Below are 69620 nucleotides of genomic sequence, written 5' to 3'. Positions count from 1 at the left end.
TCAGAGCTACGGCAGTGCAGTCTCTGTAATGGGAAAGGCGTTTCTAAATGGTGCTATCGCTAGTGCGGAGGGGACTGCTCCCAGGACTGCCTTTTACTCACTGCATGTGAACAACTGCTACTCCATGCAGCTGTCTGAAGTGCTTGGTCATTGCTGTGTAAAGGGCATTTTCTGGAGATAGAGTTCCCACGTTCTGTATAGCTTCACATCCTTGTATGCACTGAATGCATATTCATGTTGCACGCTGCCTGCATAAGGGCGCTGCATCTTTGTAATCTTCTAGCTTCTGAATCTGTGAAAAAATGGAGGGCTTTCCTTTCTTTCTTTCTTTCTTTTTTTTTTTTTTTTTTATTTTTTTTAAGAAATAACACCTAAATGATTAACTGGGTGATATTCACATGAAAATGTTGTTTTATACTTCCTCCCCAAGTGCAGAGCAGGCTGAGAGCTGCTGTTCAGACAGCTCTGCTGCACAGGCAGAAGAACAGGCACGAGGGCAGCGGAGCGGGACGTCCCGGGAGGAGGGAGCGTGGCGCTGGCCCACTCTGCCGCGCTGCGAGCAGCGCTCAGCCTCCGGCGGGCACTTGGCCACGGGCCCCAGACCCTGAGCGGAGGGAAGGCGCTGAGCCCCCCCTGCGCTGGGTATCTGCGGGGCGCCCTGGGGCCAGCTCTGCGGCCGCGTCCTGGAGCATCGGGGCGCCCTGGCGTGCAACTCTGCGGCCGTCTGCTCTTGTGTGCACTTGTGCACTTGTGGGTGCACTTGTAGGGTGCACCGGGTGTGGGTTAGTGCGATCACTGAACTTATTCAGCACTCCGCGATCAGCTCTCCCCTCTCTGTCTCCATGTTTGCTCCAGCCTCCGTGGCAGTGGAGACACGGGCAACAGCGAACTCATCTGTGCGAAGTTGCAGAGCAGGCAGATCCCTGACCTTGCGAGGCCAGACGCACAGTGAGGAGGCAGAGAGGGGTTTTGGGACTGAGCTGGCAATACAGTTCTCACTCTCCCTTAATCCTGTCTTCATATCCCAAGGCCTTTCACAACACACTAGAAAATGTAACCCCGTGCTTGAGAAACATCTCTCTACAGGGGCTAGACAGAAAAAGTACATAAATGAAATGAAATAAAATAAAATAAAATAAAATATAAAATAAAATAAAATCAGTGTCTGGAAGTGGCAGTAGAAGACTTGAAAGCAGAAGTAAGGTGCACATTTCTAACTGCAAGGATAGTAAAGCCACTGGAGCAACTGACCCAGGGAGCTGTTAGAGCTTTGCCTCTTGCAGCTTTTTTTAATGCAGCCTAGATTCTTCTCTAAAAAATCTTCAAGCAGCAGCAAAAGGCCTGATGCCGGGGTTATATGCCTGCCTCTTTTCTTCCAAAAACGAGCGCGGTGCTTGTGTGCGGCGAAGGGAGCGGGGGCCAGCGGCAGTAGCGGGCGAGCCTGCGGGGTCTGCAGGGCCCCGGGACGCCGCAGCGCTGCTCCCGCTCCTGGAGGGCCGCGGAGACGCTCGCGCTGGCGGCGGGAGAAGTGAGAGGGCGGTTAGCAGGGACGGTTCTCGGCCCTGGCGCCCCTCGTCTCCCGGGCTCTCGAAGGGCAGCTATTCGCAGGATACGGCGCCTGTGTCTGGAACAGCTGTCGCTAATCACCATCAAGCCGCGCCGCTCCGAGCTTCTGAACCCGGTGTGGACGTCTTACCTGACTAGCGGCCGGCAGGGCCGGGGTCTCCCCAGCGCAGCTTTCCGCGCGTGCCGCGCACAGCCTGCTCCTGGGAGAACCAGACGATGCCGCGCTGGTCGCACGCGCTCTTCGGAGCAAGGCAGGCAGGCGGCGTGGGGCCCAGAGCGAGCACAGCGGCAGCCGGCCGCGCTAAATGCCCCCCCCAAACACGTGTGCGCGTCCACACACGCGTGCACACACACGCATGCACAAACACACACACACACACACAGAGACACGTGCATGTGAGAGCATGCACTCACACACATGCACGCACACGAGATGGGAGTATGGGATCACTTGGGACAGCTTTCAGGACACTTCAGGAGCATCAGCTTGAATCAGGCACGTCCCTGGCCACTGTAGGGCAAAAGCTGGAAAGTCCCAAGAAGAGACGTTCTCCACGGGACAGGAGCGGCCGAACCAGGGTGAGGGCGACTGCCTCGTGCTCCTGAGTGCTGCAGGACAGGTGACAGGGCGTTAATACCACCCGTGCTGGAACAACACGACATCTGCAGAAAGGAAAGGATCGCAGAGATCCAGGAAAAAACAAATTAATTTTTAATACTTCTAAATCCCTGGAAAGAGTGAAATTCAAGTCTAACTCAGGACCCTGAACCCGGTCTGTGTTAGTAATTGAAAACAGGCCCAGACAGTGAATGGAAACTGTCTGCTCCCCTGCAGACAAACCCGAAACAGCCCAACGCCCCCGCGGCCGCCGCGCAGCCCCGGTGCCTCGGCATGCAGTTTGTGCTCTCCTCGAGCCCTCTCGGCATCGCTCTCCAAGCAGAGACGGGACTGATGGGCTGTCTGACGGGGACGTGCCACGGGGGCCCGGAGAAAACCCGCAGCAGGGAAGGCGGCAGGAAGGAGAGATGGGGAGAATAACGGGTGATCCCGGGTGCTCGGCGCGGGGGCCGCACGCAGGGCCTGAGATCCTCTCGGTCCCCAAGCCCATCTCAGTGCCGGCAGCAGAGCTGTTGAGGGCTCCGGCACCCTGGTAGCGCTGGAGCGTTGGGAGACATCATCTAAGGAGGACACAGCCGCTCATGTAGGTGCCCCAGTGTGTACGTGTGTAGAAACACGGGTCCGAATGGCCTTTAATACGTGCTAGTCACCACGACTAGACAGAGGAGCAAACCTAGATGAGTAACTGGAAATACCGCGTCATGGCTAGACCAGGTAATTCAACAGTGCTTGGAAAATGCGCAGCCTGTTCCTTATTAGATTTATCTCACAGCTCTTCCTTCCTCCTCTGTAGGGTTCTTTATTCAGAGTTTGCTCAAATATTTTCCTTCAGAAGATTTAATATCTCAGAGTGCAAATATCCAAACCCTGTATCATTTTGTAATTTCATACTACATGGTGCTTTCATATGCATATCACTCATTTGCTATCCCTTTGAAGAATGCAGCTTGAGTAATGGAAGTGAACGAAAACTCATTCAGCGCTGATTTTAATTGAACAAGCTCAGAAGCTGTGGGGCTCCATGCCAGATTTCAGCTCATTCCCCTTTGAAGAGTTATTACAAGGTCTCTTTAGCCTGTGTGTCTCTGTATTTTTTTCCCAATTAGCAACTTCCTGAAATATTAGAACTTTATTATTTTTTTAGCTGTGTCTGTTTGGGATGTTTATGCATAATGAACATTTAGTTTATTTTCATTGCCTGTTCCAGTGGAATATTGCACTCCTTGTCTGGTGAGCAAAATATTAGCCAAACTTAGGCCTCGCCTGCATTCAGGAGTAAAACATCCCAGTAAAAATCGCATCATTTTGGTGCAGCCTTTTCATTTAATGTGCTTACACCTGTGGCGAACTTCTGTGGGCTTTAAATTGTAACTGTAACGTCTTAAAGATTTTTTTTCATTTTGCCTGTGTGCATAAATGAAAGTCTGGGTAGTTCTTTATTCTCCCGTCCCAGTCAGCTGAACATGAGCCCTCAGCTTGTTACTTGGATATAAGAGAAGAGATGGGGCATGCAGAAGCAGGAAGACAGAGCAAACAGCTTGAATTATTGGATATCCTTTTCCATGCAAGACTTGGCTTAAGGAAAACACTTAAATCAGCAACTAGTAGAAAAGCAAACAATTTTTCAGCGTATAATGGAAACATGCTCTCCACACAGCTCTTTCAGAAGCAGCGAGCGTGCTAAGGGAATTTGAGCAGGCTGGTGCGGTTGATTTTGCTATTTTCAACTGAGAAGTCATCTCAACAAAGAAAGAATACATTGTGTAAGAAAGAAATACGAATAAGAAAGAATAAAAGAGAACAAGAAGAGTGTGCAAAAGCAAAAGGAGCACTTTATTAAAACGTCAGCAGTAAACCTAAATTCTGCCGAAGGGGAGGAGGAGGCATCCTTAGCCCAGCTACCCAACTTCACCGAGCAGGCGAAGGGCTGGACGCCAGCCCCGGCGGCGGCAGACAGAGGTGGTGCGGAGCCAGGCGAAGCCCCTCGCCCGCGGCGGAGGCGCCGGCACCGGGCGGCAGGCGGGCGCCGGGGCGAGCTCTGGCCGGAGCACCCGAGCCACGTCCTGCCCTCTCCGCCTCGCGCCCGCCTCGTCTCGTCTCGGAGCAAGGCCGGGCCGCGCCGCCCCCGCGACGGCTTCCCCGGGTGCCTCCTGCCCGCAGCAGCCCCGGCGCGAGCTCTCCGCCCCGGGCGCTGACGGGCGGGCTGGCAGGCAGCGCCCTGCACCGGCGATTTTACTGCCCTGCCCTGAATTTCTTTGCGTGTCACGTGCAGGGTCTCCGCCGCCTTTTCCCGGCCACCCTACACCCCGCGTATCCAAGGCTGTTCCCAGGCGGAAACGTGTGCCTGCGACGCCGACAAGAGTGGTGGAGCTAGTGGGACGGACACGCGAGGCCGCTGCCTTGGTCCTGAGTGCCGGAGCCAGCGCCCCGCCGCCCCCGGGGCAGCCCGGCCGCACGCCCCGCCGCGCCGCGGCCTCCTCCCCGCGGCAGAGCAGCCTGCGCAGCAGGGGAGCGGAGCGGAGCTGCCGCCGCCCCCCGAGGCTCTGGGGTGCCCGCTGCGCGGGGGGCCCCGTCTCCGAGCGAGCTGCAACACCAGCCGTTCCTAGCGGGTTGCTCTCCGTACGTAACGAAGCGGAGCTGCTGCACCTGCTGCATCGCTGCTGGAAACCCCGCACTGATCCGCACTCGTCTTCAGGCTATACCTGCGGGCTGAAAGATACCAAAAAATACTTTGGAGAAAGCCAGGTGCCAACTGGTAGAAATCTTAATATAATTGTGCATGAGATTAAAAAAACCCCAGGGATACATCAGTGCTTTATTTTCTTCTCTCAAAACGCAAATCAACTATAAGATCAAGCAAGCAGATGACACAATTCCTGTAATCATGAATTTAAATCTAAGTTGAGCAGCTTTTTTAATAGTTAAAAAAATAGAAAAAAGGGATGCTCTTCAGCTGTAACGCATCTCCTGTGCTTGGTTCAGTGTCAGCCGACATGCAGCGCGAGCCGTGCGAGGACTCGGGCAGCCCTGCAGCCCGCCGGCTGGGCGCGGAGCGGCTGCGGGCGCAGACCCGGTTCCCCGGCGGCGGCAGCTGCGCGTGGCCGCGGGGAGGCACGCGGAACAGCAGCCCCTCCGCGGGTGGCGGCGCGTTTCCATCAGCAAATGGAGCCCGGGTACCGGGGATCCCGCTGCACCCGAAGCAGAACTGGAGCTATTAAAAGGAAGAGGCCTATCCCAGAACTATCAGTCCGAGGCAGGTTTACGCAGCGCTCCCCAGCGCCGCGCTGCCTGACGAACGCGCTACCTGGATAAGCGGCTGCTGGTGGAAGTCTGCACTCGCTAGGCAGCCACGTGGCAGTCTGAGAGGCCACTTACCCAATTCACATCACAGCCTGGTTAAATGAAAACATAATACCCAGTAACTAGTAGGAACTGTCTGTACGATTTTTTTTTGTACAATGCAACAGCTCCCCCATCTTACAGACTAAAGAACTTAAAGTGGGAAAAAATTCTTGGGGAAAGAATATCAGGGCAATGCAACATACTTAACTGCCTCTATGGGAGGGAGAAGCTCGGTCTAAGCTCTGTGCCAACAGTGTTTTCCGTTTCCCAAGTGCTTTGGAAGAGGGAAGAATCCACTCCACACAACGCTGCACTTGACATTTCAGTGATTAGAGCACTGAACTACCTGCTTTTGAAGATGAGTAAATGCTGCAGTTTCCAAATACTTTTTGATGAGGAACAACATTATTATCATGAAGAATGTAACATTTACTCCCTCTTAAGTTTTAGCATTCATGCTAAAACTTGCAGCCGCCCATCTGTTGCTTTCACTGCTACACTGCACTGCTTCTTTGCAGTACAAACACACCGTATTATATGAACACTCAGAGGTGCCTAATGAGAAAGGGGTGTTTGTGCCAATTTAAAGCATTTCTCTTGATGCAGAATTATGTATGCCTGATTTGTCATTTCTAATCTTGTCTAGGCTTCCACATAACCATCACCTCCTTAGGAAAAGAAGTGTTTCTCCCCTCTTGCCCCAAGAAGAACATCCCACTTTGCTTGCTCCTCAGTTCTGCGGTTACTTCCGTGGAAGTTACCTGCTTTAGGTGCATCTCTTAGGAGGTGACTCACAAGTACGACCTACGGCCATGAGGAGGTTGGAAGTGACCAGGGACGAACAGCGCCTTGCGACCCACTGTGGACACGGCGATAGAGGGCCCACACATGGGTTTGCAAGGAGCATGGAGTGGCTTGGCAGGAAGGCAGGCACAGCACCTTGCAGCCAGCCTGCTACAGTGAGGTTCAGTACGAGAGTCTGTCCAGTCTTTACGTTCCTACTTCAGAATGTGATTAAGGATTAGAATGAATTCACAAAAATAGCATTACAGTATGCTTGGAGGCTAGGATAAGACAAAACTCACAATAAACATTTGTTAGGAAGGGGTAATGGATAAGGTATATGTGAATTTAGCTCAGGGGCAGGAGAGAGGCTTCCCCAGTGCAGTGGTGAGTTCTGACTTGTGCTACGCTGGAGCTCAGGTGAGTAATACCAAGCGTTGCCCACCCTGTGAGCAGTCCATATCAACACCTTCTTTTGGGGCATGCATCCAGGCACTTGGTGACTCCCTTGGGACACAAACTAGCCCCTTCCTAAGGCCCCCAAACCTGCTCAAGGGCGTCCAAGGAGAGTGCAGGTGCAGCCAGCCACCCTCTGCTCCTCCCTCGTGGCCAGGAGCACTCCAGAAAGAGAAGTCAAGGGAAGTGTGAACCAAAGGGAGGCAAATGATTTCAGGCTAAGACCTGCAATAGCCTAACACTTGTCATCCAGTCCTGGGTGCAAGATTCACTTTGACTTCCTTTGATATGGAATAAAATACGTTCTTGGCTGCTTCTGCTTGAAAGCTGCTAGGAGGTTCACTGCTTCCAATGAGCCGTTGAGCTATGCTTGTTGGTGGGTATGTACCACACTTGCGCCAGCATGAAGGGCCTCTAGGGCAGCAGCAGCTGAGCAGAGCTGACCAGCGTGCAGGACTGCAGATCAGCATTACAAACTCACCAACTTAGCTGAAGGCAAGTCACCACATAACCACTGACCCTCCAGAACCAGAGTCTTGCGCTTGCCCCCAGCACTGCTCCCAGGACAGGACACATGACCTCTTGCAGTTGAAGTGGCCTTCCTTCTACAAGCAGATATGAGCCAAGTGCCTTGATGCACCCACGCCTTAACCCATTCCCACCTCCAAACTCACCAAGACTCCACCAGCTGCCCTGTTGCCTCCATGGGACAGCACTGTCTAGGTAGCTGGCTGCACCAAGAGAGCAAGGCTGAGGGCAGCAGGAGGTGGCGGAAAGAGCCATGGTGGGGGTACACAAGGTCAGAGCCACTAATGGAGACACATACAGCAATCTGACAGAGGGACTGGCCATCTCACCCAACAGGGAGCAAATCTCCTCAGGGCATACACAACTCCTCACCCTCCCAGACACTTCAGGGTGGAGCAATAGTTCCACTGGGTAGTTTAAAAAGGCAGTGGTGCCATTTTAATCCTATGTCCAACATGGATTTTAGGCTAGCAAAGAAGCTGCAACAGCCTCCACTTAGACCTCTGTATCACGTTCAGCAAGTCAGAAAGTGCAGGACATTTTTGTAGCTGTCTGTAAGCATGCAGAGGTTTTGGACTGTGCTGTAAAAATGATACTTCAGAGTGTGGTCCTGAACCAGCCCTCACAGATTGTGTTGGACAGTAAGAAGCCAAGGGATCCTCTGGTATAGGCAAGACCCTAAGAACAAGCTTCCATTTCATTACCAGTGAGATCTTCCATTTCCTTTCCACCATGGAAGGTGTCTCCTAATACTTGCTTCTGCCTCCAGCACCAGCCACACAGCTGGTATCAGCAATGTGTCATCCACCCCGCTCCTTGGGCTGTGGAGAACTGACAGAGCAGCAACTGCTTCAAACATGAAGCTCAAGAGGAGTCTGACCTGGTAGAGACAAGCCAGGATAACAAACCTTTTACCATGGAGCATCTTCTTTTTTCTCTGCTGTCTCCAGAGGAAGCTGAATCAGGTCTGGGCACAAGACCGAGGAAAGCTACACATACCGTCTTCAGCTCCACAGGGCCATAGTGATAAAATTGAGCGACTGAGCGTTAGGAAGAGGAACCCCATGCAGAGCCAACACCAGCACAGTCAGCATACTACCATGACCTTTTCCTTAAGGCAGTAGACATGTTAAGAGTCATTCCTTCCCTCCAGCATTTTGGCCTCTCTACTCCATAAGAACTTGAACTGGCTCCATGAAATAGCAGCTGGGACTTAGAGATAAACACTAGCTTATGAGACCTGCCATAAGTCCTACCTAGCACTGCTGCCAAGCCCTGAGCAACTTCAGAGGCTACTCTAGGAGAGGCATTCCTCTCTAGACCTGGGTCAGAAGCTACTGAGAAGACCATGAGAACAAACTTTCTTTCCACCTCAGTTTCTAAGGAGAGCACTTTGCTCAGGTTGAACTGACAGACCTGAGCCTCAGAGTACTGCAAAGTTTCCTTTTCCCGTCTGTATTGATGCCAGACATTGCACCCCAACGCAAAAACATTTTTTGCACAGCAGAAAGGTGCAAGGGCTGGCACTGCACCTTTCCTTCTCTGGGATGTAGTTTCACCCAGATGCACCCTTAGCAATATGCCAAGGTATCTCAACAGCATTGCTTCTGTTGCCTCTCAGTGCACAGAGCAGAGGATGAGTCCTCCGCAGCCTGCAGTAGCAACTGCCCTCTGACCTGATCCAGCTGCACACAGCATCCTTAGGTGAGGAGCCAAGCAGACCTGGTTAGCCCTGAACAGTGGGGCCACGACACTGCTATCCTGACAGATGGGCACCCGAGGACACGGGCAGTTCCCAGAGGGTGTGCCCCAGGGAGCATGCCTGCCTCCTCCTCCAGACGAGGGTCGCCAGCAGTTAACGAGGTGAGTTAATCCCTGTTAGAGAACCTGCAGGCAGCCCTCATCTTGCCACTCTGTTCAGAGTCCTGTGACATCACTGAAATCTTCTCACAAAAGAGAATTAGACAAAGGTATCAGGATTTCATAGCATGAAATGCTCTCTCCTTTGTGGCAGAGATCCCTGGAGAAACATAATAACCACTAAACCCCTAAAAGCTCCACATTTACTGACCCCAGAGCTAAGGAGCCAGGATATCCCTTCCAAGAAGCGAGGTGTTAGGAGCCAGTGCCCTCCACCCAGGCCCCCAGTGGCCCGGCCTGCCTGCCGGGGCTCCCTGCCTGGCGGGAGGCGCACAGGACCCCGCTGGCCATGCAGCTCAGGGCAGAGCCTCCCCTGCTTTTATCTTTGCAATTCTTCCCCCGACGGCGCTGGCTCATTCTGCAAGTACATTTGCCGGATAAATGCTCGGGTCAAAACCCAAACGCGCTCCAGCTCCAGGCGCAGCCCTGTCCTTCGGGCCGCCGTGCGGGCGCGTAGGGGCTGCGCGGCCGCGGAGGCGCCGGCGGCACCCGCGGGCGAGCAGCCTCGGCCGCGCCGCGCCGCGCTGCGCGGGGGGCGCCGTCGGGGCGCGGCCGCGGCCCCGCAGCCCCGGCGCGGCCTGGGGCGGCGGGGGGGGGGGGGGGGGGAGCGCCCGCCGGTGCCCGCGCAGCCGCTGCCCCGGCCGGCGGCGGCGGCCCGCGCACGTCTGCGCGGCGGCGGGCGCCCGGCTGCGGCGGAGCCGCGCGTGCGGCAGCGGGGCGGGGAGGCGCCGGCCCCGGCAGCCCGCCCCGGCGCGGCGCGGCGCGGCGCGGGGGAGGCGGCGGCGGCTGCCTCCATGCTGCAGCGAGCGGCGCGGCGGGCCGGGGCCGGGGCCGGCGCCGGGCGGCAGCCGGCGGCGCGGAGGATGCGCGCAGCGGCCGCGGCGCAGCCAGCCCTGCCCCGCCGCAGCGCCCGGCGCCGCGGCTGCTGCGCGTGAGCGCGCGGGCGCGGGGCGGCGCTGCATGGCCCCGCCGGCGGCCGCTCCGCGCTAGCTGCCCCGGAGCCGCCGGGGCGCCGGCCCCCGCGGCCGCGCTCCTCGCAGCCGCCGCGCTCACCGCACCCGCACCCGCGGCGGCGGCGGCCAGCGGCGGCGCGCCCGGCGCGCAGGATTACGCACGGGGCGCGGATCGGGAGCGCGGCGAGGAGCCCAGCGCGGCTCGGCGAGGATTAACCTGGCGCAGGTACACGGCAAGGTCACCGGCTGCCGGCGCCGGGCGGCTCCGCGGCGGCGGCGGCTGCGCGGCGGCGGCGGCTGCGCCGGCGGCGGGGCGATGCGCGCGGGCGCGGCGGGCTGCGCCGCTACAAGCCCCGCGCCGGGCAGCGCCGCGCCGCTCCCCGCCTCCCGGCCGGCGCTGCGCGCCTCTGCGCGCCCGCGTGCGCGCCCGCGCCCTGCCGCTGCCCGCTCGCCGCCTCCATGGGGCCATCGGCGCGGGGCGCCCGCCGCCGCGCGGCTGCCCTAGGATGCGGCTGCTGAGCGCCGGCAAAGGGCAGCGAGGCGCCGGGCTGCCTGCCGCGAGGGCGCCGAGCGCCGCCGGAGCCTCGCCGCGGCCGCGGCTCGCGAAGCGGCGCCGGACACCGTCTTTCCCGGGAGGTACCAGGTAATCGCGGAGCGCGGCCGCCCGTGCCCGGCTCCCCTCTGCATTGCAGCGGCTTCGCTAGTTCGTGGGGGAAGGGGCGCGGGAGGGCTGCGGGCGCGGCGGGGCGCGGGCCGGGCGCGCGGGCCGGCGCCGGCGGGCGGGGGGGGCCCGCGGGGCCGCGCTGCCCCCGGGACGGCGCCGGCGGCCGCCCGCACCCGCGCCTGGGGGAGCTGCGGGGCCGTTTATGCCGCGGCGGCCGCCGCCCCCTGCGCGCCGCGGCGCGCTGCTGCCGCCGCCTGGGGAGCGCGGGCACCGCCGGGCCGGGCCGGGCCGGGCCGGGCCGCGCCGGGCCGGCGGCGGTGGCGGCTCTCCCGGGGCCGCGGAGCCGGCGGCTCCCGCGGGGCGCACAGGGGCTGCCGCTGCCGCCCGCCGGGGCAGCTCCGCGCCCGCGCAGCTGCGGCGGGGCGAGGCGAGGCGGGACGCTGCCCGCGGAGGGGCCGCTCCGTGTCGTGCCTTGCCGGTCCGGTCCGTGCTGTGCATTCCCGTGCCAGGCCGTGCCGTGCCGTGCCGTGCCGTGCGCGGGGCCGCCCCGCGGCGGGCAGTAGCCCGGCCTGGCTCAGGGCTCCTCTGTGTGCAAGGCAGGATGCTGAGCTCCCCCCAGAGCCGAGGGTTTTGGAAAGGGAAATCCGCGTTTCTTCAGCTGCTTCTGCTCGGCTGCCCCGTCTCTGACCGAGTCGTTAGAGCCGCCCCGTCGTGCTGCTCTCCCCCAGGCAGCCACCAATTCCCTTGCACCGCTGTCCTGGTGGGCTGCCCGTTGTCCCCAGGATCCCGGGGTCCGTGTGCGCAGCCTTCCCCTCCCTTCTGTCTTGTGGGTAGTGAACACTCCTAGTCTGCAGGAAAGCAAATGTAGGACAAGATAAACCTTTTTTCCTGCTGGAAGGTTCCCGTTAGGGGAGACGGCAGAACAGTTGTAGAGGAGCCAGCAGAAACCTTGCAGCCATGTTCGTGTCGGCAACAACCAAATGTCCTGGTTCCCTGGAGCAGGTAGAGCGAGGACAGGCCCCGTGGAAGGGGGCAGCAAGCACGGCCGCAGACCCGGTCCAGGGACCGCGACCCCCAGGGGTGGCGCTGGTGCAATCGAGCTGGAATGTGTTTTTGAAAATATTCTCTATTCAGTATTGCTGCTTGCCAGCAGCTGGGCTCAGAGGCACAGGGTCTGAGCTGGTTGAGTCTGGGCAGAGGAGAGGTCTGCTCTCAGAGCTAACATGGGCTCTGCCTTCTCTCGTTGCCATCTGCGATCCAGGATAACACTGTTTCCTCTCCTGTGCCCTTTGGCTTCTCCCGGTAGCCTGAGCCGTGGTGTCCCTGAGGCAGGGGCTGCTTCTTGTTGCATCGCTGTGGAGTGCCCAGAGCAGGAGGAGCCCTGCATGGTTGTGGGCAGGAGCACAACCTGGCTGGCACCCCATGGCAGGTGGGAACACCGGGTGCCTCGAGCTCAGCCCAGCCCTTCGCAGCCTCTCGTGAGTGCCGTGCAGCCGGCCAGGTTGGGCCTGTGCGTCCCTGTGCTTTGGTCACAGGGCACTCATGGCACTGGTCTTTCCAGGCTTATGTTTTACGTGTTCCCAAAGCAACTCAGTTCACGTATGTTGAGCATCTGTGGGTACTTTGGGTACTTCCCTGGATGTCCAGACCCGGTCAAGTCAAATTGGCTAGAAAACAAACTGGTGAGGTGACTGGGATCGAGCCCTGGGCGGTAGGGCCTGTTTTAGTACAGCTGTCGGGTTGCCTGGTGCCGAGGTTCTGGGGGCCCTGGCAGGGTGCATCAGGGCTGGGCACGTGTGCAGGAGCGTGGGGCCCAAAGGGACGGCGCAGCCCAGGGGCCTGCTCTGCAGTGGTGTGGGTCTGTGCCTTGCTGTGCCTCGTGGACTCTGCCTGGCTTTGAGACGAATCCCCAAAGCCTTCGCCCCGGTGTCCTCGTGCTGACCTTGGTGCTGCTCGCGGTCTGTCCGGGCGCAGGAAGGTGTGCTGGTTTGAGCCTAAGCGAGGGCCCAGTGATTTCTCTCTGCTGATCTGGGAGTCAGGTTCAGATTTGCAAGAAGCAGCACACTGGAGCCTGGATATACTTAATGCCCGGCACCTTTCTGTTCTACATTTCTAAATATATACGGCACTCAAGGGATTATGCATTTGTTTAAATGCATAATAAATGCATTTAAATGCATAAAGACTATATAAAAATGCATACTGGAGCTTTCCAGTTAGGCCTAGAGTGACAAACCTTGCTAAGGAGCTTCCCCAGGCATATTAGCTCTACTTCTTCTTTCAGAAATAGCAATTACTAGTTTTATCATGGCAATGCGGTCAGTGGAGGTAAATGCTGAATATTTCAGGTATTTATTAAGAGTTCCAAGCTGAACTAGCTTACCAGTTGTATGGTTTACCAAAATACTTACAGCTTTAGAAGGGGATTCGAAACTGTCCTATTTCAGCGAGGGCTGGAGGACTGAGCAATCCTACATGCAGTTTATGATGAAGATAAGGGCTGGACACTGTGGCACAGCTATGTCTGGGATTTTTTTTTTTGAGGGTCTTGTTTTGAAATTTTTGTACAATTATTGACATGTAGAGGGGCTCCCGTTTGGCTACATAGGTATGGACCCTGAAAAGCTTCATCAGAAGACAGCTGGAAGGAAGAAAAGGGGTTGTCGGTGCAGCCCCAAACTGGGTGAAGTTAAGGTATAGGACAAAACAGGTGGGGGCACAAGAAGAAATGGGGCAGAACAGTATGGCAAGAAGGAAAGAGATCTTTCCCAAGCAGATCTCCTGGGAGTTACAGTCTCTGCAGGTGGCTCAGTGTGTGCTTTTTCACACTGAGTTCACGAGACGCTGAAAGGCTGGTGTGCCACTAGGTATACAGTCTTGGCAAGCGAGGCTGCCTGCAGGCTGAAGTGCTTTGAAAAAATGAGGCACCCCAAGGTGCCTGGAGAGCTTGTTCATCCACTGGGGCATATGGAGATATTTGAGATGCTGGAGTGCTAATGGCTTTCCACTGCTGATCAATATTTCCTGTGCTTTCAGATGTGGTAACAGGTTCAGTTTTAAAGAGCAATCTTTTGAATATTCTCTGAGCAAGCAACCAGTCCAGAAAATCATTCTAATAGCTTTGCTATTAACAGGCCTGGTAGAATTTGAGCCAAATAGAAAGGGCTTGTCTAAGTGCTATTGAAGCATTTTGGGCCAGGCATATTTCATGCATTTGTACTCCTTTGACCAGACACCACTGAGTGTTGTCTATTTATACGCATCTAAATATATCCTCTGCAGCCTTCAGACTTTTCTAGCTAGTAGTAAAATTACTTTTCAGTATTGTGCTATTACAATTTGCTTGGTGACACCATTTGATAAGTTTTGTGCTAGGGGGTGTGTGCGTGCGTGCGTGCGTGTTTTAAATGAAAAATTAATCTTGAGGTAGTTACCTAAAATGCTTTTGACATAAAAACATGTCATTAGTGCAGAGGGAGAACGGAAGGAAATGTGGTTGAACAAGAGCAATACTGGAGATGTGTTCAAGCCTGAAAATCCAAATCCAGACCAGCATGGAGTTTTGTTGCTTTAGTCTCTTTAAAGACAAAAAGTGAACCATTCTTTCTAGAAATGTGTATCAAATAATTGTGTACTTTGCACTTAAATAGAAACATGTGCTTCTAATTAGTCAGATATACCTTCTGGTGCCCTTACGTTTGAGACATCGGTTTGAAAACAAAATGACATATCTGGAAGCGCCTTCTCGCTTGCTCGGCACGTGTAGCAGGTGCCGGGGCCGCCGCCGCCTTTGCCGCCCGTAGAGCCTGTGGGCTGGCCGATGCTCTCGCTGCGGCGGCCGTACGGCCCAGCAGCACCGACCGCAGAGCAGGCCTCTGCGCTTGGGAACAGGGAGCAATTCAAGGAGGGGGGAGCGGGGTTCTCCTTCCTGGATTAACTGAACTGCCAGGTCCTGATCAAAGAGCTGTGGATCAAACGCTCACCTCGGTCCAGAGGTTGGAGCCCACGGCAGGCATCAGAAATACAGCCCGCGGTGCGTGCTGCGCAGCAGTGGCGAAGCGGCTGCTGCAGGGAATTACTCACGAAGGAGCTGATCTGAAAGGCAGTCGCATCGCACGCTGAGATGGAGAGTAATGGTAATTACTGTCCAGGACCTATTTTGGAAATGGTTTTACAGACCCTGGGGTGAAAGACGGTGCCCTAATTCCAGTGTATCATAAATATTCCCACATATCCCTGCTGAAAAGGCTATTGCAGTGACAAGCCTGTGTCAGCGTATGAATTTCTCTGGAACTGCTAAAGGTCTTCTGGGCTCCTCGAGAGGGATGGGGACCTTTGATACGTTCCCCAGTAACAAATGAGATCTCTTACTGGGCTGTGCTGATTATAATAATGGCTGTCGGACTGGCCTGCAGCCCATCACGAACCAGTAAGGATAATCATTTTCTTTTCTACAGCAGCTCTCCCTAGCAGTTCTTGGAGAACTAAGAAAGCCTATAGAAGAAGTGGCAGGGATTAATATTCACTGGATGAGGAGATAAGACATGGAGAAGGCAGAATTCTCAGAAAAGGTTCTTCTCCTGATACCCTGATAGCCTGTTTTTAAAATATCCCTAGTTTAGAGCAAAGGCGAATGTTCTGCCCGCCCAGAGCTGCTTCTGGCCCAGTGAGTCTGACGCCCTGAGTCCCTTAGCCAAAGAGGAGTGCACTGAAACAGCTGTGGAGCCAGGACCCTGGCTGTCAGGTTGTGCCCTACCAGGAACTGGGGGGACACAGTAAATGACAACTATTCTCCCTGCCAGACTGCCCTATTATTTGAAGCATCTGGAAGTGTCTGTGGTTTCAGATGGGAGAAGGGCACGGGGGAGGTCAGTGGCCTGGCACACGATCTGGTGCTGCATCCAGCTCAGAAAGTCCCTGCTGTGTTGGCCCCCGGCGAGATGCCCCTTCTGCTCGTCCTCGTGTTCTGCCCGTCCCATAGCTCGTCGCTCTGGCTCCAGGCGGGAGGCTCGGCTGGCTTTGCCGTTGGTCTGGCCTAGCACAGCACATCTAATGTTCCCATAGAGTAAACCACTCTACAAATAATATTTGTCCCAAGCAGGCTGAATAATGCAAAAAGTGATTTGTCAAATGGCTAATTCAAAGGCTAATGGGAACCCTTGGTGAACGCCACCTTAACTGTGTTGTGTGGCCAGCAGGAACTGAGCGTTGGAGATTGGTTCTTGCTGCTAGAAACTGGTGTCTCACTCCTTGCTTTTGAGGTTGCTCTTCTAGATGAAGTTTCTCACCTGGTGCTGTTTCTCAGCAAACATTTCCAGGAAAGCACATGATTAGCTAACTTTGCTTTAAAGGGGAATAACTTTTTTTTCTCACTTGGAGTTTTTGTTCCGGCATCTTTGCTGCAATGGTGTTGTATTCTTTTTTGGATTAAAGATAGATAAAGCTCTCCTCAATTTTCATTTCCTCAGCATTGTTTTGTGGCCAGATATCTGATACTCTCTCTCGGTTTTCACTGTAATTCTTTATATATTCTCTGTGCTTGGCCGAGGGAGGTAGAGCCATAGGAAGCCTCAACTTGAGAGGAGAACCTGTAGCGGTGAGGCGTGACAGTCTTGCATGCAAGGTAGAAGGAAGACCAACCAGCAGCTGCAGTGCAGTGGTAAGGAAAAGACATGCATGGAAGAAGAAGCAGGGTAGAAAAGTCACACAGGGAGCAAAATGCAAAATGTATTTTCAATATATGGGTCATGATGCTGCAGCTCGTAGGGTTTGAGCACGAATTTCTGTAACAACTTGGAAAAATAATACAGGGATTTCCTGCTGCACACGGGTGAGATGTGGGTTAAACTTGTTTGGGTTTTAGCCGGAGTTAAGAGTTTATCCGTTGTGTGAGGTCTCTGCCCAAGTAAAGCAGAGCACGTGCAGCTGGCAGCATTGCTCGGGTCTGATGAGCTGCATTGCTTTTGTTTTAACCATCACACCTTAAAATACTTGTGGTGAAGACCCTGCTCTGCACCTTGGTGGGAGCAGGTCTGAGTAAGGCAAGCGGGATTTGTCTTCTTGCTGCTGTGACTCAGTGGGTTTGCTGGAGCCGTGTATTTCACAGGCAAGCCTTCTACGTGGGACCATGATTCAGCTTTGCTGCATTATGTGAAGCTGTCGCTGCTGTCCTGTGGGCAGGTTTCTGTGCCTGGGGCTCCTGCTGACGTGGCTGCATTTTAATTTCATCCCTGTCCGCATGGGGCCGGAGGGAATGGCTGGCGCTGGTGCTGGTCGCACGCGTTGGAGTGCGATCGCTCCCTGAACTGTAATGCCAGAGTAGCGGCTCCGGTTCTCCTTCTTCCTGCACAACTTCAGACCCATGTGGCCTCCATTGCTTTTAGCAACTACTCTACTTGTTTGAAGACATGCTGTAAAAGAGGTCCCCAAAGTAGTGGAGTGTTGGAGATTGGGAGAGCAGTGTGGGCACTGAACCCATCCAGACTGACACAGAAAACTGAGTGTCCTCCACTGCTTCGGTGTAAGGAAACAAGATATGAAAAATACAAGGGTAAATTCAGCCTCCAGTGTTGGTCAGCAATACACAGCTGTGGGGTGTCCTGACACGGCCTTCCAGGGCATCTTCTGGCCTGGCCTGTGGTGTGCTTAGGTCCAGGTCATGACTGTTCCTCATAGTGTAGCTTGTGGCTCTTGCAGCGTTCAGACCCTGGAGGTTATGGCTTTGGAGCCTAGAGAGGTTTTCTTTTGCATCCCAGCTCCATGCTTCAGCATCGTGACTTGTCTTTGTAGTTCAGCTCTGCGCGTCTCCTCCTGCTAGGAGGAACTGTGGGAGCAGACAGGTCCGCCAGCTGCAAGAGCTGTGGTCGTTGTGCTGGGGCACCAGGGCTATGGGGTGAGGCAGAGGACCTGCCCTCTGGTTTGGGTTTCACGGTAGAGACTGCACCAGGCCACTGTGAGCAGAGCTCCCGCAAAGACCTGCCTGAGCTGTTCATCATTCGCTGCCCTGGACTCCCCAGCGCTGGGTTGGGCCACCTGCATCCCCATCACCAGCGCACTGCGAAGGCTGCACTTAGGGACTGGTTTTTGGAGTGCATCTCCTTCCCAGGAGCTCCGTGTTCCCTTGCATGGAGCCCCCACGCTCTTTCTGCAGGTGAGCTTCACAGATTCCCCAGTTAGGCCTCTCATGTCTGTGTCCCCATGACCCCAAGTGGCGAGGAACCCTCCTGTCATGGTCTAATGTACGTTGGAAATATGCACGGGGATGTGGTTAGTCCCCGTGGCATGTCTTTGGTTATCAAAGACAGGGAGATGTGTTCCTATTCCAGGCAGAAAAAAGCTGTTTTGGCTCATGGTGTGGTAGAAGGAAGGACGTGCCTAAGGGTGAAGCTCGCAGTCATAAATACTGTGTTCCTGCCGCTGCCCCATCTTCTGGGAATAACTATAAAATGGCTCGTTGTGAGTGGTGCTCTGTCCAGCCATTGCCTTCACAACATTTTTTTTTGCAATCAAAGTCTCAGGGCAACATTTCTGTCCTATTCTAGTGGTATAAAGCAAGATTGTTGGTTTTGTTTATTTTTTTAATCTCTCCAGAAAAGTTTAGCACCCCTGGGGCTAATTCTCCCAGTTCCAGCTGCATGAAAATTGGGTAATTCTACTGGAGCCATTTTAAAATTGCAGTAAGAGAAGGGTGGACGTGTTTCCGTGTCCCATTACATGCTTGGTAAAGGGCCGGTGCGCTGACGGCGTAGCCCTTCTTCCACGCGGGCACGTAACGTGCCTGTGCAGGGCGCGTGGGTAATCCTCCTGCGGTGGGGGGACAGCCACGCACTGCCCGCGCACGGGTCTTCCTGGCTCTGGGCGCTATTGCCCGTGTTGCCAGCCTTGGCGCTGCAGACTTACGAGGCGATGCTTGGCTTCGGTCAGAGGCGCACCGGAGCGAGCCTGGTGCGGGGCTCAGGCGCTGTGGTGGAGCGCTGGTCTCTGCCCCGGGGCGCGTGGTGACCCAAGGAGGGTTTCTGAAGCAGCTGTGCGTGGAGACTCTCTTAGAAACAGTGGCGCGAGTGACAGCGAGCGGGGCGCGCGCGGCGAGCAGGGCAGGCGCCGGCTCGATTTCTGCGTCCGGGCAGCCTGGCCCGTGGAGGCTGTGGTGCGGCTGCTGGGGTGGGAGGTTGCTTCCCCCAGGGCTCGCGTTCCTGTTGGATTCGTTATTGCCCATTACTGCCCTGGGTCAGACACTCTGTTTCCAGCTTGTTTCATTTAAGAAGCAGTCTGCAAACAAACACCTTGTGTGTGCTGAAGTAATCCCCATGCCCTTCCCTGTTCGTAGAAGGAAAACGTGATAAATACCACGGAAAAGGACAGGGCGGGTCAAAATGGATAGTTGCAGCTGATCTGCTAGTTTCAGATGAAAATGGTACTAATTTCTAAGGGAACAAATCAGTCAAAGAGTTTTAAAATGAACTTTACTAGTGTGGCATTGTGGAATGTATAAACACGAGTAAAAGATGAGCTGTTTAGGTAAATGCCCTCTGGTTACTGCATTGGTGCCCCACATGATCAGCACTGGCTCTGCTCAGAGGATCACAGCCCCTTGCTGTTCAAATATATTTGATGTTTTGCTGTCCACCACATTTTCACTGAAGGATGCAAAGGAGCAGAACTGAATAAGCCTGACTTCTTCTAGGAAGAAATACAGAGTACAGACCTTTGGACTATTTAAACTGCATCGCGGAAGTTAAAATAACCCGCACAAGATATACCAGTAATCAGGAGCGAATTCTGGCCAGCAGGATGCAAAACTCAAAATTCAGTGGAAGAAGCTAGGCTCATTGCAGCTGCGTGCACATGAAATCAGATACCCAAACAGTTCCCTGGTGGTCAGTAATGCTTCCTTGATTTGTATTGAGAAAGTGCCGAGGGGTCAGGGATGAAAGAAGAGTGAAGGGCAAAAGCATTACGACATAAATCAGGAATCACTCATACTCTGAGGGTGCAGTGTGCTTCTCCTTCAGTGCTGGACGTCTGTAAATCTGAGCAAAACCGTCTCTGGAGGTGCCGTCCATCTCTCTCGCCCCGTGTGCTGCCGCGGGAGCGCGGCTCTTCCGCTGCTGCAGTGCCCTGCTCTCCTCTGCCGAGTTCCTCTCCCGCTTCCGTTTTGACCTGTCATGCAACGACTGGAAATATTAGCTGAGTATTGAGATATGGAAGTAGGTTTTTTATTCTGGGCACTTGATTCGGAGATTGCATTTGTCCTCACAGGCGTCATGAAGAAGGATATCCTGTTTGTGTATTAATGTCCTATTTCGTTGCATGTACCCTCCACGAAGATGCTGCTGCCTTCCCAAAGCATGCTACATTTCCCTGGCGTCATCTCATTCTGCATCTATGTTAGTGAGTTAGGTGGTGCAAAGGAGAGGGTCTATGGGGTGAAACGATGGAGATGAGGAGCTGGCGTCCGTAGGCGCGCGTGTCGGAGGATGCCTTGGAGTGGCTCCCGAAAGGTGTGATGGAGTGACTGCTGATCAGAGGCTGGAGCGCGTGGAGCGCGTTTGCAGAGCTCGCCTTTCTGCTGAGGTTCGCCTGGAAGGAGCCCAGTTTGCACGCGCTGAGGCCGCTCGGCAGCGGGAACCGCGGCGTGGGAGGCGGGAAGGTGCGGGCGACGCGCTGCGGATGAGCGTGCAGCCCCGGCGCGGCCTCGGGCGGCGGGGCCGGCGCGCGGGGCCGGAGCCGCGCGCGGGCGGCAGGCTCGTGGCGGGCGGCGTGGGCGCCCCGTGTCCCCCCGGCTGGGAAGTGCGGTGCTCGGGGCGTCCCGGCGGCTCTGCGCGCTCCCGCAGGACGCGCTGCTCCTGAGCTCCGTCGCTGCAACGCGGGGCGCGCGCGTCGTTTGCTAGCGACGCAGGATACCTGGCTGGGGACCTGCTCCTGAGCGCTGCTGGAGCACGCGGCGGGCGCGGAGGCACCGCCTGCCCCGCGGGGGTTTCCGAGACCCTGCTCCGAACGCTCGCGAGGACGCGGGGACGGCGGAGGCGTGGGCCGGCCGAGGCAGCCCGGGCGCCCCGACGTCCTCCCGGTGGGAGCGCCGGGATGCGCGGGAGCGCGAAGGGCTGCGCGGCCCCGGCAGCCGCCGCGAGCGCGGGCGCCCGCCTGCCTCGCCGGGGGACGCGGGAGGAGACTTGGGAAGCCGTTTGCACGGTTGGACCCCACTCGAGAGCTCGGGAGCAGGATGTGGCTGAGTCACTGCACTGAGAGACCAAATTAAAGTGATCTTTAGTCCCGGGGCATTGCTCCGAGGAGGGCTGCGTGACTCCGACGTTCCCGGGACAAAGCGGAGGCTCCTGCACGCCGCAGCCCTGCGGAGGGAGCCGCAGCTGTGAGCGTCCGAAACACGGTCTAGTCGGAGCCGTGCTCTGGTCTTCATGCTGCCCCGTGGCGACGTTGCCCTTAATCCGCAGCACGGGGCAGGTGGTGCTTCCTTGTCCCGTGTTGACTGCAAGCGCGAGGAGAGGAGGGGGTGTATCGACGTACGTGTGCGTAAGCGTGGGCACCAGGTCAGCCCCGGTAGCTGGGCCTGGCCGCGCTGCCGTAACGTAGGCGCTGGCTGGCACAAGGAATGATCTCCCAGGACCAAGGAGGGACCTGTAAACCGTGGAGTAAATTGCTCGTGTGTTGTAGCGCTTAGTTTCTCACTTGCGCTTTGCGGGGAGCGAGCTTGCCTGCCAGTTCCTCCTCGTCGGAAGGAGCATCCAGAACTGCCAGTAGTGCAGGCAGCTGTCTTTACTGTAAACTAGATGCATAAGGTAAAATAAATAAGGGACAAACACTAAACTATCCCACCTTGCCAAAAAACAAAAAGAAAAAGATAAAAAAGGAGAAAGAAAAGCAAGCGCGGGGGGGGAGCTGCCGTGCTCCCCGCCTGCGGCGCCGGCGCGGGGGCAGCGGGACGGCCCCGCTCCGCTGCTGCGCCGCGGACGTCGCACCGCGAAGTCGTGACTCTCACGGTACAAAAGCCTGTCGCAAGAAAAATGCCGGCGGGGCGGGCGGCTCTCCGGAGACGGCGCGCGGCGCGGCGCGGCACGGCGCGGCGAGGAGGCGGACCCGCCGCCCCGGGGCCCCGCGGCGCTCCCCCGTCGTGGTTGTGACTTCTCCTCGCCTCTGCTGCGTGACGGTGTCCGTGTCCCCTCGGCGCCGTTTCTCACGCTGCGTCAGCGCGCTGCTGCGCTGTCGCGGAGGACGCGGCTGGTCGCTGCGCGCCTCCGCTGGGTGTGGATTTCCTCCTCGTTGTTATTTCGATAGATTTGGCTACTGAGGGACACCAGGCTTCGAAATGGAATCACTCCGTACTGCGAAAAGCCTTTTCCGGAGTAATTCCAGCTGTGCGGTCGCCGGGGCGCGTGCTGAGGGTTCCGACGTGCCGGCAGGAGGCGGCGTGTGGCGCACGGCTCCGCGGGCGAGCGGGCGCGGGAAGGACGGAGCGCGCCCGGCGGCGGGCCGCGGGCCGCCGGGAGGCACCGCGCTGCGCCGCTGCGGCGTGCTCGTCCCTTCCTCTGCGCGTGTACGTGAGTGGGAGTTTAACTGATCGCGAACAGCGGCGGGGCGCGTTCCCCTGGCTTAACTGGGGAAATGCAGTGAAGCACTGCAATAGGCCTCTTCAGTATCGTGAGCTGTCCTGTTTCACGGCTCTACTGCCCTGCTTTGTGGAAACCCTTTTCCCTGTGTCACCTCCTGGGCAGGAGAGGGTAGTTCTGCCCGGGAGCCAGGAGAGGGTAGTTTTTCCCGCGGTGCCAGGACAGGGTAGTTCTGCCCGGGAGCCAGGAGAGGGTAGTTTTTCCCGCGGTGGCAGGACAGGGTAGTTCTTCCCGGGAGCCAGGAGAGGATAGTTTTTCCCGCGGTGCCAGGACAGGGTAGTTCTTCCCGGGAGCCAGGAGAGGATAGTTTTTCCCGCGGTGCCAGGACAGGGTAGTTCTTCCCGGGAGCCAGGAGAGGGTAGTTCTTCCCGCGGTGCCAGGACAGGGTAGTTCTTCCCGGGAGCCAGGAGAGGATAGTTTTTCCCGCGGTGCCAGGACAGGGTAGTTCTTCCCGGGAGCCAGGAGAGGGTAGTTTTTCCCGCGGTGGCAGGACAGGGTAGTTCTGCCCAGGAGCCAGGAGAGGGTAGTTCTTCCCGCGGTGCCAGGACAGGGTAGTTCTTCCCGGGAGCCAGGAGAGGGTAGTTCTTCCCGCGGTGCCAGGACAGGGTAGTTCTTCCCGGGAGCCAGGAGAGGGTAGTTTTTCCCGCGGTGCCAGGACAGGGTAGTTCTTCCCGCGGTGGCCGGCCTGCTGCCCATTCCGGGGTGCTGCACCCAGGCGGTGTGTGGGGGCTGCTCACATAAAGTTTCATGATGTTTTTTGGTGGCTAAATAATACCAACCCCCAAAGTCAAGTCCTGTGCTGACAGCGTTCTCGGTCGAGCGCTGTCCGGGCCGGGCAGTGCTGCTCCTGCGGAGCATCGCTGCTGCTCCAAAACGCAGCACCCGCTTTTCCTCTGGCGGGAAGAGTCGCCGAAGCAGTGGCAGGACAACATGAAAGCGGCAGGTCAGTGAGCAGTAAGAAAATGTGTCTCTGCCCGTTGAGCTGATGCTCCTGCAAGCCTCCAACTCTTCATGCCTTCAAAGACCGTAATTTCTGTTTCTCCGGTGCTGCCTGTGCTGTTTCAGCACCGAGCTGCCGGCGGTGACTGCTCGCCCGCCCGGCCTGTGATCGCCCCTCTTGCGCCGCGCTGCCGATCTGCGTGCTGGCACGGCAGAAAACGCTTCCTTCTGCCTGCAGAGCGGGAAGTGCCAGCGCCCACGCTGCTGACCTGCTCGCGTTGCTCCTCTTCTTGCTCCCTGCTTCCTGTTCAGTTGCGGTCTCCCCTTTCCTTGTGCATTAACCACAGTGTTGTTTTGTTCATTATCGCTTCCGTTTCCTCCTTCTTCCTTCTCTCATCTTCCTGTTCTTTTTTCTTCTTCATCTCTCTGTGCTGCTGTTCTCTGGTTGTGAAAAGTAGGGAACAAGAGGATGGAGGTTTCTTCCTCTATCTACCAGAGTAACAGCGCTATGTTTTTTATTATTATTATTTTATTTTCCTCTCCACTGTTTATGGGAAATTTATTCTGGAAAGCTTGTAATTAGCAAGTGCTGCCTAAGGTTGGGGGAAAGATGTTGAGTGGTTCCTCTCATGGTTGTGGAGTGTGGGCGTTGGAGGAGGAAAGCTGATATTTCAACAGAAGGCATCTTGCACGTGGAGGGACTTGGAAATGGAGAGGAGAAGGGCTGGCAGCTAGACTACAAAAGGAAAAAGTGTCATTTCAAGTCTCTGCTGTTGGAGAGCAGGAGGCATTGCAACGCGGCTGAACGGCGCACTGGGAGATGGCTTGGCACCGGCTTCAGTGGTGTACGTGAAGCAGCCTCCGCTGGCCTCGCTGCCTGTTTCTGGATCGTGCCCTACATGCAGCCTCTCTGGAGCCGGTCGGCCAGCTCTGCTGCCAACCCTCCTCTCTTGGTGGCTCTTTCCTGCTGGTCCCCTGGCACCAGCGTTGCTCCTCTGCCAGGGGCTCTGCCCTTCCTGAGCCTAATCAGGACAGACGCGTCCTCGCTCTGCACAAGCGCCCTCGCTGCGGCTCAGACACCGCTTTGGTCTGTGCCGGGGCAGTTTGTTCTGTCTGTGAGGTGAAAAGCGTGAAACGCTGGTAGTGGGTGGTTTGGACACGTTGCACCTTAAAAGACCAGGTCATGGGCTGCCACCAAGGGCAGCAGAGATGCCGGAGGGGGGAGGTAGCTTGCGGTGTCCTCCTCCAGCTTCACTTTGTGCGGTTGAGCGGGCAGAAGGAGCACATGGGAACATGTCCCACGAGTCCTTTCTTCGAAGGGGTTGGAGGTGAGAGTCAGGTGGCATGGACGTGTCCCTGCTAGGGTGAAGCACTCTGGATGTGCCCTGCGGCCCCATGGCAGAGCTGGGGGGACCCTGCGTGCACCCCGCAGCCTGCAGTGGTCTTGCCTGGGGGGACAACGCGCACTCCCTGCAGCCCAGAGGAGTTCTGCATGGAGGACCCCGCACGCTCCCTGCAGCCCAGAGGAGTTCTGCATGGAGGACCCTGCACATTCCCTGCAGCCTGGAGCGGTTTTGCATGGAGGACCCCGCACGCTCCCTGCAGCCCGGAGCAGTTTTGCATGGAGGACCCCGCATGCTCCCTGCAGCCCGGAGCAGTTTTGCATGGAGGACCCCGCACACTCCCTGCAGCCTGGAGCGGTTTTGCATGGAGGACCCCGCACACTCCCTGCAGCCCGGAGCAGTTTTGCATGGAGGACCCCGCACACTCCCTGCAGCCCGGAGCAGTTTTGCATGGAGGACCCCGCACGCTCCCTGCAGCCCGGAGCAGTTTTGCATGGAGGACCCCGCACACTGCCTGCAGCCCGGAGCAGTTTTGCATGGAGGACCCCGCATGCTCCCTGCAGCCTGGAGTGGTTTTGCATGGAGGACCCCGCACACTCCCTACTGCCCGGAGCAGTTTTGCATGGAGGACCTTGCACATTCCCTGCAGCCTGGGGCGGTTTTGCATGGAGGACATTTTGTACCCCCCACAGTCCAGAGTAGTTTTGCATGGGGGACCCTACATGTTCCTCGTGACCTGCAATAGTTTTGCAGTTTTGGGGTTTCGGCCCAAAGCGGGTGAAGGTTGAAAGTGATCAGCAAGTAATATGTGTTCATAGCAGCCAAGGCAGGGGATTTGAAATGGCATGCCTGTGAGCTTTTGCGAGTCTCTGGCTCATTAACTTCCAGAGGGTGTCTATGGAGGGGCTAGGGCATGGCAAGCCATTATTTTTCTGGCAAAATCAACTAGAGGGCATGTGGTGTTGTTGCAGCTCTTCTGTGCTATCCTTGGCACGTGCCGGCCTGGCGCACGGCAGCTGCGTGGCTCGTCCTCCCCGGTGAACGAGCAGATGCTCGGGGTCCTTCCCGAGCAGGCGCCCCCCCGACTCTGCAGCCTCTTCCTTTCCCGGGACAGCCCCCAGGCGCAGCCCGTGCCAGCGGAGGAGAGCTCTTCATGCAGGAGAATAGGAACGGCAAGTCCAGGGGCCGCCGGGAAAGCGTCTTGGCGTGTGATTTCCACGTTCGCTCTGACAGCAGTACGGAAGATGAAGGATGCACTAAGACAGGGCTCTCGGCAGGGCCGGCGTGCGTTTGCCAGAGCGCAAAGACGTTGGGACGCTGTTGTTTAAGAAGGGAGGGAGAAATGCCTGGCATGCCTTTCCCTCTCGCTCTCCGGCAGCGCTTGCCAGTGCCCTGAATGGTGACGTTTAAAGTCCTGTTTCTAGAAGAGATGCAACATGAACGTGACCACAAATCAAAACGGTATTTAACTTCTGAGTGGTGAACGAACTTGAAAATGGTCTTCGGTCCCGTGAGCCCTGAGAGCATCCCCACAGCATGGCTCTGCTCTGCCCGCCTGGGTGCTGGAAAACTGAAATACTTCGCTTTTCTCCACCTTCCTCTCCCCTCCTCCTTTAATTTTGAAATTAAGCAAGAGAAACATAAAGAAGAAAAGAGATAGAAAAGGGAGGACTTTGATAGCAAAGCTAGAAAAAAGATTTTTAAATTTTTTAAACTTTTTTTTTCAGGAAAATGCATTTTCTTGAAAAGGAAAGTCAACTAAATTCAGTTTTTTGCAGCATGAAATTCAGTGTATGAGAAGGTATTTGCACATCTCAGAGCCTTCTGTGCCGTGGGGGTGATAAGAGTGGGCCAGCAGCGTTGCTTTTGCTTTCTTCTTAGCTTGTGTTATTGAAGTTTAAGGCGGAACAGCGCTCGGCAGGAGCAGTTGCAATGCTGACGGCAGCTGCGGTACCGCCGTAGCAGCGCTGGGGGTGCAGTATCGCGGTGGTCCAAACTGTGCAGCTTTGTGTCCCCGTCGCAGCCCGTTCCGGGCACGCGCCACTCGCTTTCGTCGTGTTCCTGGAGGACGACAGAAACTTCTGTTCTGAACGCGGCTTTGCGCCCGGCCGCGTGCCCGGGACGCCCCGGAGCGGCTGCCGGCGCAGCCCCTCGCGCCCGTCTGCCACCGTCCTCCTCCCGGGAAGAGCTTCCGTGGGAAGGGCTGGGTCCAGCTCCAGGCAAGGCAGAAACACTGCCAGTTGTGAGGCGGAAAAGATACAATTTTTCAGTAATTATTTCTGTTCTCCATTTGCAAAGAAACAGAAAAATGCAAACTCATGGAGACAAGGAGGTATTTTCTACTTCCACAGGTACTAAGATAAAGGTTAAAAAGTGACGGTTTAAGTAAGGCATTTAAAAAGCAGCAGAACTGGATAACTGGTACCCAGGGGTATTAAAATAATTGGCCGAGGAGCTCCCTGAGACAGCAGTGGTTTATTTTTAACAAATCCTGGAACACTGTGGACATTCCAGAGCAGTGGGAAAAGGCTAATGAAAATTGATGGAAATACTAAACGTGACTGGGCCCGCGGGGAGCTCTGTGTCGTCGCCTCTGCGGGCCGATTCCCGCCCCCAGCGCCAGCCGGTGCGTCGGCTTCAGCGTCCTTGGGGTCCGCCGTGCTTGCTGCGCCCGGAGAGCCCCGTCCCTCGGGATGCCCTGCCTCGGCCGGCGCCTGGCGTGCTCGGCCCGGGCCCCCCTCGCCGTCGGCCGTCGTTCCCGCGGGACGCGCGTGCTCCTTCCCGGGGCCGCCCCCGTCTGCCGCGCTGCGGGCTGCGCCGGCAGCGCCGACGGCCGGGTGGCGGCCGCGGGATTTCCGCGGGGATGCGGTGTGCCCTTTCCCCGAGCCGTCCCACCTCACTGCAGTGAGAACGTGGGGAGTGACCTGAGATTATCTCCTCCTCCAAACGGTAATTTTCCTGCGGAGCTATGAGCTGTTCCGGTTGTCCGCGTAGGGCGCAGGAAGCAGGACCCGCCGTTGGAGGTGCAGTGCTGCTCTGGCCACTGTCCTGGCTTCTTCCCGCTCGGGCGGAGGAGCAAGCCGAGCAAGCCCCAGCCCCAGCGAACCCTCCCCCCGGTCGCGGCGGTTCACTGCTGCAGTTCTGGCTGCCTCTGGCTGGGGGCCCTGGGGTCCTTCAAGGAGGGATGATGGTGGAAGATGTTTGTTTCATTTGCACGAGCGTCTGAGAGCAGGGTCCAGGCGCTCCGGCTACCTCTCTTCCCGAGACCCTCTGTCTCAGCCTCCCACTTAGGCTGGCTCGCTCGGCTCCAGCCATGTCTCGCGCAGGGCGAGTCCGTTTTCCTCGCCTCGGTCCCTTTCCACGCCTGGAAAACGCTTTCGGGTTGCTCGGAGGTTTGTGGTAGCATCTCAGCAGCGTTCCCTGCATTAGAGGGGTCGGGGAGGCTCTGGCGTCCCTGGGTTTCCTCGGCTGTGGCCGTCGCCATCTCTTCGGGGGCTCTGCTGAGTCCAGCTCCCTGCCTCCCCGCGGGGCTGACCCCCAGGACTGCAGTTTCAGGCCCCCTTTTCACATCAGAAATATGTTTCTAAGTGTCTCCCGTTTGTCTCCAAAACCTGTCTCGTGGGCTCTGTACTTCATGGAGTGGCGATGGCCCACTGGCTCCCGAGCCAACGCGCGGAGCGGCGTCTCGCGGTTCGGGGCATTACCTGGGGTTCGTCCCTGACTGTTTTGTCTTTTTCAAATGCCGTTAGATTAAACCACATTTTTACCAGTTCAGGAAGGATGGTTTTCAACTGTCTGCTGGACAGAGGGGTTCCACCTGGTGACAGCAGGATTGCACCCGGGCTCTCTTCGGCTCGGCGGAGAGGGCCGAGCGCTCCCGGCTCCGCCGCCGCCCGGGGCGATTTTGCTGCCGGGGCTCGGTCCGTCGCGGGGCCGGCGGGCGCTCCTCGCCCGCGGCGCCTGGCCCGCTGCGTGGCGTGCTCGCAGCCGCCGTCCGCCGAGCGCCGGCCCCGCCGCACTCCGTTCAGCTGCCGCGCCTAGCGACTTGTGACATCCCGTGTCTGGTAAATAGAGATTTCATACATGCAGTGACTGTTTTGGTGTGAGTTTGTGCGATATTGCAATTGTCGGGTAATAATCTGACATAAAAAAGAAGTCTTTGTCCTTAAGTATAAATATGTCCAAGACTGTTTTAGGTGGTTCTCACGTCCTGATCTCGTGCAGAGACCTTTGCTCAGGATGAATTTTTTAAGTTTCAGAGACTTTTGCAGTTTTTCCTATCTGCGCGTTCATCCTGCCCAGCACAGCTTTCCCTGCCAGCTTCCCTGTGCCCGGTGGCCCCGCGTGCTCCCTGAAGCACGCCGGGTTCCAGTCCCGCTGGCACCGCTCCTGCGCTGCCTCTGCGTGCTGTGCCGCCGGCGCGGCAGAGCCGGCGGGAGCGGGCAGCGTGGGCCGCGGGTCGGTCCTTGGCCACGCTGCGGACGGGCTTAGCGGTGTGCTGTAGCCTTTGCCATGTTCTCTGCAAACTTGCTGTTCGCTCTTTCCGAGAGGGCTAATTCCTGTGTTCTGGAATCGCGGGGACACGTACGAGTTATTCCTGTACCGCCTGCCGAACAGGTTCAGCAGGTGCTCCCAGAACGGGGGCTGCTGCCAGCAGTTGCGGTGGCTTTTCCCACCGGAGCGGGGGTGAGGCTGTGGGCTCCCGCACGCCGTGCCGCGCCGTGCTGCGCTGTGCTGTGCCATGCCACGCTGTGCTGCGCCATGCCAGGCCATGCTGCGCCGTGTCACACCGCGCTGCGCCATGCCGCGCCGTGCTGCACCGTGCCATGCCACACCGTGCTGTGCTGTGCCGCCCTGTGCCATGCCATGCTGCACTGTGCTGCGCGGTGCCACGCTGTGCCATGCCACACCGTGCTGTGCCGTGCTGCCCTGTGCCGTGCTGCACCGTGCTGCGCAGTGCCATGCCGCGCCATGCCACACTGTGCCACACAGTGCCATGCCACACCGTGCTGTGCTGTGCCACCCTGTGCCATGCCATGCTGCACTGTGCTGCGCGGTGCCACGCTGTGCCATGCCACACCGTGCTGTGCCGTGCTGCCCTGTGCCATGCTGCACCGTGCTGCATCGTGCCACGCTGTGCCAAGCTACACTGTGCCGTGCCATGCTGCACCGTGCCATGCCGCACCGTGCTGCACTGTGCTGCGCTGTGCCGTGCCATGCTGCACCGTGCTGCGCCGCGCCATGCCGTGCTGTGCTGTGCTGTGCCATGCTGCACTGTGCCACACTGTGCTGTGCCATGCTGCGCCGTGCCGTGCTGTGCCGCGCTGTGCCGCGCCGCGCCATGCTGCACTGTGCCGTGCCATGCCATGCTGTGCTGCGCTGCGCTGTGCCGTGCTGCACTGTGCTGTGCTGTGCTGCACTGTGCTGTGCTGTGCCATGCCACACTGTGCCTTGCTGTGCTGTGCCGTGCCACGGAGCACCGTGCCGCACCATGGTGCACCACGCCATGCCATGCCGCGCTGTGTCGTGCCTTGCCTGCAGCGCTGTCTCCCCAGCGGCTGGTGCTGCCCTGCGCTGCCCGGCTGGCATGAACTGCCGGCCTCTACCTGGGGCATCCTTTTATTTCTGTCTTTCTCCTGGCTGTGACTCTGATCCTGAATTTGCATGTCTGCCTGCGCAGTCAAGTCCTGCTTCTTGAGCTCTGCTAATATTTTCTGCAGCTTATCGTTAGTTTCTTCTGTTGTTTTTTCCTATATCAGGAAACCATAAATATGTATTTTAGAGCCGTCAGTTTTTTCAAGCATGTGGAGCTTTACCTCCTGAAAAAATCCCAGCAGCAGATTTTGAGCCAAAGGGAAGGTTGCAAAAATAGTTTCTCCCTTATGGCACATTGAAAGTTTCTCTTTTAGACAAAATTGCTTAAATCTGACAGATGTATCTGAAGTTTTAAAAAATGTAGGTTCTGCTATTTCACTGAAACTCTCACCCTTGGTAGGTAGAGAAAAATGTTCCTTCTGGTTTGCCAATTGATTTCCCTTGGATCTAAACAGAAACAAAGAGATCCATCCATTTCCACCACTGCTACTACAACTGGCACATGTGTTCAATAAGCTCTTACTTTCTTTTCTTTTAAACAGTGATGTTTCCAGGCTTACTCCATGGTCAGGCCTCCCTTTGAGTTTCTGTTTTGCAAGCAGAGGAACTTCTGAGAAGTGCTACTGAGAGCAGAGCTCTGTCCTCCCGTGTTGGTTTGTGTATGTCATTAAAGTGATCTGGGCATTGGTCTCCCACATTTATGTTCCCGAGCATCCCTTGTACATACACTCTCTGAATCAAAGTTGGAAAAGGCATGATCTGAAACTCAATGTTGGCTATGTTGGCTTGTTGTTCTAGACAAAATCAGTTCCAGTTCTTCTCTAACTTTCAGTTGAGAAGAAGCAATCACCAGTCTGAACCTCACCACCCTGGCCACAGGGTTCCTGTTTGGACATAAGTGTTCAAGTGAGACAGGACTGACTTGTCTTGTTTGCCTCTCCAGTTCTCTTGCTGGTGGCCCGCAGGAAGCTTCCCTGGGGAGTAGCTTCTGCAGGCACACGGGCTGAGGCTGCCACCCTTGCGCTCGCTCAGTGTGCTCGGTACGCGTTCTTCTAGCCCACTGTTGCTACTAACTACAAGCCATGTAAGATGATTATGCATTTTGCAGTTGTCATGGGGTTTTTCAAATGCTGGATGTATTTTGATTCATTGCATGCTCCCACATCTCATGAATTTCCTGTCTTTTGGAACTTCTTGTAATTCATGCTGCAGTCAGCCAGGCTTTCTTCCGAGGATGTGGCTTCCTATCACAGTCTCGTCTGAAACCCTATCTCTAAAAAGTTTCACTTCTTCCAGGCATGCGGCATGTAAACTGCAGCTTCACAGCTCACACTCATCTAGTTTAGTTGCTTGGAGGGCAATTAACTACTCAAGAAGTCAGTGGCTTCAGGGCCAACAGTTTTTGAGAAAACAGTTACCTTTTATGGCTCTCCTTTCTTCCTGAATCCAGCTGTTTGTGCAGAGATGTCAAATCCTTGCTCAAATGTGTTCCAGGGCTGTGCATCTCTGCCAGTGAGGTTTGGCTTTGGGGCACTGAGTTCCTCCATCTCCGTTGTTGTTCTTGTCTCTCATTCCCAGCAGCCCTCGTTCCTGGTCTTCATTTCTTTGAACTGGTTTCTTCCGAGCTCCACTGCCGGTGCCGTCTGGCGCGTAGGTCCCTGCAGAGAGGGGCGCCGGGAGGATGTTGGTGACGGCTCTGGCTGTCGAAGGGTGTGCTGGAGCTCCGAAGGCGCTCACGCACGCTCCGGAGGCGAGGCTCGGAGGCGGAGGGGCTCGGGCTGGGGTCGATGGTGGGCTCTCTGGCCGTGCCGTGCTGGCGGCCCGCTCTGCTAGTGCCCACACCCGAGGTGTGCGCAGGGCGGTCTCTGTGCACCCAGAACTGGGGTTCCCTGGTTCCCACCATCACCTCCCTGACTGCTTCACAGCAGCGAAAGCTGCAGCCACGCAGCTGGTTTGCAGGTCCGGCGGAGGGGTGTTGCTCGGGCAGGATGACGTGGTGGATTAATTAAGTAGTTCAGTGCTAATAGCAATGAGAGGAGATGCCCTTGCTGTGTGTCCCTAAGTTTGAACTTATTAAAACTCCTTTTTCTACGGCCTATTAATTTTTGATGACTTTAGATAAGTTGCGCTCAGCCTGAAAATAAATTAAAATACTTGCATATAAATCATTTACTATTCTTGGCTTCTGCAAAACAAATTTCCATTTCAGCTCTTGTTATCCTTCTTTTATTACATGTATTCCACCTAAGCTCATCACTCTATTGTGATAAAAATATTTGATCTCTTTGAGACTCCTAGGTTCTGTTTTTGAAGTTTTGAGACTGCTGTAAACACATATCATATCCTAAAATATTTTAATATTTCAATGAGTAATTTAACCATATCCATTTTGATTTAAATACTATGTATACATTCTTTCATAAGAGAGATCTACAGTCTCTTAACTGGTATTAATTGATGTTAAATTGAACTTTAAAACTTAAAATCCAGTGTATGTTTCATGAGTCACATCCATACATGATGTATAGATGAGTATAGAGGCAACCCTAATACATGTCATCTGTTTTTGGATCGTTTAATTTACTGTATGTCTATGAATGAGCAGAGCAACTCAGAAAAGAATAGACCTCAGTTAACCCTGCAATGATTGCAGGATATTTTACTAAGATAATAAATGTCCATCTGGAGTAAATCATTGTTAGTTTATTTTTCATTCAATTTTGTAGACTCTGCATAAATGAAGGAGCAGAGAAATTGAGTTATTTCTACAGCACTTAGATAAAACCCCAGCGTTTAGACTTGGAAGTCTAATTACGATGAAGCCTCCCCCCCTTTTGTTTTTATGTGTCATGCTAATGGCCTCCCTCTTTGATAGTGCTGTTTCTTCTGATTTCAATTTATCCTATTTATATTGTACTTAAGTTTGGAAAAAAGCAAGATAGTTTATGTCCTGTATAGCAGTCTATTCCTGATATGACTGTGTGCTTTTATTCACATTTTTTTCCACTGTGGAGCATTTCCGCAGTGGAGCGATGCTGATTCCTTGGAAGTGTTAATGTCTCGCGCCAGTGGCTGGTTGGGCAAACCCGGCGGTGCCGGCGCCGTGAAGCATCCCTGCAGCCCTGCAGCGGGCACAGCCAGCTTTACGTTTTTGTTGCTGCGCACACCCCGGGTCTCGTGCTTTCGTCGCCGTGCACCCCGGTGCTGCGTTTCCTCGCTGCGCACACCCCGGGTCTCGTGCTTTCCTCGCCGTGCACCCCGGTGCTGCGTTTCCTCGCTGCGCACACCCCGGTCTCGTGCTTTCGTCGCCATGCACCCCGGTGCTGTGTTTCCTCGCTGCGCACACCCCGGGTCTCGTGCTTTCCTCGCCGTGCACCCCGGTGCTGCGTTTCCTCGCTGTGCACACCCCGGGTCTCGTGCTTTCGTCGCCGTGCACCCCGGTGCTGCGTTTCCTCGCTGCGCACACCCCGGTCTCGTGCTTTCATTACTGGTTTTGTATCTGATTCTGTCAGGTAGATTATAGATCTGCCTGTCTGTCCTGGGAATTCATTTACACACCATGAACCATGTAACTCTGTGCCTCAGTTTTCTGGTATTTATCTTTGCAGCTCACCACTCAAGAAGGGCAGAATTATTTCCATATTTTTCTGGGGAAAGTAAGGAACAGGGAGACTGAGACCCATTTGGTGAAGATATTTAACCGGGCAGATGGGGTCAAATAGATGCAAACATTTGAAAATCTCATCAGGTGTATGCCCCTATCTTGAAACGGCCAATTACATTTACAAATCTGATCTAGAGACTTATGCAAAGTGTGTGCCAGACCCTGAGCTTGAATCTGCTGCTTGGTATGTTCATGCATACCCATTTGCTCTCCTGCCTTCACCGCAAAAGTACTCTGTGGTTGCAGTCAGGTGTTCAGACAGCAGCAGCATTAGACCCCCAGTGCATCACTCTTTCACTATATGTCAATGTATAGTTTTCCATTCCACATCAGTCCTCAGGCCTCCTGCCTTATTTCACAGGCAGGGCAGAAGATGCTCACCTAAGCAGGATGTATTAAATATTTTGCTTTCTTTTCGCTGTTCAGTGTGTGGCTCCAGGCCACTATTGCAGGCTGTGCCGACTCTCTGCTCAAGGCCTAAGTACTCACTTTCTCATGGGTCCTTCTGAGAGACTTATTAATGTAATATCTGAATGCTTTATGAGCAGTATTTTTCCACTCACCTACTGTAAGACAAATAGATTTGAAGTTAGTATTTTTCTCTCACTTAGTGAATACTTTAGTTCCTGAAGAATGCATTTTGATTAATCAAAATTGATTGTTAATGCTGGCCAAATTCTTCAAAAAAGTACTCTGAATGAGTATGCCAAAAATCCTCGGGTCACGTGTGGATGTAATGACTGTGCACTGTGCCTTCTGGGGCTGGTTAAATTCCTGACCCTCCAGCAGTACAGCGCAGCGGACCAGCTCCATCACCACGGTCCTTGGAGGCTTCATGTCCATCCCGTTGGCAGACAGTGCCCATCACCTTGGAGTCAGATATTTTGTGAGGAAATCTGACCCGGGAACATAGATAATGGCCCTGCATGTGCTTCCCTGTGCACACTGGGTGACGGAGAGCTGTTGGGTTCTTCACTTTATACGTGTCTGATGATTGCTGTTCCTTCTGAGCACAGGTGTCCAGGGTGGTAGAGCTGGATGCACCGCACACCTTCCTCGAGTTGGAGTCTGCTGGCAGGAGCTGCCCATCCTGGGCCAGGGGCCCTCGGGAAGGAGCCGGGACCCTGCCATGGTGTGGAGAGGGGACCACCACGACATGGCAAGAGAACCCCACCATGCCATGGAGAGGAGACTGCCGTGATGCGGAGCGTGCGCAGGGCTTTTGAGCAGCCACTTCAGGAACTGTTTGTGATTTTAGCAGCTGGTCGCTTGGATCATGCCAATTTGCTTCCAGCACAAGCGTGCTTAAGTGTTTGAGTATGTCCTTAGAAATTGGCCTCTCCCACCCGCAGCCAGGCACGCGGCGCCTCGAGGGAGCCTGCCCCGTCTGTCCGTGTGTTTCTGGTGTGGGGCCTGAACCCGAAGCTCAGGCTGGGCTTGCCCTTGGCTGGTGTGGGTTAACGAGGTCTCCGAGCGGTTCCTGGGCTGAAAGGAGCCGGTGCACAAGGGCTGGGGAGCAGCCGCGTGCTGGGGCCGCGGCGGGGCCAGGACCCCCTGGGCTGGCACCGATGGGGAGCTGCTGCGCATTGCTCAGCCCTGTGTGGACGGACAGGGGATCGCCGGTGCGGAGGAGCTTACCCAGGGGCGTGATGGATTCTTCATCACTGATGTCCTTCTGAGCAGGATCACCCTGGACACACACCAGACCAGACCAGGCAGAAGTCCCCGTTCGGCTTGGGGTTTGGTGCAGCGGGCAGCGTTCCCTGTGCTGGCCTTGCTGAGTCTGTTGATGCCCTCAAGCAGTAAGGCCCCTGAAAGCCCCCTGCATTTAAGGCAGAGCTGGTCCGGAGGTGCCGGGGGCGTCTCTGCTCCCGCGCCGCGCACGTTGCAGCAGCGATGCCGTCTGTAAGGGGTATCCGTCCATGACCGCTCCTCTCTCTGCACGTCTTGCATGAGAAAGCGCGATCTGTGGAAAATAGATCGGTGACCCACCTTTGGCTCCGCGGCCGAGACCCGTCAGCTGCTTCCTGTGCTCAGGCAGGCTGGCTTCCCAGTTTTCGCGGGGCCCCAGCATTTACCTCTGCGCGCGGAGGGCTGTGGTGCTTCAGCTGAGAACGTCCTCGGGGAAGGGCTGCTGATTGGGGCCGAATCACCTCCTTTGACCTCCTGGCAACAGTCTTCCCAATGCAGCCCAGGGTGCCATTGGCCTTCTTGGCCACAAGGGCACATTGCTGGCTCATTTCACTTTAGCAGCATGCAGAAATTTTTAAAAATAAAGCCTTTTTATTAAAAGAGCAGTCCCCTGAATTTAATGAAAGGGCACACGCTCCTTGGTGGAGCTGTACTATTAAAGTGGAACAGAAATTTTGCTGGTGCAGAGTTTTTCTGTAGGTAGAGGCAGAGTTCCTGAATGATTCCCAGACCCTTTGCATGGGAATATACTTGGCTGTGGATAAATTTAAAGTTTCCTGTGCTCCAAAAGCCCTCATCTGATGTAACCCAGAACAAGAACCCAGGCAGGTAGTGGTTTTTCCACTCCATATATTATTTGAAATTTTCAAGAGTGCTGACTCCAAGGTGAACCTGGGGCTTTGCAGAGACGTTTTCATTGCTTTTTTCCGGAGCAAGTCTCCATCAGATGGTCTGTGGCCCCAGACCCGGAACACTTCATCAGATGTGCCAAGTTTGGCTCAACTCCTCCAACGTGCACTCTCTCTTTCTTGCTTTGGCTTTGTTCTGAACAAAAATTGCCCTGGTTAGTAGTGCAGTTGCTGCAGCTGGTTGCACCGCAGGCGTAAGTGCGTTTCTGCGTTATGTCCTACCGTACCGTTAAGTGCCTCAGGTAGATGTCGTTCAGGCTTTGCAGCTTCCACTGTCTCTTTCGTGTATGTGCTGTCAGTGACATGCGTCAAGATTTGACATGATGTATTTCAGATTCCTCTGTGCAGTGATGCCAGGATCTTCTGAAGGCTCAGTCATGTATGCGGTGATCACTCTGGATGATTTTCATGCTAAACCGCCTCTTCTTCTGTGAGAAGAAAGGACATCCTGGTGTTATCATGTTTGTGATATATAGGTGTATGTTCCCTTTGGCTATCCCAGGTCCATGTGGGCGCCTGAGTAGAGTGCTTCCGTACCTGTTTGGAAGATAACTGATGGGATCCCTGTGCGTATTTGCTCTTGTGCCAGCTGGGGCTTCCACACTTCGTTCGCTGGCTGTGTCACTCGGAGGTTCCCCAGCGGCAGGCGAGGAGCTGCTGGTCAGATCTGGACTGCGTTCTCCGAGGGGAGGGAGCTCCCCTGCAGCCGGTGGGGACAGGAAACGTGGTGGCCCAACAACTGCCCACCAGAAGATGCTGTTGCACTGGGGGTTTCACAAGTGCACGCAGATTTGGCTGAATAAGTAGGTGGGAAATTTCAAGGCATTTTATTAGCCTCTCTGTGCTTTAGTTAGTATAATGTGTAATTTCAAAATTATCAGAGTTAATTGATTAGGTATATTATTCTGAACTTTTCAAGCTTTTCTGTTTGCAAATCTTCATTCTAGAGACTAGCCTTTATTTCTATTTTTGTTCCCCCTCGGAGGCTAAAATGTTGAAATTTCTCGTGGGATTGAAGTTCCACCTCTGTTGTGTTGAAAGCCGCCGAGGACAGCGGTGGCCCTGCGGGCGCCGGCTGCAGCTCCAGGCCCGCTGGCCGTGCCGCCCCCGCGCCCGAGGGTTTGCGCGGGGGCACGGAGGTGGTTTGCGCCCGCGGACCCGGCGTGTTGCCGGGCTGGCGGCGCGGCGGCAGGGCCGGGCCCGCGGCTCCCGGCAGCGCCCGGCGCGGGGGCAGTGGGAAGCGCCCGCGGGCGCCTGGCTCGCCGCTCGTCTGCAGGACTGGCGTGGGGAGGAGCTCTTTGATGCTGGTGGGGCTCACGGGGTTTCTGCTTCCTCCGTTTCCTCTGCAGCACGCGCTGTGAATTGGTCAGAGGCGTTTAACCCTGGGCTTGACCTAGTCTGGCAGGTCCAGTCTTCCGCTGAACAGCGTCTTCTGTTAATGAAGTTGTATGCTAGGAAGTTTTACTGAAAAAAAGGAAAGACAAAGTGTGAAAATTTTTTTAGCCAAAATCATATTTTGGAAAACTTTGTGTTCTGACCCGCTCCCCCCCCCCCCCGGGGGAAAGCTGCTGATCTCGTTGTTGAGGTATTGGACTTGCCAGGGCGAACACGCGGTTACTGACCCGCGCGAGGCTGAGCCACCGTTCCGGCCACGACGGCGATTTCTGCATTGCTTGCCATTGCCGAGTGGTGCTGGGAGCAGCCTGTGGCACTGGGGAGACTGGGAGCGAAACCGGGCGTAAAGGCGTCGTTGCCTGCGGGGCGAGGAGGTCTCCCGCGCCGCCTGTGCGGCCGCCGGGAAGCGGGTGAGGAGCTCTTCTGCGACGCTTGGCTGGACGCGATGCTCCTCACCGAGGTTCTGGCCGAGCCCCGTGGCGCACGGGGCGCCGCGACCGCGCGGGCGTCGTGCGGGGAAGCGGCAGAGCTCGGGGCCGCGGCGTCGCCCTGCCGCCCGGCTCGCCTCGTCCGCCTGCCCGCGCCTCCCTGCCTTCCTCCCGTGCCTCGGCTTCGCTTCCCTGGGGGACGCCCATCAGCCAGGTATCCCCGGAGCCGGCGTCCGCACGGTACAGGTGTCCCTGCGCTTTCCTGGGTGTTGCCCGTCTCCGGGCGCTTTCCAGAGACTCTCCTCTATGCCTGGATGTCCAGAGCCTCATCCAGAACGGTTTGTCGTTGCTTTGGCACCTTGGGACAGGCCACACACTGCGTTATCTTGCTCCCCCCCCCAGTGTTACGAATTCACTGTGTTTTGGCAGCTGAAATGAAGCTCTGGAAGCTGGAAGATTGCTTTTGCATGGCTGGACCACTTGAACACGCTGTTGCCCTTTCTGTCTTCCTCCTTCAACCCATATATCTTTTCTCTCCCAGAATTTACTGCTCCCGCAGAAGGGGTTCTGGCTAGTACGCAAACATCGCTTCCTCCAAGCTCAAGAGCGGTGCATCCCTATGAGTAAGAAGTGCAGCATAAGGGGCAGGAGACCTGCATGGGTGAGCAAGGAGCTCCTGGCCAAATTCAGACATAAGAAGAAAGTACACAGACTGTGGAAGAGGGGACAGGTTACCCAGGAGAATTATAGGAATGCAGTCAGAGTATGTAGAGATGCGGCGAGGAAGGCTAAGGCCCAGCTGGAATTGAGTCTGGCAAGGGATGTCAAGGACAACAGGAAGGGTTCTTCAAATACATCAGCAGCAAGAGGAGGACTATGGAAAATGTGGGCCCACTACTGAATGGGGCGGGGGCCCCGGTGTCAAGGGATACAGAGAAGGCAGAATTACTGAATGCCGCCTTTGCTTCAGTCTTCACTGCTAAGGGCAGCCCCCAGGAATCCTGCAGCCTGGACGTGAGGGAGAAAGTCTGGAGAAGGGAAGACTTTCCTTTGGTTGAGGAGGATAGGATTAGAGACCTGGGCAGGCTAGACATCCACAAATCCATGGGCCCGGATGGGATGCGCCCACGGGTACTGAGGGAGCTGGCGGATGTTGTTGACAGGCCGCTCTCCCTCATCTTTGAAAGGTCCTGGATAACTGGAGAGGTGGCTGAGGACTGGAAGAAAGCTGGTGTCACTCCAGTTTTCAAACAGGACAAGAAGGAGGAGCCGGTCAGCCTCATCTCCCTCCCTGGAAAGGTGATGGAACAGCTCATTCTGGATGTCGTCTCGAGACATATGGGGGAAAAGAAGGTGATGAGGAGTAGCCAGCATGGATTCACCAAGGGGAAATCCTGCTTGATAGCAGGTAGATGTAGATGTAGGGTAGATGTGGGGAGAGCAGTGGACGTTGTATACCTTGACTTCAGCAAGGCTTTTGACACTGTCTCCCGTAACATCCTCCTACGTAAGCTCAGGAAGTGTGGGTTAGATGAGTGGACAGTGAGGTGGATTGAGAAGAGGCAACGGGCAGAAATTGAAGCACAGGAAGTTCTGCCTGAATGTGAGGGGGAATTTCTTCCCTGTGAGAGTGACGAAGCACTGGACCAGGTTGCCCAGAGAGGTTGTGGAGTCTCCTTCTCGGGAGATCTTCAAGGCCCGCCTAGATGCAACCCTGTCTACCATGCTCTATGTGACCCTGCTGAGCAGGGAGGTTGGACTAGATGATCTCCAGGGGTCCCTTCCAACCGTACTGATTCTATGATTCTATGATATCAGGCACAGTCAGCCGTGTTAGTTGACAAGCTTCATGGAGGTGGATGCTTTACAAAAGTAATTTACATCTGTAAAATCAGAGATTTCTCCAAGATGTAAATCACCAGCGTGCGGATTGTTACTGTCAGGTAGAGCGCTTTATCATTGCCGCCGACACCGAAAAGCGCAGGAAGGATGCGCAGGCAAGAGCAGAAGAGCGCCCGAGCGGCGCGTGCTGGCGTTGGAATCGGCGCTCTTTAATTCACGGCTGCCTGCGTGCAAACGGGCGCGCTCGGGAGCAAGGACGTGCCCAGGGCGCCCGCGCGGCTCCGGCAGCCGACCCTGCTCCCGGGAGGATGCAGGACCCTTTCCTGCAGACCGGGGAGGTGCTGGGGCCTCGTCCAGCTGCCTGAAGTGCTCTGAGTGGTGTCAGCACCACCTGAAGCAGAATGTCTCATTCTGTTTTTCTGAATGGAAAATATTTTTTTTTTTTGATAGAAATAACGAGATTTTCCTTACAGGAAAATTGGATTTGGGAATTTGCAACATTTTGATTTCGAGAACTCTTTTTTGCATTAAAGAAAAAACTCATAGCCCTGCTTGTTACTAGGACTGTGCGACATCCCCCGTTCTTACGCTTCATCTCTGCCTGCTCATGCTAACGCTGCACCTTAAGCGTCTGGGCTGAGGCGCTGGGTATTGATCATGAAGCTCCAGCTAATGTCGCTTTTATTTGATGCAATGTGTTCCAGTAGTTTCTGAGATGACTTTAATTCATTTTTAAGCAGCAAGCGAGCCGGTGACTTATTGCGGGGAGAGCTCTGCCGCCGGCCCGGCTCGGAGCGCGTTGGGTGAGTCGGCAGTGGGACTCGGAGAGGAGGAGCGCGACCTGCGCCGCGCCGCCGGGGACGGAGCAGCCCTGCCGCCGCAGCGCTCTGCGGGAGCAGCTGGGGCAGAGGCGTGTCAGAGCAAACCCCTTCACGTTTCTGTCGTGTTTTGGTGTTGCAGAAACACTTAGTTTGGAAAATGCCGTGATATCTTGCTTCAATAAAAATGTTTTGATAGGATAAATGCTGTTTTGTTGAAACAACTATTCACTTTCTTCGCTTAGTTGTGTTCAGAGTTTTGAGCTGCGCAATCAATGCTGATACTACACCGGTATTTAGTACGTTTATGTATTATTTAGTATGGCAATATCTCAGTAGTTGAAAAATTTAGTAGCTTGATGCTTCTGAATTTAAAAACTGACCAGAGCTCCTGATCGGCGTGCGGCGGACGCGCTCGGAGCAGCTTTGCGAGGCCCCGCGGCCGCCAGCGCCGCGGGGCGATGGCACGGGGCGGGCGCTGCGCGGGGCGCCGCGGTGGTCGCGGCGCGCGGGGAGCTCCGCGCGAAGCCTGGAGACTCGGGAGGAGCGCGCGTCCCGCCGCCGAGAGCTGCCGCCTCGCGCGTGCTGGCGGAGGGAGCTCCGCTGCGGTCCCTTCCTCCCGCCCTGCCGCGGCCCGAGGAGCCGCGGAGGGAGCAGCTCGTGGTCGGGGTTTTGCGGACGCGGGCACAGGCGGCGCTCCGCCTCGCGGTGCCCGGCGCGGTTCGCGGACCTGCGGCGTCTGCTCCTTCTCCGTGCGTGCCTCCTGCTGCGAAAGCGGAAAGAGAAATGTGTGCGGCGGGAGTGGGTAACGCAGGTGATTTGCTCGCTGGTAGTTATTAATGCAAAATTGCTTAGTTTTGCTTGAGGAAGCCGGTGATTTCTCTGGGAACAGTGCTGCTCCACCAGGAGAACATATTACCGGGAGCTGCTATTTCAAGGATGAGGAGGAAATATAGTGAAAAAGAGGCCGAAATGCGCTCTCAGCCATACTTACTTGAACCCAGAGTAACAGTGCTGCTACAGACAGAGCTCCTTGGGTTTTCCATCGGGCAAGACAGGAGCGCAGACTTCTCCCTTGCTCTTTATAGACGAAGCGAGGAGCTCATTCCTTCACAGGTAAAGGACCTAGAACCGGAGTGCGAATGTTCAGAAACGCTGGTGAAGGAGGAACAGCATAGGTGTGTTTGGATACATCTTTTCACAGCCAGCACATAGCAGAATAACTCAAAATTTACCAACACTTGCGAACCTGGGGCCGGGAATGAAGCCCTGCATTGTGGCGGAGAGGCATCGGGGATGCCGTGTTAACAGCCACGACTTCCTCTGGGAAAACGGCTAGGTGTGAAACAGAAATTAAAGCCTCGCAGCCCGTGGGTTTGATGCATCTTGCACAGCGTAGCTGACTGCACGAACCCGGCTGTATAGCCAGCTGAGCCTAACGAACCGCGGCACCAAAAACAGGTCAAGGCTGTAACTTAAAAAAAAGAGTCCGTATATGAAAAATAAAGAGGGGCAAAATATCGGAGTCTAGCTTTGGTGAACTTTGAGCTCAGATCTTGCTGAGGATGCAATAATTTTAAAATACAGTGGTTTAAAAGCAAAAGGATGGAGAATTCCCCTGCTTTCCTCTCCAGTTTCGGGGCTTTCTGGGAATGGCTATGACCTGTGCGCTGCAAGCGGGGGCAGCAGCTGCAGGAGGCAGTGCGGTGGTGGAAGCGCAGCCGACCGCGGGCGGTGGGGCGGCCGGGAGGGCGGCCGCTCTCCCCGCGCAGCGCGGCTCGCCGCCCGCGGGGCCGGGGCCGGGGCCGGGGCCGGGGCCACGCTTCCCCCGGGGTTTGCCGCGCGGCGCGCTGCGCTCGGCCGTCCGCGCGCCGTTTTTGCACGTCTTTGCTCGGTTCCCGGTGCATTGCTTGGGGATTACTGGGGTGTTTGGTCGTGTGTTTGGTTTTTTCTTCCGTCAGGCAGGGACCTCGCGTGCTTCAACGGGTCGATCGCGTGCGCGGTAAGCGGCGTTAGCAGCATCGTGTGCCCGGTTTGCGCAGCACAACTTTAACGACGTTTGGGCATTCCTTGCGTGCACTCCTCCCTCCGGACAAGAGCTCTGCTGGGTCGTGCAGGACTCCGTTGGCTCTCCGATGCATCCTGCTCGTTAGTCTGTTATCTAGCTGCTGCTCTTAATTCACGTTTTCCAGCTCCCCCACGCTTTATTTGCACTTCCACAGAGATTGGACTTCTCGTTTTGCCCAGACTGTGCTGCATCGCTTTCGGCGCAGCGTTCCCTCCCGCTGGTGCTCAGCGAGGAGCCCCGGGCGCGGGGCGATCCCCGGCTGCCCCCCGGAGCCGCGGCGCCGCGAGTGGGGCCGGAGGCCTCCGGGAGGACCCAGCGAGGGGAGCGCACGAGAGAAAGCCCGTCCCGGCAGGCGGTCTCTCGCAGCTGCGACGCGCAGGGCGTCGGGCGGGAGGATTCGCGGGTGCGGCAGGCTGCCCGGGAAGGAGGGAGGGAGGCGGGGGGGAGCCGCCCCCGGGTGCGCCGGGCTCTGCTCCGCGCCGCTGCCTGCTCCAGGCCTCCCCGGGGGGGAGAAGCGGGCGCCGATCAGACCCCACGCGCCGGGGGATGCACGCGCAAGCGGAGAGCGTGCGGAAGGGGTTGTCCTCTCCCCTGCGCAGCCGTGGGCGTACAGCCGCGTCGTTCGCTTTGCGTTGCCTTCCTGCAGGTGATGGTAAGCCACTTCCAGCAGCAAAATGCAAGGTCAGATGTCCCAGTCTCCTGATAGCTGTAGTATTTCTGTTACGAATCTCTCTCTCTCTGCTAGTCTGGCATGTGTTGTGAAAAGCGCCTCTAAAAAAGCTGCTCTTTGGGCGAATCAAGAAGTTCCTCAGCTGCAGTGGGCTGAATCTTCCCGAGCTTGTCTGATTTTAGAAGACAAACAGTTTGGACTTGTCTAGCGGTTACGCGCTAGCCATCTGGACAATCTAGACCAGCCAAGGAATCGTGCTTACGTTCTGCTAGGACATTGCTGCAGTGAGGGCTGAAAAAATGGGGCTGAAAAATGCACCGTGGGCGAGTGATAGGTGAGACCTGGTGAGAGAGGTGGGGAAAAATGCTGGGGGGAAACAGGGGCAGGAGGAGAGCGGAGGCAGGACAGAAGGGGCCAGCGCTCACGTGCAGCGCCCAGCTCACACGGCGGTGCCACCAGCTTGCGGCTGCCTGCGCGCTGGCACCTGAGCTGGGCACCGGAGAACATGTCTGTCCAGGATGACGGGGTGGAGCTGCGTGCTGCCGTGGGGGCTGCGAGAAGAGCTCTCGAGGATGTGCAGCAGCCAGCCTGGTGCAGTCAAAACTGAGGAGAGCCCTGTGGCAGATGTGACCAGAGCTGAGATCTGCTGGGACTGTAGTCTCCTGGGGAAATCCGGGTCCCCCTTCGTTCCTTGCCCTGCCTGAGGTGCGCTTAGATCTGCTGATCTGAGCTCTGTAAAGGCTTTTGCAGAACACACGCTGAGGTTTTCCCCACCTCCGCTGGAGCCCCGGCTGCAGCTCTCGAAAGGCTCCCAGGGAAGGGACCTCCCAGCAGCACTTGGAGGATGCAAGCTGCCCCTCTGCCCCGGTGTCAGGCCGTCCTTGCTGGTGGAGGATGGCCGGCAGCAGGGTAGTGTGTGCCAAGGGAGGCATGCAAGGAACTCTCGTTCGACGCGTTCCTGCTGCTGGGAAGGGAAAGAGCAGGTCCCTACGGCACCGCCAGCAATGCCATTCCTAGAGAACCTGAGTCTGCTGTGCTCCTGCAGAACCTGTGCCTGCAAGGTCCTGCTGTGCATCTGCACCAGCCCTGCTCCAAGTTAGCTAGAGGGACTTGGACATCTCTAGAAAAGAATTTGCGTCCTGAATTAAAGGTGACACAGAAGTCAGCTTGTCTTATTGCCTGGTGACAAGGGTCATCTGTGAGGTGGGAAGACAACAGAAAGACGCGGAGCATTAGTTTTCAGCAGAGCCTGTGGACGTGATGAGTTATGGGCCTAGGCACCTACTCCAAGGTAGCAAGAATTTGCAATTGGAGCCCTTGATGCATCATCTGTCTGTTTTACACTGATGAGATTTTCAAACAAAATATTATATCAAAACCCTCTAATCTTATGGGTCAGAAGAAAATTAGCAGACAAAATAAGTGCAAGTAACAACTTGCAAATTACGGTGAAGGTTACAAACAATTTAAGAAAACAGAGGTGCTGATGAAACCCATGAGCTATGGGGAATAAAAAGTCAAACAAGCCGTCTCTTCTGTTACATAATTACAGCTTCCACGGCAGAATGACAGCTGAGAAGTGTGGAGAATTGATGTGATTAATAAATATAATACCTTTTTAGTGCAGCCCAAGATATAACCCTCTTTTACCCGTATAACTAAAGATGATATTAAAGAAGAAAATAAGCGAGCATGGGGTATGTTTAGAGTGAATCCATGCAGTGAAACTTCTGGGGCAGCCGGTGCGGCAGCATGACATCAGATGGGCTGTGAAGAGCTGCACCGGGGGCCGCCGCTGCCACCCTGGGACGGCGGTGGCCAGGAGCCGGGGAGAGGGCGCCCCGGCGGCGGCGCCTCCGTCCCGGGACGCCTCCCGCCTCTGTGCCTCCCGGGAGTCGGCACCGCCTGCGCCCGCCCGGGGCTCCGGCCCCTGCCTCGCTTTCCCTTCACCCCCTGCGCCGCAGCTCCGGCCTTTCCCTGGTGACACCTTCTGCTTTTCCGGCTCGGATGCGGTCGTGGTTTTGGCTGGTCGGACAATTTACCCCGCGGGGCTGGGACGTGCTGTCACCAGCTGTCCAGCGAGTTTAGCGCTGAAATCCACCTGCATCAGCTGGTAAGGGCAGGCCTGCATTTCTTTAATCATGCACAGGCATTTTCAGGAGATGGATTTTTTGTTATAAAGTGTCTTTTAGGAAAGCTGTCAGCTCTTGAGTGAAGGACTCCCTAGTAGTTTGCATAATCACTGATTCCTTTGGGGAAAGGCTTCCTGTGCACATGAGAGTACAAAAAAAGTGCTATATATGTGAATCAAAGCGTTAATGCTTCGGAAATAGTGTTTCGTGCTTTTGGTGCATGTAGTGCTTTCATGCTACTCCATATACTCACTGCCCTTGATAACGGCCTTTGGAAACTTAATTAATTTTTGCTATTGTTGTGCCAAGCACTTTATAGTGCAAAAAATTTTGCCCAAGCTTCTTACAGACAGAGAAGCCCGGAAGAAGGGGGTGCACGGCGAGGCCGCGCGGCTCTTCGGGAAGGACGATGCTGATGGGGCTCTGAGCTCGCCTGCAGCTCGTGGCGCGCCGGAGCCAGGGCGCAGCGGCGGGCGCTGCCGCGGGGCGAGGAGCCGGGTGCAGCCCCCGGCAGGCCCCGCGCGGGAAGCGGGGGCAGCCGGGGGCGCGGGGGCAGCCGGGGGCGCAGGGCAGGGCTGTCCCGGCCCCGCGAGCACGCGCCGCAGCTCGCGGCCCTGCGAGTCGCCAGCCTCCGAGTCCGCTGTGCTCTCCCTGCTGCCCCGTTTCTGGCCTCCTTTCCCCCATTGCTATTTTTTTTTTGCCAGATTAAATATTCTCACTGCCTGCTGGAAGCTCCAGTTTGCAGCTGAGCTTCCCAGACCGCAACACTGGGCGTTCTGGGGTGAAAAATCTGCTCATTTTCTCATTTTCTGCCTCAGAGAGCCCTGGAGAGGCGACAGCCCTGCCGGACCCGGGTTTCCTCCTCTGGCGCTGGCCGTTGGCGGATGCTTTCGGAGAGCCTGTGCGAGCGGGCGAAACTAGCATTTGCGTACATGCTTTAATGTAGTCATGTGTTTTCCCCAACATTATTTAAAATTTTTAAAGCAAGTAACAAGGTAATGCTTTGCTCAATTTATAACCGGTTTCTACCATGAGTTGTAAGCTGTGTCAGCGTTGCCGTCCCTGAGATTTACTTGTATGAGGAGCAAGGTCCGTTGGGAGTGGAGAGGACGTATGGGACGGTCTGGACCGTGTCTACCGGATTGCCGTTGACCTGGCTGGGAGGAGCAGCGCTGAGTCTGGCTGATCTTCAGGAGAAGCGTCTTGTTGTGCTGCCTAGTCTCCTAAGCCGCCTGTTCCTGTGGTTCCAACCCTGCTCCGAAACGTCTGCCCGCACGAGCCGGCGTTTCCGCCCCTGCTCCCGCGGTGCCGAGCCGCGGCCCGCGGGTGCCGTGGCTGAGCCGCCGCTGGCCAGCGGGCGGGTGGGGAGTGCTGCCAGCGCGTGGGGCCGCGCTGCTCCTTCGCGCCTGCCCCGCGCCCGGGAGAAGCCCGGGTCGACGCGTGCCAGAAGCCAAAGCGTGCCGGGGCTCTGGCTCCTTCCTGCGTCGTGGCTGTGCCTCACCCCAGCCGTCAACAGCGCTAGTCAGGCTGAGCGCAGAACAGCAAGGCGCACGTCTCCGACACGGGAGGTTGGACTAGATGATCTCCAGAGGTCCCTTCCAACCCCAGCGGTTCTGTATCTAGCAGCGTGCAGCAGAGATCCCCGGGTGAGCCCTGAGCCATCTAGCTCCACAGCTGGTAACAATATGGGGGTATTCCTGTGACCCTGCTCCAGAACTAATTAGTTAATTAAAGGCAAGGCTAATTGTCTTGGCTTTCATTAACAGTCTGGGCAAAGCACGGTGTTCATGTGGCTTAGCTGAGCCCCGGCCCAGAGAGCCTTCTCGGCTCTGCGCATCGGAGCCCGAGAAGGTGGGATGAAGCAGAGCAGGTGGTGCAGAAACAGAAGAGTTCATTTTTAGCTTATTTGCCAAACAGACTCACTGAAATGGTAGAAGAGTGTGGGTCTGGCAACTCGGAGAGCATGCGGAAGGGGAGGCCGGGCAGCCCAAATATCAAATTCCACCATCTGTCTTACTCAGGAGTTATGTACAGTATTCATGGGCACCAGTGGTGTGATGTCTGCTGTGGGACTGCGGACGTGGGGCATCACCGACACTTGTAACGGGGAAGCTGTGTGTGGTGCAGGTCATCAGAAGCTGTGCTATTTGAGGACATCCAAGAGCGGCTGGTCAGCCAGCCTCCTAGACAGGAGGATGAGTCTTGGGTAAAAAACAGCATGTAGAAAACGTCTGTATTTATTTTGACTCCAGACAAGCTCAGGCAATGCTTTGCATTTTCATGTGCACCTAGAGCTAAGGAGAGCTGCTGACACAGTATGTTCCACTAATTCAATTAGGAGAAGGTTGGGATCCCAGAGGCTTCTTGGGGCCTAGTCTGCACTCAGATAACCTGCCCTCTGATAACCTTTACACAAAATTGAAATGAGAGGACCCAAATTTAGTTGCACTCTGGCCTGAGCATGCGAGTAAGGTGGTAATGTACTGAGGCTGAGGAGGCTCTGCCAAGCTGCCCTAAGCTAGTGGTGGAAGCCCCTGGGTGTTTGGCAGAGAGGAGGGGCTCATTTCAGGTATGTTTCAAGTCTGCATTTTCTTACGTCATCCTTTGATTTTGCAATGTTTTGCATTTCCAAGCTATCAGAAGCTTTGCAATCTGCTTTAACCTTTCTGGTTTTATTTTAATCTTGTATAGCTCTTTAAATGAACTTGGCTAAATCCAAGAAATATTGAGCATATTACTTTTGCTACAGCTAAAAGTCTAAATTAGCAGTATTAAGTTAGTAAATCTAAATTAGTATGTTGTCCCCAAACTGAGACAGTTTGGGGGTGTTAGCAGCTGTGGCGCGTATGTCACTAAGCTGGAAGAGTCTATTTTGAATGTGCTATATGGAAGATCTAAGTAGAAAGAGAAGAATCGCATGTGGAAAGCGTTGGCTGCCAACTCACGGCTGTGGGATAAACCCTGTTGCTCCGTTGACTCACAGCTGCTGTTTCAGGAGCAGGTCAGGAGAACGTACTCGGGGAGTTAGCAGCTGCTTTTCTAAGATACACTAAACAGGTTATTTTTGCAGTTCTTCTTTAGCCACTGATCAGTATCAGAATTCCCCTCTAATTCTCTTTTCAGCTGTGGAATCATCCCAATATATAATGCTGACACAGAAGGTATGAAATTTAATCCGCAGAATGTATTTAAACATTGCCTTGAAGTTTGTTTGCTGGCAAAATTAATGCAGTTATTCTCAACAGAGGTACAAAAGGTTTCATTCTGAAGTTTTACAGTTTCTGAAAAGAACGGTCTGCCTCCCGTGACTTTAAAGAAAAAGGAAACAAATTTAATTGGTACATTTATAGAATGGCCGGTTTTCGCTGAAGGGGTCCAATATAAATTGGTGCAACATTGGATTCTATAGCGAACAAATTACACTCTCAGCTGGCTATAGAAAGTAAATTTGTTTTTATATCCTTTTCCAGTTGTCAGATAAATACTGATTCTCTTCAGCGAGCGTCACTGGAGTGTGATAGGGCAAAAGATTGATGTCATGATGAATGACCGTTTTCTAGTCTTCTCTGTTTGGAAGGACATTGTGCCAGTTCCCTGTTCTTGCGGGAGGAAAACCCTCTGCACCTGCATTGTTGTACATGTCTTGATAAGGCAACAGTGAATTGATGTTGGTAGGCATATTAAGCGTGAATATATTGACTACCAGTAACCCATGCCTGCCGAGATTTCACCGGGGAGCTGGGATGGCTCCCAACACTGAAATAACGATAGGCCATGCTTTCAGTGATGCAGTCCCTTTTGGACTTAGAACTGGCAGAGGAAGATCTCTTGGGTTTTTTTGGTATGGACTTAAAGGTTGGAGTCAGTAGTGATAAAAAGATACAGTTTCCTTAAGCTGGCTGTAGAGGCTGATATTTTCACCCATCCTCTTTGCAGCTGTTGGCTCTTAATTTTGCATGGCAGTGTGGGTGGATTACGGATGGACTGGACAGTAGGAGCACTAATTACTGTTCCGGTGTTAAAGGTCCTTGAGGAGTCAAGACTCCTGTTCATAGTTAGCTGTGAAACTTTAATTTATTTTGGATGATTTTTCATAGTACATTTCTAGGATGATAATTTATTTTGGATGATTTTTCTTAGTACATTTCTAGGATGATGACATGTCTGAATAATCCCATCTGTACATATATAATATTACCCATCCCAAAGTGAGACGAGCATTTCATTTCAAATGTGGAGTCCTATTGAAATCAGTTGCTTTACGACTTTGCAAGATTCCTCCGTAAATACATACATATTTCTCAGGAGGACTGTGCTTCTTCCGATGTTCCTTGTTTTTTGGAAGCGGGAAGTATATAGGAATTTATTACTTTTTTTTTTTTTTTTTTTATCAACCTCTGTGTGGTGTGTTGAAGGTCTTCCATATTTAGAAGTTGGCAGTGTGGCACTTCCAGAATTTTTAGAATAGTCACTGATAGATGATTTCATTTAACTGGTATGGGCACTCTTATCTGCTTTGTTTTCATACTCTGTGAAGATCTTGGATCCAGCAACATAAAAGATAAGGTTAATTGAACTGTCAGAATTTCTAGGATGAGAATGCAGCATTGCTGGCTGTGGCATTAGGGAAAAAAGCAACAGTCTAAAATTAGCCTATGTTCCATTTTTATTTAGATCTCTGTTGTTGGGGTTTTTCTTGTTTTTAATTTGTATTTTTGTTTTTGAATGACATAAAATAGCTCTTTTTGAGTTGATTCTGAAAATAACATTAAGATCTTAAGTGTTCAGTGGAAATGCTTATAAACCAATTGAATTGTCATGCTTTGGAGGCCACTGAGAGGTTTAGCTTAGCAAGTAAAGTGCACATGAATCATTCCTTATATCTCCAATGCATAAATGGCATTATCATAAAGTAACTCCAGATCACGAGGTCAAGAGCATCCATTTGTGAGCTCGGTGAATGGAACGAGGGTATATTGCAAGTCTGAGATGAGCCTCAATTCAAGTAGAAGAGGCTTCAAAAGGTCCTATTCATACAATGCACAGTGCCACCAATCCTTACCAAATTGCTTGGTGATTTGCATATAAATAGTTATATGTGTGTATATGTATGTGTATGTATAGATATGAATATCCATAGTTCCTATGGAAGATGCTGTGGAAGTTCTTATGGCAAAATATGGAAGAATTGTCAGGTAATTATCAGATATCAGGTAATTAGAGGAGAACAAAACATGCTTATATGAACTTCAGTTTCATGACTTAATCATAGATAGTTTGTTGTCATTTTTTATTATTCTTTATGCTAAATTTGCTTTATCTTGTAGATATTAACAGAAATTTATTCTCTTTCAGTCTCTTGAACCTGATCTACAATGGAAAAACTGCTTTTGTTTCTGCTGTTCATTGGCATAGCAGTGCGAGCCCAAATCTGCCCAAAGCGTTGTGTCTGTCAGATTTTGTCTCCGAATCTTGCAACCCTTTGTGCCAAGAAAGGGCTCTTATTTGTTCCACCAAACATTGACAGGAGGACTGTGGAATTACGGCTGGCAGACAACTTTGTTACAAATATTAAAAGGAAAGACTTTGCCAATATGACCAGCCTTGTGGACCTGACATTATCCAGGAATACAATAAGTTTTATTACACCTCATGCATTTGCTGACTTGCGCAATTTGCGGGCTTTGCATTTGAACAGCAACCGATTGACTAAGATCACCAATGACATGTTTAGTGGACTCTCCAACCTTCATCACTTGATACTTAACAACAACCAGCTGACTTTAATTTCTTCCACAGCTTTTGATGATGTTTTAGCTCTTGAGGAATTGGATTTGTCTTACAACAATCTAGAAACCATCCCGTGGGATGCTGTGGAGAAGATGGTTAGTTTGCACACTCTCAGTCTAGACCACAATATGATTGACCATATTCCTAAAGGGACCTTCTCCCACCTCCACAAGATGACCAGGTTAGATGTCACATCTAACAAACTGCAGAAGCTACCACCTGATCCTCTCTTTCAGCGAGCTCAGGTATTAGCAACCTCAGGAATTATCAGCCCCTCTACTTTTGCATTAAGCTTTGGTGGAAACCCTTTGCACTGCAATTGTGAGCTTTTGTGGCTGAGGCGTCTTTCCAGAGAAGATGACCTGGAGACCTGTGCTTCTCCTCCACTCTTGTCTGGTCGGTACTTTTGGTCAATCCCAGAGGAAGAGTTCCTGTGTGAGCCTCCCCTCATCACTAGGCACACCCACGAGCTGAGAGTCCTGGAGGGCCAAAGGGCGACGCTGCGATGTAAGGCCCGGGGGGATCCAGAACCAGCAATTCACTGGATTTCACCTGAGGGCAAACTTATTTCAAATGCAACAAGGTCTTTGGTGTACGATAATGGAACGCTAGACATCGTTATAACTACGGTAAAGGATACAGGTTCTTTCACCTGCATTGCTTCCAATCCAGCTGGGGAAGCCACGCAAACAGTGGACCTTCATATAATCAAACTTCCTCATTTGCTGAATAGTACTAATCACATCCACGAGCCTGACCCTGGTTCCTCAGATATCTCGACTTCCACCAAATCAGGCTCTAATGCAAGCAGTAGTAATGGGGATACTAAAATCAGCCAAGATAAGAAAGTAGTAGTGGCAGAAGCAACATCGTCTACTGCTCTGCTGAAATTTAATTTTCAAAGAAATATACCTGGAATACGTATGTTCCAAATCCAGTACAACGGTACTTACGATGACTCGCTTGTTTACAGGTAAGACGGATCCAACCAAACCTGCACTTAGTGCTCCATCAAGCTGTTTTGTATTGATTTATTAATGCACTGTTTCATTATAGTGCATTATTTAGGAGTGGTTACAGTAGCACTTATGCTGATCAGAGCCCTGCCCTAAGAAGCAGATGGTGTGAGACTTGTGAAAGACTAATGCAATTTTTAACTTTAATTTTTTAAATAGGGATATTACTTTGAATGGTGTTATTTTTAGATAATCCAAATGAACTTGTAATCCTCTAAAGTAATCTGGTTAGCGGAAGGATTGTAAAGGTAGATGAGTTAAATGGATCTTAACACTTGCAGTTTTTTGAAAACACAGGAGAAAGATGTCCATAAATGTATTCTTCTTACTGCTTTGTGGTGCAGCGTTTGTGCTGGGGGAGCGCAGGGAGGCACTGGGCACGCCGAGTGCATTTGTTTCGAATCTCGGATGTACCGGTTGCGCCTTACAAAACGCTTTTTAATGGTTTCCTTTACGTTTCTGTTTTGGTTGCTCTCGTGAGGCACTCTGCATCGCTAAGCCGTGCAACGCTGAACGCGGCCGTGGCGGAGGGCGAGGAGCTGCGCGTGGAGGCGCCAGCAGCACGGCGGTGGCTCCAGCGCACGGGTGGCGGGCGACCACACATCGCCCTGGGTTATTCACGCTGTTTCCTTGTCCCCTAGAATGATACCTCCCACAAGCAAAACCTTTCTGGTCAACAACCTGGCTGCGGGGACTGTATATGACCTGTGCGTCTTGGCCATCTACGACGACGGGATCACCTCGCTCACTGCCACCAGGGTCGTGGGGTGCACGCAGTTCACGACCGAGCAGGATTATGTGCGCTGCCATTTCATGCAGTCCCAGTTCCTGGGTGGGACCATGATTATCATCATCGGTGGGATTATTGTGGCCTCTGTGCTTGTGTTCATCATCATCCTCATGATCCGCTACAAGGTGTGTAACAGCAACGGGCAGCAGAAGGCAACCAAGGTGAGCAACGTGTACTCTCAGACCAACGGGGCGCAGATCCAAGGCTGCAGTGGGGTGCTGTCCCAGTCGATGTCCAAACAGGCGGTGGGGCACGAGGAGAGCATCCAGTGCTGCAGAGCTCCCGCTGACGCGGTGGCGCAGGTGTCGGACGCTTGCTCGAGCCAGGACTCCACCACCACTACCTCTGCTTTGCCTCACACGTGGACTTCGGGCGCTGCTGTCTCCCAGAAGCAGAAGCGGAAGCCGGGGCCAAAGCCAAGCAGCGAGCCGCAGAGTGAAGCTGTCACGAGTATCGAGTCCCAGAACACTAACAGAAATAACTCCACGGCTCTGCAGTTGGCTGGCCGCCCCCCCGGCTCCGCGCAGGGGGCCCCCCCGTACAAAAGAGCACAATCCAAGCCAAGTAAGTTCCTCACTTTGCCAGCTGACACATCCAGAGCAAAGCGCAGGTTCTCCCTGAACGGAGAGCTGGTGGAATACCACTGTCACGTTCACTCCCCCAGCGCAGCTGGATTTTGGTCTAGAAGGAGCATGTCCATGAATGGGATGTTAATTCCCTCAGACCACTCTGATGTGGATAGTGGAAAAGCAACTTTCTCGAGTTCTGAGTGGATATTGGAAAGCACTGTGTGACCTTTTTTTTTTTTTTTTAATTTTTCATTTTTCATTTTAATGAGAAACAAAACACCAAACGTTGTGTGAAACTCCCTCTCCTGGGAAGTTGGATTTGGAATTCCACGGTTGTCTCCCTGATTAATGGCTTGTTCATGCAGGGTTCTGTATAAGCCACCCAGTGCACACAGGTTTTTGGTTAATTTTCATTTCATTTTATTTAATAACAAAACGGAAGGCAACATTCAGAGATTAAAAAAAAAAAAGTTAAAAAAAAAAAAAATTAAGGGGTGAAAAAAGCATGAAACAGCACCAGTGCCTTCCCTACTCTAGGACTGGCTTCCTGGTTCTGCAGTAGCAGAAAACAAAAGAGAGAGTTTTCACAGAAAAAGCCTTTTATAAAGGAAATGAGATTTCCTCCAAGCTAACAAATAACCACTTCCGGATCGATCAGTAAAACGGTATTTTTTAAAACGGTCAGACTGTATATTTCTTTCCAGTGACAATGGTGTTGCCTTTGTTTTTAGGCAAATGCTGTACAGAAACAACAGCGCCGTGTTGTTATGTTGTGTAAAATAAAATACTCACTGCGTACGCAGCCCGTGTCGCCGTGACTGCCCGGGCTGGGGGCTCCCGGCGTGCCCGCCCGTCCTCCCGGTGCCCGCTCCGTCCGTCCGTCCGTCCGTCCCGCCGGAGGAGCCGCCCGGATCCGTGCCGCAACGGCGGTCGCGGCGGGGCCTTTGGGCAGAACGGTGTCGGGTTGCTGGGAAGGACGTAAATCTGTGGCAAAAGGCGATAACAGTTGAAAAACCCGGGTAGTGAGGGTGACGGGAGCGCTCCTGCTGCTGTGCTCGTCCTCAAAAAATGTAACGCTTCGTGTTAGTTAAAGCCCGTTTGGACATCGTGTTTAAATCAGAGCTAGCACAGCTCGGCAATTTGAATGTCGTCTTAGAGGCCAAACGCTAATTTTCGTGTGGTCTTTGCGGAATAGCTGCGCTTCACACGCGCGTGCTCGTGCCTGGGGGCCGCGTGCACCCCGAGCGGGGCCGGCCGGCCCGGCGAGGGCGCGCGGCGGGAGCGCGCGGCGCCCCAGGGCTCCTGCCGTCTTCGCCAAAACGTCTCGTGCTTCTCCTGCCTGTCTTGGAAGAGCAAATCTGGAGGGGGGGCTGTAAAGGTCTTTTTTTTAAAAAAAGGGGGGGGGGTCTGTTTCTTTTTCAAACAGCCCCTTTTTTTTCCCTTTGGAAATGCAGGCACCGAAAAGCAAACTAAGCCCCAAGATTAGAATACTTATTTCCTAATGGAAAAGTTGGAAAAAAAAAAAAGCCCTCCTCAAATTTCTCTGCAAAGTTTATATTCTCATAGAGGAATATAAGCATAAAAGTTAGCTATTAAATAATGCATCACTGGAGATATAGTATGTTTATGCAAGTTCTGATGGTCTGAAAAGGGAGGTGTTGTCAAATGTGGTGAAAGGAGTACTTAAATGGTCCGCCGAGGAGCTAAATCTCTGGAGACAGTACCTTCGCTTTATGCTTGGGTAAGGAGGTAGCTTTAAAGGTTTTCTGCTGAGGTCGTTTTAATCATGTGCGTTTTAAAAATATCAGATGACAATGCTGTATGTGTTGTCTCAAACTGGAAGTCAGTCGTGTCTAATGTTTTGTGAAACTGCTAAAATATTAATAGTTTCTTGGGGTTTAGGGAATTTTATTTTTATATTTTTAATTTTTTATTCAAAAGAATCAGCTTTATAAACGCTCAAGAACTCGATCCGCAGTAGGCTTATAGAAGCAGCTTAGCAGGGCCCTGTGTCACTGCGTTTGGTTCAATTCTGTGACGATGTTGCGGAAACAGTGAGACCTGGATAGCGGCGAGGTGCTTCTCTCGCAGCCTGCTCTCTTCATCGCGGAAAGGAGTACCCGCCGTGCGCGCGCCCGTCGTTAAACCCGTGCCGCTTGCGCGGAAACGGGCGCGCGGCCGGGTGTTCCCTTGCACGCGGGCCGGATGCGCTGGAGCGCTGGGAATTCTCTGTCCTCCCCGGCCTCGCAACCAGAGGTGGCCAACCGTTTGGGGCAGAAAAAGCGCAGAGCTATTCCCCGGGCGAAGGAGTAACGCCTGTACGTGCTTGTGCGGAGCGCAGTCCCGGGCGGGAGCTCCTCCGCCTCCGGCAGCGGGCCGGGGCGGGCGAGCGGCGGCGGGGGACCCCGGCGCCCGGCTCCGCGCCCCCGAGCGCCACGACGCCCCGGCGGCCTTTGCCCCGTTAAAGTCTCCGGCGCGAGCTGCCTCTCGCTCCTCTCCGGGCTCCCGAGCCCCCTTCGGAGCGAGCTGGTGCGCATAACGCCCGGGCTGCGGCAGCAGGGCTTGCTGAGCGGTTTGCCGTGCTGGCCGTGCCCGCGCCGCCTCTGCTCGTGCTCGGGCAGGTCCGTGGCGCTGCTCTGCGAGCAGACGCGGCTTTACTTCGGCCGGGCGCTGCCGTTTGCCGGGAGCCGCTCCGCGGTGGGCAGGCGGCGGAGCCCGGCGGGGCAGCGGGTGGGTGGGCTGTGCGGGGCCGGGGCCGTGCGTGGGGCCGGGGCCGTGCGTGGGGCCGGGGCCGTGCGTGGGACCGGGGCCGTGCGTGGGACCGGGGCTGTGCGTGGGGCCGGGGCCGTGCGTGGGGCCGGGGCTGTGCGGGGCCGGGGCCATGCGTGGGGCCGGGTCTGTGCGTGGGGCCGGGGCTGTGCGTGGGGCCGGGGCCGTGCGTGGGGCCGGGGCTGTGCGGGGCCGGGGCCATGCGTGGGGCCGGGTCTGTGCGTGGGGCCGGGGCCGTGCGTGGGACCGGGGCCGTGCGTGGGGCCAGGACTGTGCGGGGCCGGGGCCGTGCGTGGGGCCAGGACCGTGCGTGGGGCCGGGGCCGTGCGTGGGCCGGGGCCGTGCGTGGGACCGGGGCCATGCGTGGGACCGGGCCCGTGCGGGGCCGGGGCCGTGCGTGGGGCCAGGACCGTGCGTGGGGCCGGGGCCGTGCGTGGGGCCGGGGCCGTGCATGGGTCGGGGGCCGTGCGTGGGGCCGGGGCCGTGCGTGGGGCCGGGGCCGTGCGTGGGGCCAGGACCGTGCGTGGGGCCGGGGCCGTGCGTGGGCCGGGGCCGTGCGTGGGACCGGGGCCGTGCGTGGGACCGGGCCCGTGCGGGGCCGGGGCTGTGCGTGGGGCCAGGACCGTGCGTGGGGCCGGGGCCGTGCGTGGGGCCGGGGCCGTGCGTGGGTCGGGGGCCGTGCGTGGGGCCGGGGCCGTGCGTGGGGCCGGGGCTGTGCGGGGCCGGGGCCGTGCGTGGGGCCGGGGCTGTGCGGGGCCGGGGCCGTGCGTGGGGCCAGGACCGTGCGTGGGGCCGGGGCCGTGCGTGGGCCGGGGGCCGTGCGTGGGACCGGGGCTGTGCGTGGGGCCGGGGCCGTGCGTGGGGCCGGGGCCGTGCGTGGGCCGGGGCCGTGCGTGGGACCGGGGCTGTGCGGGGCCGGGGCTGTGCGGGGCCGGGGGCTGTGCGTGGGACCGGGGGCTGTGCGTGGGACCGGGGCTGCATGCGGGGTCAGGGCCATGCTCGGGGCCGGGGGCCGTGCGTGGGGCCGGGGGCCGTGCGTGGGACTGGGGCTTTGCGGGGCTGGGGCCGTGCGTGGGCCGGGGGCCATGCGTGGGGCCGGGGCTGTGCGTGGGGCCGGGGCTGTGCGGGGCCGGGGCCGTGCGTGGGCCGGGGCCGTGCGTGGGACCGGGGCTGTGCGTGGGGCCGGGGCCGTGTGTGGGGCCGGGGCCGTGCGTGGGCCGGGGCCGTGCGTGGGACCGGGGCTGTGCGGGGCCGGGGCCGTGCGTGGGCCGGGGGCTGTGCGTGGGACCGGGGGCTGTGCGTGGGACCGGGGCTGCATGCGGGGTCAGGGCCATGCTCGGGGCCGGGGGCCGTGCGTGGGGCCGGGGCTGTGCGTGGGCCGGGGGCCGTGCGTGGGACTGGGGCTTTGCGGGGCCGGGGCCGTGCGTGGGCCGGGGGCCGTGCGTGGGGCCGGGGGCCGTGCGTGGGCCGGGGGCCGTGCGTGGGACCGGGGCCGTGCGTGGGCCGGGGGCCATGCGTGGGGCCGGGGCTGTGCGTGGGGCCGGGGCTGCATGCGGAGCTGGGGCCGTGTGTGGGCGAGTGGCAGCTTCTGCCCCGGCTTCGCCGCGGCCCTGTGCAGCATGCAGAGCGTGGATTTTTTCCCTCAGTAATTAATGCAACAAGCAGAAATAACGGTCACAGAGTCGCTTCTCTTTCTATTAATTAAGAGAAATCACGGCTCTAGGAGGAGAGTTGCAGCAGCGTTCGGTGCTGCGCTGTCTCGCGGAAGTTTCTGTCCCTTTGCGGTGCTGCTTGTGGCAGGGGATGCGCTGTTACCCTGCTACAGCTGCAGTGGCAACAAAATGACGCGATTCCTTTCGCGTGGTAACCTAGGGAGCAGTTTTAAGGTGGGTCGAGTTTGTCATTTAAAAAACCGAAAGCACAAGGGGCGATTGCAAAGTCAGCCGGGTCCGTGCAAACACGCGCCCCGTGTTTTCCCTCTGCAGATGCCCGCGCGGGTGCCTCGCAGGCTGGCGCTGCCTGGACCTGTAGCGTGGCCCATCACGGCACGTCTCGCGGGCTCGTCCGGCCACGGGGTCCCCAAGCGCCGCCCTCGAACCAGCTCTGGCCCTGCCGGTTTCCGTTGCCCTCTGCTCGGACACGCGGCGTTTTCTTGCCCGGGGCACGACGCGCTTTGCCGAGCGCCATCGCTCCGAAGGAGGAGGTCCTGCTGCGTGCGGGAGGCTCCTTCCGCGCGGCGGGCGCTGGCGGGCAGCGCGCCGTGCTGCCGTGGGAGGGGCCGTCCGTCCGTCCACGCGGGGGTCCGCTGCTGCCGAGCCGGAGCCGGAGCCGGAGCCGGAGCCGGAGCCGGGCTGCGCGCCGTCGGCAGCGCCTTGGTCCCGCCTGCGCGGCTGCAGCCCTCCGGCCCGGCGCGACCCGGGAGCCCGGCGCTGCGGGGCGGCCGGGCTGGGTTGGGCGCCCGCGCCCCGGCGGGGCCCTCGCCCTCGCGCCGCGTTGTGCCGGCCAGGCGCCGGGTTAAATCAACTGGAAATCAGAATAAACGTCCTGTATTCTGACTTCCACTGTTTCAAGGCGGCTGGGATCTTGCTTTCGTAACAGTTCAGACACCCAGGAAATAAAAGTGAGCAAGTTACTGGGGATCAATAGGTACAGGTTAAAGCACATACTCTTTGGCATAAATAATACAAGACCAACAAAAGGCAAATCCTATAATTTTGCTGATGGTATACTTGGAATGCGATTGATTTGCTCACAAGAGCCGGATGTGAAGGCTGCTGCTATTGCAGGAAGGAAGCTTAGACTGCAGGAAAGGAAAATGGAAAAGGGGGGTGGGGGAAGAAAACCCAAACATGGCAAATAGGTGGCTGCAGAGAGACTCCAAATTTGCAACTTCGCTCATATGAAATTAAACAGGAAAAGTTCCACTGTCTGTGTTGCGCTGGAGCAAACCATGTCACCGCAGATCATTTTCAAGTGCTCTCTCTGCGTTTTAGGAAGCACTGTTTCTCTACAAATCTGGAACTTCAGACCAAGGTGGTGTGTCTAGTTTGATACGGAGGTGATCCTGGAATACCAGTTTTATGTTCAGGTGGCAGATGGTTTCTCTGGAGGCTTCCACCCCTTCCCTCCTGATGCACTGGCCCTGCTCTGGTGCGAGCTCTGTGCCGTACAGGAGCAGCAGTGGCTGCTTTAGCAGGTAATGTGCTCTCACGTGCTGAAAACAGGAGAGCAGGGGAAGAGGCTCTGTTATATCTGTTTTTTTTTTTTCCCCAAGTCTGTGGCTGGAATGGTGCAAGTGAAGAAGAGTGCCCCTTGTCACTCATGTTCAGTGTAGCCCACGAGTGCTGCAGGGGCCCTCTCCAGTGCGTGCACCATGCACCCTACCGTGAGACCTGCTGAGACCTCTGGGAACTGCAGGCAGTGGCAATTATTGGCATGGAAATAGTGTCATTATCTGTGCTGACCTGCTCAGAACCTCAGGCATTAAAAAACAAACCCTGCTGGCTTTCCTCCAGAGACGCTTTCTCAGGAAGCGCAGTACTGTTGCTGCATGGAGGCTTGGCCAGCAGATTGGTCCTCACCCGGTGAGTCTCCTGCCCTCATCAGGGTCCTGATTCCTCTCTCATGCTGAGCCCTCCGTGAGGACAGCTGCTTCGGGGCTGGAGCTGTGTGGGTAGGTGCTAGGTGAGGGGATGAGGGCCAAGAGGGCTCCGCCTGAGAGGGGACCCTGTAGCAGGAGCTTTAACCTCCCAGCAAGCCCTGTATCTCCAGGGGGTTGTGTGCAAACCGTACAGTCTCATCTGCAGGGGAGATTTCTGTTCGGAGAGGGAAATGAGAAGGAAGCCTGGGGGTGACCTCCTGGGCGGTCCCCACGCGGGCCCCGTTCGCTGCCTGTGGGGCTGCTAGACGGGGAGCAGAGGACAAGGCGGGCGCTGTCCCACAGCTTCAGGAGCACCGAAACACTGCTCCAGGCAGCAGATCTGTAGGCAGCTGGGACACCCGTAACCTTCAGCAGACCAAGGAGGAGGTTAAAACAGGGTGTCCAGTTTGCGTTAGCTCCTGCAGCTGCCATGCATTTCCAAGGTAAGTAGTTGTCCTGCGGTGGCAGGGGGAGCCGGAGTCCTTACGCTGGCACGACTGCGATGAGACGGTGCTTTTCCTTATGGAAAATGACTGTGTCGCCTGTGCCGTGTGCTAGCTCGCCGATCCCTCTGCCGCACGCAACGCGGGAGCTCGGTTAAGGACCATTTTGAAGCTGCACGTTCTCCCTGAGGCGACTTTTCCACTTACTTGTAAACCTCGCGAAGGCAAGTGCCCGACACATGCACTTTTGCACCTTCTTTTTGGTATTTTCAGTCCCTTGCAATCTTCTGAAACTATGTAAAGACTTGAAATCTTTACCATAAGAGAAGGGCTGCCAGTGCTCGACCTCAGACAGGTCGGACGCAAGTCTGGAGTTTGTAAAGTTCTCCGGTCCCGGGCCCCCGCGGTTCCCGCGGTGAGTTTCGGCCCGTCTTCTGCGGCGAGCAGCGCTGCGCGCGCTCGGGGACGGCGGGGCCCGGCCGGGGCCCGGCCGCCGCTCGGGCCGCTCCGGCGCTGGGGCGGGGGGACGCGCTGCTCGGCCCCGGCCGGCCCCGAGCGCCGCGTCCGCTCCCGCCCGGCCCTGGCGCCGCTTCGGCTGCCGTTGGGGGCGCAGCCGGCTCCGCCGGCGGCTGGAGGCCCCGAGCTCCCGCCCGCCGGCCCCTCACGGTCTCTCTCGTTCCCTTGTGCAGGCGCCGGGGCCGACCCGAGGGACGCCTGGCCTCCCCCCGCGCCGGGACCGCCGCCGCGGACGGCCTCGCGCGGCGCGAACCGCCGCGGCTCCGGCTCGCCGAGGAGGGGTCCGCTCGCGCCCGCCGGAGCCGGGGCTCCCGCCGCGTCGGACACGCCGTCCTTGCCCGCTCACGGATTCGTCGTCTCCCGTCTGCCGCGTTGAGTCTGCATACCTTTTCTTCCTGGTGTTAGAGGTTTTTATAAAATTAAAAACGATAATGATGAAAAATTTGGTGGCAACGGCTTCGGCGTAAGCCGTGTTAAATGTTGCTGGTGGACAGTTCACAGACTAAACGTGGTAGCTTATATCACCATAACAAATAAATGTTTTACTACGATGGAGCTGCCACGCTGGCTGATTTGGCGGCTCGAGCCCAGCGGCGGTAACACGTCTGCTGCAGCGATGCCACTGCTGCCCGCGGCAGGGCCCCGTGGCGGCGGGGACGGGGTCCCCATGGCGGCGGTGCGGCTGGGGTCCCCATGGTGGCGGTGCGGCTGGGGTCCCCACGCCGGCGGGGTGCTGGGGTCCCCACACTGGTGGTACCGGGGTCCCCATGCCGGTGGTGCTGGGTTCTGCACCGGTGGGTCCTGGGGTCCCCATGCCGGGGGTGCCGGGGTCTCCATGCTTGTGGGGCTGGGGTCCCCATGGCGGCGGTGCGGCTGGGGTCCCCACGCCGGCGGTGTGGCTGGGATCTCCACGCTGGCGGGGTGCTGGGGTCCCCAAACTGGTGGTGCTGGGGTCCCCATGCCAGTGGTGCTGGGTTCTGCACCGGTGGGTCCTGGGGTCCCCACACCGGGGGGTGCCGGGGTCTGTGCTGGGTTCCCCATGCCAGTGGGCACTGGGGTCCCTATGCCAGTGGTGCTGGGGTCCACACGGTGGTGGGGCTGAGGTCCTCACGCCGGTGGTGGTGGCGTCCCTGTGCTTGTGAGGCTGGGGTCCCCATGCCGGTGGGGTGCTGGGGTCCCTATGCTGGCGGGCATGGGGGTCCCCACACTGGTGGTGCCGGGGTCCCCATGCTGGTGGTGCTGGGTTCTGTGCTGATGGGTGCCGAGGTCTGTGCCAGGTCCCCCACGCTGGTGGGCACTGGGGTCCCTATGCCAGTGGTGCCAGAGTCCCCACGCCAGTGGGTGCCAGGTTCTGCCCGGTGGGTGCCGGGGTCCTCAGGCCGGGGGGGTGCTGGGGTCCCCACGGCGGTGGGTGCCGGGGTCCCGACGGCGGTGGTGCTGGGGTCTCCACGGCGGTGGGCACCGGGGTCCCGGAGTCCCCACGGCGGTGGGTGCCGGGGTTCTGAGGTCCCCATGGCGGTGGGTGCCGGGGTCCCCACGGCGGTGGTGCCGGGGTCCCGGAGTCCCCATGGCGGTGGGTGCCGGGGTCTCCACGGCGGTGGGTGCCGGGGTCCCGGAGTCCCCATGACGGTGGGTGCTGGGGTCCCCACGCCGGTGGCACCAGGGTCCCCACGCCGGCGGTGCAGGCGGTGCCGGCTCTGCGCAGCGCCGCAGCGTGCCCGGGCAGGGGGCTTCGCCTGAGGAGGGTGAATCCCTGTGGGACCCTCCGTGCCCCTCCGGTGGCCTGAGCTGCGTGGGGCCCAGTCCCCAGGGTGTGCCGCCCTCGGGGGTGGGAGTAGAGAGCAGGACCTGGCTCTCTCGCCCGCCCTGTCCCCATCCCCGTCCCGGTCCCGGTCCCGGTCCATCCCCAGGCACTGAGCTGCCCCGTGGCTCTGCAGGGACCTGCAGCAGCCGCACGCCAAAGTTTGTGGGCTGAGCACGGGTCTCCCGGCCCTTCCCACGGGCTGAGCAGGATTCCTGGTCCTTCCCATGGACCAAGCAGGAACGCCGGCCCTTCCTGCGGGGCTCCTGTCCTCCGAAACGTCCCTCCCCTCCGCAGCCGAGTGCTGGTTTCCCCCTGCTCCTGGCAGCGGTGTCCGGGACGGGGCCGGCGACGGCGCCGCGTGTCCTGCCGCCGTCCCGCCGGGCACAGCGGGCACCGCGGCCTCTGCAGCGCGCCCGGGCGCTGGTGGAGCACCGCCAGCTCTGCCCGGGGAAGCCCGGAGCACGAGGGAGCCGGCCGCGAGCGGGCGCTTCCCAGGCCCCGGCGGCCAGCGCGGCACCGCCGCTCCAGGGCCACTGCTTGCTGCTCCCGCGGCAGGATTAAGCATGGGATTTTTTTCCATGCAGAATGGCCGGTGTTTGGGCCGGTGCGCAAGAATGCCACGTCGAGTGGAGATTTCAAGGAAAATAATGGTAATTTTGATCAGAAATTGGATTCATCACGCTTGTTCTCACAAAGTCTGATCTGGGATCTGTACGTCGCCTGGATTTTGCATGGATTATAATAACCATATGTGTTGCTCATCCCTTTCCTTACAGCACAGCGTAACTGGGTTTTGAATCCTGAGGAAAGGAGGCGCCTAAATCGCACGATTTTCAGTGCAATATGCAGTGGAAACTGAGCCCACCAAATCGCCACATCTCTTATCGCAGAGCCGGAGGCTCCCCGCTGAAGTGACGGGACAACCGGCCTTCCTAAGGGACACAGGAGACGCCCGGCTCTGCAGAACAGCCGGGCAGAGCGTGAGCTGCAAGGAGAAGCGAGAGCCCGTTTCTTCCCCTGGAAGTCCTGCGCTAGGCCGTGCAGCTGCCGAAAGCCTCGTTTAAACCAACAAGCTCCAAAGCCTTGCTGCACAGACCGCATCAGCTCTCAGGATTTCATTTCACATTAATATCATGTTATTACTCTCATTCAATGGCTCCAATTTCAAGCTTTCATGCACATAGCAGAGCTGCTTTTCCCTTGCTGATTCTTTTTTTATATCTTTTTAATTAATTGTCAAGGCAAGTTCCACCTGTCAGCTCAACGTTAGTTGCAAATCCAGCTCTCACTGTGGCCAGATTTGCTGAAGTTGTGAAGGGAAAGGTCTGTACAGCAAAGCGCACTGGCTGCGCACTGTAATTAGTAATCGTGGGGTAGCAATAGAGGGCTGCTTTGCCTGGAATGGTTTTAGTAGCATTTCATCCAGTATCGAGAGATTGGGATTTAGAGGAATATCATCATATCAGTCAGGGAAAATGACCTGTTAGAAAGCAAGAATGTGGATACTTACTGACGCATCCTGAAAAATCACCTCAGTTCACAAAACTACAGTATTAACAACGTACCTCTGCCGTGGGTGCTGCACCAGCCACCGGCACACTAAGTGAAGCCGGCCTGTGGCAGCGTGCCGGCCGTGTACCAGCTTCCGATCCCACACCCGATACACTTCTCCCACTGTGTGTGACGTTGGTTTGGATTTCTATCTAGACAAACGGATTTATTCAAGCTTTAATGGCTTTCTGTGCTAGTGGCGTCATGGGTATGATACTGGTTAATGGTTAACGTGTCAGCGTTACCACTGATGCTCATGAAGTGAATAAATTAATATCGGAAAGTGCTTTTCTTAACAGGTTAAGAGAGTTCAGGAAAAGATGCCCAGTTGCACAGGAGCCAGTGGGGAACGGGAGCTCCTGGAAACACAGAAGCAGCAGCAGCTCCTTCCTGAGCAACGTCCACGGGCGCTCCGGACCGAAGCAGCCTGGTGTGCCAGCGGACGGACCCGCGTGGGACCAGAGGAATTACATCTCAGTGTTGCTCCGGGGCATCGTCAGCAAGAAAAGACCTGACATTGTATCCTGCTGGTGTCTGTTGCCAAAACCCGTGCTCCGGCTCTTGTGCTCATGGAAGGCATTGGAGAGATCTAACCAGGAATTTTCTGACTAAAACTGTTTTCAAGGAAATATGTGTATTTATCATAGTTTTGTTCTGTTGTTCGTTTTTTTTCAGTGAGAAAAAAATGAGTTTGAGAGAGACTGCCAGCAGCATACTTGCTCCTAGCTTCTTTTTTTCCTTTTCTTTTTCTTTTCCTCCCAGTTTTCTCCTCTGTAGGCCCCACCATTCACGTGATGGACTGGTCTGGGGAGCGAGCAGTCGGTGCTCTGGGATGTTTCCGTGTGGCAGGTGGATGTGCACAGAGAACTGCCAGGCAGCCTCATGACTTCTACCCCAACTGCAAGATTTGCATGAGCATTTTCATGGAAATCTGAAGTACCATCCCTTTTCATCCTCCTTTCCAGTGCCAGTGGATGTTATCTGTTTAACATATATGTGGAAAACAAATAGCCAAAGAACCAGCTAAGCTCCAGTTACTGTGATGCTGATAAATACCCTTCTTTCCTTACTGTATCAGAGTTCATTTTATGAGATCTTCACACTGTTTGCCGACACACACCTTGGCAAATCACCTGCATCTGCAGTTCATCAGGCTGCAGAACAGTGCCCACATACACCTCCTGCTACCATGTGGGAATAGGTCACTCCTGAGATCCCTCCAGCCCTAGGCATCATGAAGTTTCAGCGTGACATGGCATGCCACTGGGAAGTCTTTGTGCTGGGCTGGCTTGTGGGACACTCCTGCCCACAGCTTCTTGCACATGGTAAGGTTTTATCACCACTAAATATTTGGGGGCATTGTCACTGACCCCTTTCTGAAATAGGTCCAAAAAGCCCCTCGGGACAGCCACTGCTGACAGAGCTCCTGGAGCTTCTTACACATGGAGCTCCCCATGGGAAGACTTCAGGAGAAAATATATTGTCTGTGGACACATGAAGGACACTAGGTGGGTGCTGGGAGCGCTGGTCTATTTTCCACTGGCTGAATGGAATCTACATGCACCAAGCTGCAGTTGATAGCAGGAATAGCCTCTTTGTATTTGGTGACCTCTTTTTTAACTCCATAAGATGGACATAGTGACAGATCAGAACATCATCTTCACCTAAAAGCTTAGAAGAGCTGCATCAGGCTGTCCAGACATGGAACAACTTCTTGATGAACATCCTCCATGTGTGTGGCGTAGGGCAGAGAGTGTGACTGGGGAAGGAGGGAGGCTGGCAACATGAGGCAGCAGCCCAGGACTGCTTAACACACAACCTGATCCGGGGACATCTGCAGTGGACCGACTCATGCCTCTCAGTATGGGGCATACTTCCCTTCCTCTCCTCACCACCAAACTGTGCTGCTGAGACACAGCTGTGCTTTCCTGCACCAGCCTGGGTGAACAAGACTTTGTCAGTACAGACCACATCAGAGAGAGCTTCCCTTGGTCTGAGACATGGCAGTGGCCTCCCAAGGAAAGGCAATTTGTGCTGGGACAGCAGCCAGTGACCCGAGGGCTCCTCCTGCATCTGGGCCTGAGGGTACAGCCTCGGGACACAAAGGTGCTTCCCTTCCACTGATTTCTGTAGAATCTTAAACACGGAAACAAGCTAACAGTGGGAATCATGGAGGACTGGGGATGGCAACTGGAAACATCAAGTCCAATTCTCCCCAGTGGCAGGGAAAAGCGTCATTTGGTCTCACGCACAAATGAATCAGGCTCTCCTCACAGCCTAGTTAGATCTCGCCTCTCTGCAACTCTTCCTAAAGGATCTTTCCAAGAGGTGATAGTACTGCTGTCCTAAGCACACTTCAAAGAAAGTTATCTGTACTCCTCAGCAAAAACCTGGTTAGCTGTGGCTGGCCTGCTCTCACCATCCGTCCAGCAAAGTGTCCAGCTGGGAAGGGACACGTGATGCTGGCTTTCCTCCTGTGCCTCCCAGACATCAGGGCATTAGCTGCAGCAGGGCAAAATGCTCAATGCAAAAAAAAAAAAAAAAAAAAAAAAAAAGAAAACAGCTTTTAAACTGCAGTCACTGCCCATGAATTAATGATGTCTCCCCATGTGGTGTTTCGGCGCCAGAGGCAAGTGTTAATTATGAAGTATTGATGATTGGTCGAGAGGTAATGTTCATTTTAAAAGGAAAAGAAGGTTTGGCCAAGCTTTTGTATGCCTGTGTATCACTTAAATACATTGCTGGCATTGACCAAAACACTGTCTCAGACATGTGTCCTTCCTTTTTCCTTCTGATCACAGACATCAGCTGCACTCTCTGAAGAGCGCTTTTTCCAGGCAATTCTTGCCAATTCTCATATAAGACAAATGCAACCAAATAAGTTAACTGAGGAGTTATAGGTTTATCTCTAGAGAAAACATTATTATTTTTCTTTTTGCATCTTTATTGCCCAGGATGTTTTGCTTCTTCCTGTAAGAGGGCCTGGCTCTTTACAGTGGCCCCTGCACAGCCTACCACTGCCACAATGGTCCTCAGAAGGACACTTTGCCTCCTACGCCTCCCCAGGCCTGGTGATGGTGGTGATGCTGTTAATCAGTGCTGGCACACACTCCCTTAGCCAAAGAGATGAAGGAGCATGTGAGAGGTTTTCCCTTCCTTTTAGCCTTCCAGAGCAGGTTGTCATGGAGAACCCAACCCTGCACCTCTTTAGCCCTTTTAGCCCTTTAAGAAGTGCATGCTACGTGGGAAAGATTGTGCTAGAAACTCCTGCAAAGGACCAACTCCATTCAGAGGCAATGAGCTGTGGATTCAGGAGACCAAACAGCTTCCTGATCAGGCTTATCCTTCTTGGCCAGTGCTGGCACATTTTGGTGGCATCAGCCTTTCTAAACAGCATATGGAACTTGCAGACACCTGAGAAGGTGCTTTCCATGAATGAACCCACCTTGGGGTGGCAGCTCCACCTGTGCTCTCGGGGGTGGCGCAATGCAGAGCAGGTGCTCTCGGCTGGGCGTGCTGAGCAATACAAATGGAGGTGCACAGAGCCTGGTGAGAACCCCCTCCAGGTCCCACTCTGCTGAGGTACCCCAAGAGCATGGAGGTTAATATGGGAAAAAGGTTAACCTCTGAACTGTAGTCCGCCTTCATAAAGTCCACCTTCGCAAATAGTCAGAAAAGCTGGCAGGTGCTACCCCAGAGGTAGTGAGGGACTTGTGCGAGAGAGAAGATCCTCCACCTCACTGTGAAGGAGCGGTAAGTTGTAGAAGGGCAGAGAGATTGTTGTGGGGGCTGTCCTGAGTCTCCTCTCCTTCAGGTGTGGGTGGCAAAGGCTCCTTGCTGGTGGAGCCTTTCTTTCCTCATGAAAACATGAATGTTTCTTTAAAACATTATTTTTTTTTTAAAAAAAGCCCCTAATACTATTAGTTATAGGTGTCTTTGAAAGCTTCTTAACTATAAAATCTAATCAGGGACTCATGTTGACCTGACAGTCCTCTCACAGCGACTCATGAAATGCAATTGAAGAAGCCTTGGAGAAATGGCTGCAGATGGAAATCGCCGGCTCTGCAGCCGGTGGGAATCCCAAGCGCCCGTGCGCTCTCGAGTGCCTTGCCAGCCACATGCTGGGAAACCTTCGAAGTCATTAAATAGTGAATATATCCAGCACATGACAGCTATGTAGTCATTGCTGCTAAGTAACCAGGCTATAAAGTGCAGCTGTGCAGACCCTTATTTTAGAATATGCTGCGCCGCAGTTCGTGCTACCTGCACCAGATAATCTGCGGCAAACTGTGTTCAACTGAACAGCATTTTTAAAGAGGATTGAAATACGTTTGTATGTTTTGCTGATGCAGCAGATAAATGTCGTGCACAAGTATCTTCTCTCCCTATCGCTGTGTAACGTTGAATGAACAAACAGCGTACAAGCTAGACTAGTTATTTAAGACGCAGCGTGTACTTCAAAGCGATACAGCAGGGTACAAATCGCAAACAACGTTTTTGACAGAGTGCAATAAACTGAAGTCAAAACCCTACAATGCAGAGGCGCTGGAGCTGCGATGTAACGTCTCCGTTTGGGGAACGGAGGCAGCGTTTTCGGGCGGGCGCTGAGGCCCCGCCGCGTGCCGCCTCGGCCGAGAGACCCACGGCGCGGCTCGGCGTGCCGCCCCGTCTGCCCGCTCGCGCGGGTCCTCTGCGCGCGCCCCGGTTTGCCAGCAGCTGGGTACAGCCGCTGTCCGGCGGCGCTCCGGAGAGCTGCGCGCGCGACAGGAGGGAGCCGGGGGTC

General features: G+C 55.6%; 1 protein-coding gene across 1 annotated transcript; it reads left to right on the top strand.

Annotated features, from left to right (window-relative positions):
- The first annotated feature begins 10752 nt into the window (after window positions 1-10752).
- LRFN5 (leucine rich repeat and fibronectin type III domain containing 5) lies at window positions 10753-54867 on the top strand. The gene is made up of 3 exons (XM_062577032.1): window positions 10753-10810; window positions 51305-52712; window positions 53397-54867. Exons 2-3 carry the CDS (start codon window positions 51325-51327, stop codon window positions 54337-54339), a joined length of 2331 nt encoding a protein of 776 aa, XP_062433016.1. The 5' UTR covers window positions 10753-10810; window positions 51305-51324; the 3' UTR covers window positions 54340-54867.
- Window positions 54868-69620: the final 14753 nt, after the last annotated feature.

The sequence above is a fragment of the Rhea pennata genome, chromosome 5 (assembly GCF_028389875.1).
Source record: "Rhea pennata isolate bPtePen1 chromosome 5, bPtePen1.pri, whole genome shotgun sequence".
Lineage (NCBI taxonomy): Eukaryota > Metazoa > Chordata > Aves > Rheiformes > Rheidae > Rhea > Rhea pennata.
The sequence above is the reverse complement of the archived record's forward strand: the minus strand, read 5'-3'. Positions and strand labels throughout refer to the sequence as shown.

What these genes read in the sequence shown, in the direction of transcription:
- LRFN5 (XM_062577032.1), top strand. Translation starts at nt 51,325, where the DNA reads ATGGAAAAACTGCTTTTGTTTCTGCTGTTCATTGGCATAGCAGTGCGA. An exon ending in GATGACTCGCTTGTTTACAG is followed by an intron (nt 52,713 to 53,396) that starts GTAAGACGGATC and finishes CTTGTCCCCTAG; the next exon opens with AATGATACCTCCCACAAGCA.